The sequence below is a fragment of the Natrix helvetica genome (assembly GCF_964273705.1).
Source record: "Natrix helvetica genome assembly, chromosome: W".
NCBI classification, from domain to species: Eukaryota; Metazoa; Chordata; class Lepidosauria; order Squamata; family Natricidae; genus Natrix; species Natrix helvetica.
This window is the reverse complement of record NC_138555.1, coordinates 19364962-19437050: the sequence shown is the minus strand read 5'-3', so window position 1 is coordinate 19437050 and position 72089 is coordinate 19364962.

The window sequence follows — 72089 nt, the reverse complement described above, 5'->3', positions numbered from 1 at the left end:
GAAGGATGCAGGACAGAGGGGAATCCAGTAGAAAGCTATGCCATGCTGCAGAAAATACTTTGGGAGATTGGAGGATGCAGGACTGAGGGGAATCAAGTAGAAAGCTATCACAGGAGGAGGCAGGACAGAGAGGAATTCAGTGGAAAGCTATCACATGTTGGGGAAAGAACTTTGGTAGATTGCAGGAGGCAGGACAGAGGGGAATCCAGTAGAAAGCTATCACACTGGGAGGCAGGACAGAGGGGAATCCAGTAGAAAGCTATCACACACTCGGGAAAGGACTTTGGGAGATTGGAGGAGGCAGAACAGAGGGGAATCCAGTAGAAAGCCATCACACACTTGGGAAAGAACTTTGGGAGATATGAAAAGGTAGGACAGAAGGGAATCCAGTAGAAAGCTATCACACAAGGAGGCAGGAGAGAAGGGAATCCAGTAGAAAGATATCACACTGGGAGGCAGGAAAGAGGGGAATCCAGTAGAAAGCTATCACACAAGGAGTCAAGACAAAGGGGAATCCAGTAGAAAGCTATCACACTGGGAGGCAGGACAGAGGGGAATCCAGTAGAAAGCTATCACACGAGGAGGCATGAGAGAGGGGAATCCAGTAGAAAGCTATCACACGAGGAGGCAGGTTAGAGGGGAATCCAGTAGAAAGCTATCACATGTTGGGGAAAGAACTTTGGGAGATTTGAAAAGGTAGGACAGAGGGGAATGCAGTAGAAAGCTATCACACTGGGAGGCAGGACAGAGGGGAATCCAGTAGAAAGCTATCACACACTTGGGAAAGAACTTTGGGAGATATGAAAAGGTAGGACAGAAGGGAATGCAGTAGAAAGCTATCACACTGGGAGGCAGGACAGAGGGGAATCCAGTAGAAAGATATCACACTGGGAGGCAGGAAAGAGGGGAATCCAGTAGAAAGCTATCACACAAGGAGTCAAGACAAAGGGGAATCCAGTAGAAAGCTATCACACTGGGAGGCAGGACAGAGGGGAATCCAGTAGAAAGCTATCACACGAGGAGGCATGAGAGAGGGGAATCCAGTAGAAAGCTATCACACGAGGAGGCAGGTTAGAGGGGAATCCAGTAGAAAGCTATCACATGTTGGGGAAAGAACTTTGGGAGATTTGAAAAGGTAGGACAGAGGGGAATGCAGTAGAAAGCTATCACACTGGGAGGCAGGACAGAGGGGAATCCAGTAGAAAGCTATCACACACTCGGGAAAGGACTTTGGGAGATTGGAGGAGGCAGAACAGAGGGGAATCCAGTAGAAAGCCATCACACACTTGGGAAAGAACTTTGGGAGATATGAAAAGGTAGGACAGAAGGGAATGCAGTAGAAAGCTATCACACTGGGAGGCAGGACAGAGGGGAATCCAGTAGAAAGCTATCACACACTCAGAAAAGAACTTTGGTAGATTGCAGGAGGCAGGATAGAGGGGAATCCAGTAGAAAGCTATCACAGGAGGAGGCAGGAGAGAGGGGAATCCAGTAGAAAGCTATCACATGTTGGGGAAAGAACTTTGGGAGATTTGAAAAGGTAGGACAGAGGGGAATCCAGTAGAAAGCTATCACACTGGGAGGCAGGATAGAGGGGAATCCAGTAGAAAGCCACCACACACTTGGGAAAGAACTTTGGGAGATATGAAAAGGTAGGACAGAAGGGAATCCAGTAGAAAGGTATGCCATGCTGCAGAAAATACTTTGGGAGATTGGAGGATGCAGGACTGAGGGGAATCCAGTAGAAAGCTATCACACTAGGAGGCAGGAGAGAGGGGAATCCAGTAGAAAGCTATCACATATTGGGGAAAGAACTTTGTGAGATTTGAAAAGGTAGGACAGAGGGGAATCCAGTAGAAAGCTATCACACTGGGAGGCAGGATAGAGGGGAATCCAGTAGAAAGCTATCACACACTCGGGAAAGAACTATGGGAGATTGGAGGAGGCAGAACAGAGGGGAATCCAGTAGAAAACCATCACAAACTTGGGAAAGAACTTTGGGAGATATGAAAAGGTAGGACAGAAGGGAATCCAGTAGAAAGCTATCACACAAGGAGGCAGGAGAGAGGGGAATCCAGTAGAAAGCTATCACATACTCTGGAAAGAACTTTGAGAGATTGGAGGAGGCAGGACAGAGGGGAATCCAGTAGAAAGCTGTCACAAAAGGAGGCAGGAGAGAGGGGAATCCAGTAGAAAGCTATCACATGCTGGGGAAAATACTTTGGGAGATTGGAGGAGGCAGGACAGAGGGGAATCCAGTAGAAAGCTATCACACACTCAGAAAAGAACTTTGGTAGATTGAAGGATGCAGGACAGAGGGGAATCCAGTAGAAAGCTATGCCATGCTGCAGAAAATACTTTGGGAGATTGGAGGATGCAGGACTGAGGGGAATCAAGTAGAAAGCTATCACAGGAGGAGGCAGGACAGAGAGGAATTCAGTCGAAAGCTATCACATGTTGGGGAAAGAACTTTGGTAGATTGCAGGAGGCAGGACAGAGGGGAATCCAGTAGAAAGCTGTCACAAAAGGAGGCAGGAGAGAGGGGAATCCAGTAGAAAGCTATCACATGTTGGGGAAAGAACTTTGGGAGATTTGAAAAGGTAGGACAGAGGGGAATCCAGTAGAAAGCTATCACACTGGGAGGCAGGATAGAGGGGAATCCAGTAGAAAGCCACCACACACTTGGGAAAGAACTTTGGGAGATATGAAAAGGTAGGACAGAAGGGAATCCAGTAGAAAGGTATGCCATGCTGCAGAAAATACTTTGGGAGATTGGAGGATGCAGGACTGAGGGGAATCCAGTAGAAAGCTATCACACTAGGAGGCAGGAGAGAGGGGAATCCAGTAGAAAGCTATCACATATTGGGGAAAGAACTTTGTGAGATTTGAAAAGGTAGGACAGAGGGGAATCCAGTAGAAAGCTATCACACTGGGAGGCAGGATAGAGGGGAATCCAGTAGAAAGCTATCACACACTCGGGAAAGAACTATGGGAGATTGGAGGAGGCAGAACAGAGGGGAATCCAGTAGAAAACCATCACAAACTTGGGAAAGAACTTTGGGAGATATGAAAAGGTAGGACAGAAGGGAATCCAGTAGAAAGGTATGCCATGCTGCAGAAAATACTTTGGGAGATTGGAGGATGCAGGACTGAGGGGAATCCAGTAGAAAGCTATCACACTAGGAGGCAGGAGAGAGGGGAATCCAGTAGAAAGCTATCACATATTGGGGAAAGAACTTTGTGAGATTTGAAAAGGTAGGACAGAGGGGAATCCAGTAGAAAGCTATCACACTGGGAGGCAGGATAGAGGGGAATCCAGTAGAAAGCTATCACACACTCGGGAAAGAACTATGGGAGATTGGAGGAGGCAGAACAGAGGGGAATCCAGTAGAAAACCATCACAAACTTGGGAAAGAACTTTGGGAGATATGAAAAGGTAGGACAGAAGGGAATCCAGTAGAAAGCTATCACACAAGGAGGCAGGAGAGAGGGGAATCCAGTAGAAAGCTATCACATACTCTGGAAAGAACTTTGAGAGATTGGAGGAGGCAGGACAGAGGGGAATCCAGTAGAAAGCTATGCCATGCTGCAGAAAATACTTTGGGAGATTGGAGGATGCAGGACTGAGGGGAATCAAGTAGAAAGCTATCACAGGAGGAGGCAGGACAGAGAGGAATTCAGTCGAAAGCTATCACATGTTGGGGAAAGAACTTTGGTAGATTGCAGGAGGCAGGACAGAGGGGAATCCAGTAGAAAGCTGTCACAAAAGGAGGCAGGAGAGAGGGGAATCCAGTAGAAAGCTATCACATGCTGGGGAAAATACTTTGGGAGATTGGAGGAGGCAGGACAGAGGGGAATCCAGTAGAAAGCTATCACACACTCAGAAAAGAACTTTGGTAGATTGAAGGATGCAGGACAGAGGGGAATCCAGTAGAAAGCTATGCCATGCTGCAGAAAATACTTTGGGAGATTGGAGGATGCAGGACTGAGGGGAATCAAGTAGAAAGCTATCACAGGAGGAGGCAGGACAGAGAGGAATTCAGTCGAAAGCTATCACATGTTGGGGAAAGAACTTTGGTAGATTGCAGGAGGCAGGACAGAGGGGAATCCAGTAGAAAGCTATCACACGAGGAGGCATGAGAGAGGGGAATCCAGTAGAAAGCTATCACACGAGGAGGCAGGTTAGAGGGGAATCCAGTAGAAAGCTATCACACTGGGAGGCAGGACAGAGGGGAATCCAGTAGAAAGCTATCACACACTCGGGAAAGGACTTTGGGAGATTGGAGGAGGCAGAACAGAGGGGAATCCAGTAGAAAGCTATGCCATGCTGCAGAAAATACTTTGGGAGATTGGAGGATGCAGGACTGAGGGGAATCAAGTAGAAAGCTATCACAGGAGGAGGCAGGACAGAGAGGAATTCAGTCGAAAGCTATCACATGTTGGGGAAAGAACTTTGGTAGATTGCAGGAGGCAGGACAGAGGGGAATCCAGTAGAAAGCTATCACACGAGGAGGCATGAGAGAGGGGAATCCAGTAGAAAGCTATCACACGAGGAGGCAGGTTAGAGGGGAATCCAGTAGAAAGCTATCACACTGGGAGGCAGGACAGAGGGGAATCCAGTAGAAAGCTATCACACACTCGGGAAAGGACTTTGGGAGATTGGAGGAGGCAGAACAGAGGGGAATCCAGTAGAAAGCCATCACACACTTGGGAAAGAACTTTGGGAGATATGAAAAGGTAGGACAGAAGGGAATCCAGTAGAAAGCTATCACACAAGGAGGCAGGAGAGAAGGGAATCCAGTAGAAAGATATCACACTGGGAGGCAGGAAAGAGGGGAATCCAGTAGAAAGCTATCACACAAGGAGTCAAGACAAAGGGGAATCCAGTAGAAAGCTATCACACTGGGAGGCAGGACAGAGGGGAATCCAGTAGAAAGCTATCACACGAGGAGGCATGAGAGAGGGGAATCCAGTAGAAAGCTATCACACGAGGAGGCAGGTTAGAGGGGAATCCAGTAGAAAGCTATCACATGTTGGGGAAAGAACTTTGGGAGATTTGAAAAGGTAGGACAGAGGGGAATGCAGTAGAAAGCTATCACACTGGGAGGCAGGACAGAGGGGAATCCAGTAGAAAGCTATCACACACTCGGGAAAGGACTTTGGGAGATTGGAGGAGGCAGAACAGAGGGGAATCCAGTAGAAAGCCATCACACACTTGGGAAAGAACTTTGGGAGATATGAAAAGGTAGGACAGAAGGGAATCCAGTAGAAAGCTATCACACAAGGAGGCAGGAGAGAGGGGAATCCAGTAGAAAGCTATCACATACTCTGGAAAGAACTTTGAGAGATTGGAGGAGGCAGGACAGAGGGGAATCCAGTAGAAAGCTATGCCATGCTGCAGAAAATACTTTGGGAGATTGGAGGATGCAGGACTGAGGGGAATCAAGTAGAAAGCTATCACAGGAGGAGGCAGGACAGAGAGGAATTCAGTCGAAAGCTATCACATGTTGGGGAAAGAACTTTGGTAGATTGCAGGAGGCAGGACAGAGGGGAATCCAGTAGAAAGCTGTCACAAAAGGAGGCAGGAGAGAGGGGAATCCAGTAGAAAGCTATCACATGCTGGGGAAAATACTTTGGGAGATTGGAGGAGGCAGGACAGAGGGGAATCCAGTAGAAAGCTATCACACACTCAGAAAAGAACTTTGGTAGATTGAAGGATGCAGGACAGAGGGGAATCCAGTAGAAAGCTATGCCATGCTGCAGAAAATACTTTGGGAGATTGGAGGATGCAGGACTGAGGGGAATCAAGTAGAAAGCTATCACAGGAGGAGGCAGGACAGAGAGGAATTCAGTCGAAAGCTATCACATGTTGGGGAAAGAACTTTGGTAGATTGCAGGAGGCAGGACAGAGGGGAATCCAGTAGAAAGCTATCACACGAGGAGGCATGAGAGAGGGGAATCCAGTAGAAAGCTATCACACGAGGAGGCAGGTTAGAGGGGAATCCAGTAGAAAGCTATCACACTGGGAGGCAGGACAGAGGGGAATCCAGTAGAAAGCTATCACACACTCGGGAAAGGACTTTGGGAGATTGGAGGAGGCAGAACAGAGGGGAATCCAGTAGAAAGCTATGCCATGCTGCAGAAAATACTTTGGGAGATTGGAGGATGCAGGACTGAGGGGAATCAAGTAGAAAGCTATCACAGGAGGAGGCAGGACAGAGAGGAATTCAGTCGAAAGCTATCACATGTTGGGGAAAGAACTTTGGTAGATTGCAGGAGGCAGGACAGAGGGGAATCCAGTAGAAAGCTATCACACGAGGAGGCAGGTTAGAGGGGAATCCAGTAGAAAGCTATCACACGAGGAGGCAGGTTAGAGGGGAATCCAGTAGAAAGCTATCACACTGGGAGGCAGGACAGAGGGGAATCCAGTAGAAAGCTATCACACACTCGGGAAAGGACTTTGGGAGATTGGAGGAGGCAGAACAGAGGGGAATCCAGTAGAAAGCCATCACACACTTGGGAAAGAACTTTGGGAGATATGAAAAGGTAGGACAGAAGGGAATCCAGTAGAAAGCTATCACACAAGGAGGCAGGAGAGAAGGGAATCCAGTAGAAAGATATCACACTGGGAGGCAGGAAAGAGGGGAATCCAGTAGAAAGCTATCACACAAGGAGTCAAGACAAAGGGGAATCCAGTAGAAAGCTATCACACTGGGAGGCAGGACAGAGGGGAATCCAGTAGAAAGCTATCACACGAGGAGGCATGAGAGAGGGGAATCCAGTAGAAAGCTATCACACGAGGAGGCAGGTTAGAGGGGAATCCAGTAGAAAGCTATCACATGTTGGGGAAAGAACTTTGGGAGATTTGAAAAGGTAGGACAGAGGGGAATGCAGTAGAAAGCTATCACACTGGGAGGCAGGACAGAGGGGAATCCAGTAGAAAGCTATCACACACTCGGGAAAGGACTTTGGGAGATTGGAGGAGGCAGAACAGAGGGGAATCCAGTAGAAAGCCATCACACACTTGGGAAAGAACTTTGGGAGATATGAAAAGGTAGGACAGAAGGGAATGCAGTAGAAAGCTATCACACTGGGAGGCAGGACAGAGGGGAATCCAGTAGAAAGCTATCACACACTCAGAAAAGAACTTTGGTAGATTGCAGGAGGCAGGATAGAGGGGAATCCAGTAGAAAGCTATCACAGGAGGAGGCAGGAGAGAGGGGAATCCAGTAGAAAGCTATCACATGTTGGGGAAAGAACTTTGGGAGATTTGAAAAGGTAGGACAGAGGGGAATCCAGTAGAAAGCTATCACACTGGGAGGCAGGATAGAGGGGAATCCAGTAGAAAGCCACCACACACTTGGGAAAGAACTTTGGGAGATATGAAAAGGTAGGACAGAAGGGAATCCAGTAGAAAGGTATGCCATGCTGCAGAAAATACTTTGGGAGATTGGAGGATGCAGGACTGAGGGGAATCCAGTAGAAAGCTATCACACTAGGAGGCAGGAGAGAGGGGAATCCAGTAGAAAGCTATCACATATTGGGGAAAGAACTTTGTGAGATTTGAAAAGGTAGGACAGAGGGGAATCCAGTAGAAAGCTATCACACTGGGAGGCAGGATAGAGGGGAATCCAGTAGAAAGCTATCACACACTCGGGAAAGAACTATGGGAGATTGGAGGAGGCAGAACAGAGGGGAATCCAGTAGAAAACCATCACAAACTTGGGAAAGAACTTTGGGAGATATGAAAAGGTAGGACAGAAGGGAATCCAGTAGAAAGCTATCACACAAGGAGGCAGGAGAGAGGGGAATCCAGTAGAAAGCTATCACATACTCTGGAAAGAACTTTGAGAGATTGGAGGAGGCAGGACAGAGGGGAATCCAGTAGAAAGCTGTCACAAAAGGAGGCAGGAGAGAGGGGAATCCAGTAGAAAGCTATCACATGCTGGGGAAAATACTTTGGGAGATTGGAGGAGGCAGGACAGAGGGGAATCCAGTAGAAAGCTATCACACACTCAGAAAAGAACTTTGGTAGATTGAAGGATGCAGGACAGAGGGGAATCCAGTAGAAAGCTATGCCATGCTGCAGAAAATACTTTGGGAGATTGGAGGATGCAGGACTGAGGGGAATCAAGTAGAAAGCTATCACAGGAGGAGGCAGGACAGAGAGGAATTCAGTCGAAAGCTATCACATGTTGGGGAAAGAACTTTGGTAGATTGCAGGAGGCAGGACAGAGGGGAATCCAGTAGAAAGCTGTCACAAAAGGAGGCAGGAGAGAGGGGAATCCAGTAGAAAGCTATCACATGTTGGGGAAAGAACTTTGGGAGATTTGAAAAGGTAGGACAGAGGGGAATCCAGTAGAAAGCTATCACACTGGGAGGCAGGATAGAGGGGAATCCAGTAGAAAGCCACCACACACTTGGGAAAGAACTTTGGGAGATATGAAAAGGTAGGACAGAAGGGAATCCAGTAGAAAGGTATGCCATGCTGCAGAAAATACTTTGGGAGATTGGAGGATGCAGGACTGAGGGGAATCCAGTAGAAAGCTATCACACTAGGAGGCAGGAGAGAGGGGAATCCAGTAGAAAGCTATCACATATTGGGGAAAGAACTTTGTGAGATTTGAAAAGGTAGGACAGAGGGGAATCCAGTAGAAAGCTATCACACTGGGAGGCAGGATAGAGGGGAATCCAGTAGAAAGCTATCACACACTCGGGAAAGAACTATGGGAGATTGGAGGAGGCAGAACAGAGGGGAATCCAGTAGAAAACCATCACAAACTTGGGAAAGAACTTTGGGAGATATGAAAAGGTAGGACAGAAGGGAATCCAGTAGAAAGGTATGCCATGCTGCAGAAAATACTTTGGGAGATTGGAGGATGCAGGACTGAGGGGAATCCAGTAGAAAGCTATCACACTAGGAGGCAGGAGAGAGGGGAATCCAGTAGAAAGCTATCACATATTGGGGAAAGAACTTTGTGAGATTTGAAAAGGTAGGACAGAGGGGAATCCAGTAGAAAGCTATCACACTGGGAGGCAGGATAGAGGGGAATCCAGTAGAAAGCTATCACACACTCGGGAAAGAACTATGGGAGATTGGAGGAGGCAGAACAGAGGGGAATCCAGTAGAAAACCATCACAAACTTGGGAAAGAACTTTGGGAGATATGAAAAGGTAGGACAGAAGGGAATCCAGTAGAAAGCTATCACACAAGGAGGCAGGAGAGAGGGGAATCCAGTAGAAAGCTATCACATACTCTGGAAAGAACTTTGAGAGATTGGAGGAGGCAGGACAGAGGGGAATCCAGTAGAAAGCTGTCACAAAAGGAGGCAGGAGAGAGGGGAATCCAGTAGAAAGCTATCACATGCTGGGGAAAATACTTTGGGAGATTGGAGGAGGCAGGACAGAGGGGAATCCAGTAGAAAGCTATCACACACTCAGAAAAGAACTTTGGTAGATTGAAGGATGCAGGACAGAGGGGAATCCAGTAGAAAGCTATGCCATGCTGCAGAAAATACTTTGGGAGATTGGAGGATGCAGGACTGAGGGGAATCAAGTAGAAAGCTATCACAGGAGGAGGCAGGACAGAGAGGAATTCAGTCGAAAGCTATCACATGTTGGGGAAAGAACTTTGGTAGATTGCAGGAGGCAGGACAGAGGGGAATCCAGTAGAAAGCTGTCACAAAAGGAGGCAGGAGAGAGGGGAATCCAGTAGAAAGCTATCACATATTGGGGAAAGAACTTTGTGAGATTTGAAAAGGTAGGACAGAGGGGAATCCAGTAGAAAGCTATCACACTGGGAGGCAGGATAGAGGGGAATCCAGTAGAAAGCTATCACACACTCGGGAAAGAACTATGGGAGATTGGAGGAGGCAGAACAGAGGGGAATCCAGTAGAAAACCATCACAAACTTGGGAAAGAACTTTGGGAGATATGAAAAGGTAGGACAGAAGGGAATCCAGTAGAAAGCTATCACACAAGGAGGCAGGAGAGAGGGGAATCCAGTAGAAAGCTATCACATACTCTGGAAAGAACTTTGAGAGATTGGAGGAGGCAGGACAGAGGGGAATCCAGTAGAAAGCTGTCACAAAAGGAGGCAGGAGAGAGGGGAATCCAGTAGAAAGCTATCACATGCTGGGGAAAATACTTTGGGAGATTGGAGGAGGCAGGACAGAGGGGAATCCAGTAGAAAGCTATCACACACTCAGAAAAGAACTTTGGTAGATTGAAGGATGCAGGACAGAGGGGAATCCAGTAGAAAGCTATGCCATGCTGCAGAAAATACTTTGGGAGATTGGAGGATGCAGGACTGAGGGGAATCAAGTAGAAAGCTATCACAGGAGGAGGCAGGACAGAGAGGAATTCAGTCGAAAGCTATCACATGTTGGGGAAAGAACTTTGGTAGATTGCAGGAGGCAGGACAGAGGGGAATCCAGTAGAAAGCTGTCACAAAAGGAGGCAGGAGAGAGGGGAATCCAGTAGAAAGCTATCACATATTGGGGAAAGAACTTTGTGAGATTTGAAAAGGTAGGACAGAGGGGAATCCAGTAGAAAGCTATCACACTGGGAGGCAGGATAGAGGGGAATCCAGTAGAAAGCTATCACACACTCGGGAAAGAACTATGGGAGATTGGAGGAGGCAGAACAGAGGGGAATCCAGTAGAAAACCATCACAAACTTGGGAAAGAACTTTGGGAGATATGAAAAGGTAGGACAGAAGGGAATCCAGTAGAAAGGTATGCCATGCTGCAGAAAATACTTTGGGAGATTGGAGGATGCAGGACTGAGGGGAATCCAGTAGAAAGCTATCACACTAGGAGGCAGGAGAGAGGGGAATCCAGTAGAAAGCTATCACATATTGGGGAAAGAACTTTGTGAGATTTGAAAAGGTAGGACAGAGGGGAATCCAGTAGAAAGCTATCACACTGGGAGGCAGGATAGAGGGGAATCCAGTAGAAAGCTATCACACACTCGGGAAAGAACTATGGGAGATTGGAGGAGGCAGAACAGAGGGGAATCCAGTAGAAAACCATCACAAACTTGGGAAAGAACTTTGGGAGATATGAAAAGGTAGGACAGAAGGGAATCCAGTAGAAAGCTATCACACAAGGAGGCAGGAGAGAGGGGAATCCAGTAGAAAGCTATCACATACTCTGGAAAGAACTTTGAGAGATTGGAGGAGGCAGGACAGAGGGGAATCCAGTAGAAAGCTGTCACAAAAGGAGGCAGGAGAGAGGGGAATCCAGTAGAAAGCTATCACATGCTGGGGAAAATACTTTGGGAGATTGGAGGAGGCAGGACAGAGGGGAATCCAGTAGAAAGCTATCACACACTCAGAAAAGAACTTTGGTAGATTGAAGGATGCAGGACAGAGGGGAATCCAGTAGAAAGCTATGCCATGCTGCAGAAAATACTTTGGGAGATTGGAGGATGCAGGACTGAGGGGAATCAAGTAGAAAGCTATCACAGGAGGAGGCAGGACAGAGAGGAATTCAGTCGAAAGCTATCACATGTTGGGGAAAGAACTTTGGTAGATTGCAGGAGGCAGGACAGAGGGGAATCCAGTAGAAAGCTGTCACAAAAGGAGGCAGGAGAGAGGGGAATCCAGTAGAAAGCTATCACATGTTGGGGAAAGAACTTTGGGAGATTTGAAAAGGTAGGACAGAGGGGAATCCAGTAGAAAGCTATCACACTGGGAGGCAGGATAGAGGGGAATCCAGTAGAAAGCCACCACACACTTGGGAAAGAACTTTGGGAGATATGAAAAGGTAGGACAGAAGGGAATCCAGTAGAAAGGTATGCCATGCTGCAGAAAATACTTTGGGAGATTGGAGGATGCAGGACTGAGGGGAATCCAGTAGAAAGCTATCACACTAGGAGGCAGGAGAGAGGGGAATCCAGTAGAAAGCTATCACATATTGGGGAAAGAACTTTGTGAGATTTGAAAAGGTAGGACAGAGGGGAATCCAGTAGAAAGCTATCACACTGGGAGGCAGGATAGAGGGGAATCCAGTAGAAAGCTATCACACACTCGGGAAAGAACTATGGGAGATTGGAGGAGGCAGAACAGAGGGGAATCCAGTAGAAAACCATCACAAACTTGGGAAAGAACTTTGGGAGATATGAAAAGGTAGGACAGAAGGGAATCCAGTAGAAAGCTATCACACAAGGAGGCAGGAGAGAGGGGAATCCAGTAGAAAGCTATCACATACTCTGGAAAGAACTTTGAGAGATTGGAGGAGGCAGGACAGAGGGGAATCCAGTAGAAAGCTGTCACAAAAGGAGGCAGGAGAGAGGGGAATCCAGTAGAAAGCTATCACATGCTGGGGAAAATACTTTGGGAGATTGGAGGAGGCAGGACAGAGGGGAATCCAGTAGAAAGCTATCAAACACTCAGAAAAGAACTTTGGTAGATTGAAGGATGCAGGACAGAGGGGAATCCAGTAGAAAGCTATGCCATGCTGCAGAAAATACTTTGGGAGATTGGAGGATGCAGGACTGAGGGGAATCAAGTAGAAAGCTATCACAGGAGGAGGCAGGACAGAGAGGAATTCAGTCGAAAGCTATCACATGTTGGGGAAAGAACTTTGGTAGATTGCAGGAGGCAGGACAGAGGGGAATCCAGTAGAAAGCTGTCACAAAAGGAGGCAGGAGAGAGGGGAATCCAGTAGAAAGCTATCACATGCTGGGGAAAATACTTTGGGAGATTGGAGGAGGCAGGACAGAGGGGAATCCAGTAGAAAGCTATCACACACTCAGAAAAGAACTTTGGTAGATTGAAGGATGCAGGACAGAGGGGAATCCAGTAGAAAGCTATGCCATGCTGCAGAAAATACTTTGGGAGATTGGAGGATGCAGGACTGAGGGGAATCAAGTAGAAAGCTATCACAGGAGGAGGCAGGACAGAGAGGAATTCAGTCGAAAGCTATCACATGTTGGGGAAAGAACTTTGGTAGATTGCAGGAGGCAGGACAGAGGGGAATCCAGTAGAAAGCTATCACACGAGGAGGCATGAGAGAGGGGAATCCAGTAGAAAGCTATCACACGAGGAGGCAGGTTAGAGGGGAATCCAGTAGAAAGCTATCACACGAGGAGGCAGGTTAGAGGGGAATCCAGTAGAAAGCTATCACACACTCGGGAAAGAACTTTGGGAGATTGCAGGAGGCAGGACAGAGGGGAATCCAGTAGAAAGCTATCAAACACTCAGAAAAGAACTTTGGTAGATTGAAGGATGCAGGACAGAGGGGAATCCAGTAGAAAGCTATCACACGAGGAGGCATGAGAGAGGGGAATCCAGTAGAAAGCTATCACACGAGGAGGCAGGTTAGAGGGGAATCCAGTAGAAAGCTATCACACGAGGAGGCAGGCTAGAGGGGAATCCAGTAGAAAGCTATCACACACTCGGGAAAGAACTTTGGGAGATTGCAGGAGGCAGGACAGAGGGGAATCCAGTAGAAAGCTATCAAACACTCAGAAAAGAACTTTGGTAGATTGAAGGATGCAGGACAGAGGGGAATCCAGTAGAAAGCTATGCCATGCTGCAGAAAATACTTTGGGAGATTGGAGGATGCAGGACTGAGGGGAATCAAGTAGAAAGCTATCACAGGAGGAGGCAGGACAGAGAGGAATTCAGTGGAAAGCTATCACATGTTGGGGAAAGAACTTTGGTAGATTGCAGGAGGCAGGACAGAGGGGAATCCAGTAGAAAGCTATCACACTGGGAGGCAGGACAGAGGGGAATCCAGTAGAAAGCTATCACACACTCGGGAAAGGACTTTGGGAGATTGGAGGAGGCAGAACAGAGGGGAATCCAGTAGAAAGCCATCACACACTTGGGAAAGAACTTTGGGAGATATGAAAAGGTAGGACAGAAGGGAATCCAGTAGAAAGCTATCACACAAGGAGGCAGGAGAGAAGGGAATCCAGTAGAAAGATATCACACTGGGAGGCAGGAAAGAGGGGAATCCAGTAGAAAGCTATCACACAAGGAGTCAAGACAAAGGGGAATCCAGTAGAAAGCTATCACACTGGGAGGCAGGACAGAGGGGAATCCAGTAGAAAGCTATCACACGAGGAGGCATGAGAGAGGGGAATCCAGTAGAAAGCTATCACACGAGGAGGCAGGTTAGAGGGGAATCCAGTAGAAAGCTATCACATGTTGGGGAAAGAACTTTGGGAGATTTGAAAAGGTAGGACAGAGGGGAATGCAGTAGAAAGCTATCACACTGGGAGGCAGGACAGAGGGGAATCCAGTAGAAAGCTATCACACACTCGGGAAAGGACTTTGGGAGATTGGAGGAGGCAGAACAGAGGGGAATCCAGTAGAAAGCCATCACACACTTGGGAAAGAACTTTGGGAGATATGAAAAGGTAGGACAGAAGGGAATGCAGTAGAAAGCTATCACACTGTGAGGCAGGACAGAGGGGAATCCAGTAGAAAGCTATCACACACTCAGAAAAGAACTTTGGTAGATTGCAGGAGGCAGGATAGAGGGGAATCCAGTAGAAAGCTATCACAGGAGGAGGCAGGAGAGAGGGGAATCCAGTAGAAAGCTATCACATGTTGGGGAAAGAACTTTGGGAGATTTGAAAAGGTAGGACAGAGGGGAATCCAGTAGAAAGCTATCACACTGGGAGGCAGGATAGAGGGGAATCCAGTAGAAAGCCACCACACACTTGGGAAAGAACTTTGGGAGATATGAAAAGGTAGGACAGAAGGGAATCCAGTAGAAAGGTATGCCATGCTGCAGAAAATACTTTGGGAGATTGGAGGATGCAGGACTGAGGGGAATCCAGTAGAAAGCTATCACACTAGGAGGCAGGAGAGAGGGGAATCCAGTAGAAAGCTATCACATATTGGGGAAAGAACTTTGTGAGATTTGAAAAGGTAGGACAGAGGGGAATCCAGTAGAAAGCTATCACACTGGGAGGCAGGATAGAGGGGAATCCAGTAGAAAGCTATCACACACTCGGGAAAGAACTATGGGAGATTGGAGGAGGCAGAACAGAGGGGAATCCAGTAGAAAACCATCACAAACTTGGGAAAGAACTTTGGGAGATATGAAAAGGTAGGACAGAAGGGAATCCAGTAGAAAGCTATCACACAAGGAGGCAGGAGAGAGGGGAATCCAGTAGAAAGCTATCACATACTCTGGAAAGAACTTTGAGAGATTGGAGGAGGCAGGACAGAGGGGAATCCAGTAGAAAGCTGTCACAAAAGGAGGCAGGAGAGAGGGGAATCCAGTAGAAAGCTATCACATGCTGGGGAAAATACTTTGGGAGATTGGAGGAGGCAGGACAGAGGGGAATCCAGTAGAAAGCTATCACACACTCAGAAAAGAACTTTGGTAGATTGAAGGATGCAGGACAGAGGGGAATCCAGTAGAAAGCTATGCCATGCTGCAGAAAATACTTTGGGAGATTGGAGGATGCAGGACTGAGGGGAATCAAGTAGAAAGCTATCACAGGAGGAGGCAGGACAGAGAGGAATTCAGTCGAAAGCTATCACATGTTGGGGAAAGAACTTTGGTAGATTGCAGGAGGCAGGACAGAGGGGAATCCAGTAGAAAGCTATCACACGAGGAGGCATGAGAGAGGGGAATCCAGTAGAAAGCTATCACACGAGGAGGCAGGTTAGAGGGGAATCCAGTAGAAAGCTATCACACGAGGAGGCAGGTTAGAGGGGAATCCAGTAGAAAGCTATCACACACTCGGGAAAGAACTTTGGGAGATTGCAGGAGGCAGGACAGAGGGGAATCCAGTAGAAAGCTATCAAACACTCAGAAAAGAACTTTGGTAGATTGAAGGATGCAGGACAGAGGGGAATCCAGTAGAAAGCTATCACACGAGGAGGCATGAGAGAGGGGAATCCAGTAGAAAGCTATCACACGAGGAGGCAGGTTAGAGGGGAATCCAGTAGAAAGCTATCACACGAGGAGGCAGGCTAGAGGGGAATCCAGTAGAAAGCTATCACACACTCGGGAAAGAACTTTGGGAGATTGCAGGAGGCAGGACAGAGGGGAATCCAGTAGAAAGCTATCAAACACTCAGAAAAGAACTTTGGTAGATTGAAGGATGCAGGACAGAGGGGAATCCAGTAGAAAGCTATGCCATGCTGCAGAAAATACTTTGGGAGATTGGAGGATGCAGGACTGAGGGGAATCAAGTAGAAAGCTATCACAGGAGGAGGCAGGACAGAGAGGAATTCAGTGGAAAGCTATCACATGTTGGGGAAAGAACTTTGGTAGATTGCAGGAGGCAGGACAGAGGGGAATCCAGTAGAAAGCTATCACACTGGGAGGCAGGACAGAGGGGAATCCAGTAGAAAGCTATCACACACTCGGGAAAGGACTTTGGGAGATTGGAGGAGGCAGAACAGAGGGGAATCCAGTAGAAAGCCATCACACACTTGGGAAAGAACTTTGGGAGATATGAAAAGGTAGGACAGAAGGGAATCCAGTAGAAAGCTATCACACAAGGAGGCAGGAGAGAAGGGAATCCAGTAGAAAGATATCACACTGGGAGGCAGGAAAGAGGGGAATCCAGTAGAAAGCTATCACACAAGGAGTCAAGACAAAGGGGAATCCAGTAGAAAGCTATCACACTGGGAGGCAGGACAGAGGGGAATCCAGTAGAAAGCTATCACACGAGGAGGCATGAGAGAGGGGAATCCAGTAGAAAGCTATCACACGAGGAGGCAGGTTAGAGGGGAATCCAGTAGAAAGCTATCACATGTTGGGGAAAGAACTTTGGGAGATTTGAAAAGGTAGGACAGAGGGGAATGCAGTAGAAAGCTATCACACTGGGAGGCAGGACAGAGGGGAATCCAGTAGAAAGCTATCACACACTCGGGAAAGGACTTTGGGAGATTGGAGGAGGCAGAACAGAGGGGAATCCAGTAGAAAGCCATCACACACTTGGGAAAGAACTTTGGGAGATATGAAAAGGTAGGACAGAAGGGAATGCAGTAGAAAGCTATCACACTGGGAGGCAGGACAGAGGGGAATCCAGTAGAAAGCTATCACACACTCAGAAAAGAACTTTGGTAGATTGCAGGAGGCAGGATAGAGGGGAATCCAGTAGAAAGCTATCACAGGAGGAGGCAGGAGAGAGGGGAATCCAGTAGAAAGCTATCACATGTTGGGGAAAGAACTTTGGGAGATTTGAAAAGGTAGGACAGAGGGGAATCCAGTAGAAAGCTATCACACTGGCAGGCATGAGAGAGGGGAATCCAGTAGAAAGCTATGCCATGCTGCGGAAAATACTTTGGTAGATTGCAGGAGGCAGGACAGAGGGGAATCCAGTAGAAAGCTATCACATGTTGGGGAAAGAACTTTGGGAGATTTGAAAAGGTAGGACAGAGGGGAATCCAGTAGAAAGCTATCACACTGGGAGGCAGGATAGAGGGGAATCCAGTAGAAAGCCACCACACACTTGGGAAAGAACTTTGGGAGATATGAAAAGGTAGGACAGAAGGGAATCCAGTAGAAAGGTATGCCATGCTGCAGAAAATACTTTGGGAGATTGGAGGATGCAGGACTGAGGGGAATCCAGTAGAAAGCTATCACACTAGGAGGCAGGAGAGAGGGGAATCCAGTAGAAAGCTATCACATATTGGGGAAAGAACTTTGTGAGATTTGAAAAGGTAGGACAGAGGGGAATCCAGTAGAAAGCTATCACACTGGGAGGCAGGATAGAGGGGAATCCAGTAGAAAGCTATCACACACTCGGGAAAGAACTATGGGAGATTGGAGGAGGCAGAACAGAGGGGAATCCAGTAGAAAACCATCACAAACTTGGGAAAGAACTTTGGGAGATATGAAAAGGTAGGACAGAAGGGAATCCAGTAGAAAGCTATCACACAAGGAGGCAGGAGAGAGGGGAATCCAGTAGAAAGCTATCACATACTCTGGAAAGAACTTTGAGAGATTGGAGGAGGCAGGACAGAGGGGAATCCAGTAGAAAGCTGTCACAAAAGGAGGCAGGAGAGAGGGGAATCCAGTAGAAAGCTATCACATGCTGGGGAAAATACTTTGGGAGATTGGAGGAGGCAGGACAGAGGGGAATCCAGTAGAAAGCTATCAAACACTCAGAAAAGAACTTTGGTAGATTGAAGGATGCAGGACAGAGGGGAATCCAGTAGAAAGCTATGCCATGCTGCAGAAAATACTTTGGGAGATTGGAGGATGCAGGACTGAGGGGAATCAAGTAGAAAGCTATCACAGGAGGAGGCAGGACAGAGAGGAATTCAGTCGAAAGCTATCACATGTTGGGGAAAGAACTTTGGTAGATTGCAGGAGGCAGGACAGAGGGGAATCCAGTAGAAAGCTATCACACGAGGAGGCATGAGAGAGGGGAATCCAGTAGAAAGCTATCACACGAGGAGGCAGGTTAGAGGGGAATCCAGTAGAAAGCTATCACACGAGGAGGCAGGTTAGAGGGGAATCCAGTAGAAAGCTATCACACACTCGGGAAAGAACTTTGGGAGATTGCAGGAGGCAGGACAGAGGGGAATCCAGTAGAAAGCTATCAAACACTCAGAAAAGAACTTTGGTAGATTGAAGGATGCAGGACAGAGGGGAATCCAGTAGAAAGCTATCACACGAGGAGGCATGAGAGAGGGGAATCCAGTAGAAAGCTATCACACGAGGAGGCAGGTTAGAGGGGAATCCAGTAGAAAGCTATCACACGAGGAGGCAGGCTAGAGGGGAATCCAGTAGAAAGCTATCACACACTCGGGAAAGAACTTTGGGAGATTGCAGGAGGCAGGACAGAGGGGAATCCAGTAGAAAGCTATCAAACACTCAGAAAAGAACTTTGGTAGATTGAAGGATGCAGGACAGAGGGGAATCCAGTAGAAAGCTATGCCATGCTGCAGAAAATACTTTGGGAGATTGGAGGATGCAGGACTGAGGGGAATCAAGTAGAAAGCTATCACAGGAGGAGGCAGGACAGAGAGGAATTCAGTGGAAAGCTATCACATGTTGGGGAAAGAACTTTGGTAGATTGCAGGAGGCAGGACAGAGGGGAATCCAGTAGAAAGCTATCACACTGGGAGGCAGGACAGAGGGGAATCCAGTAGAAAGCTATCACACACTCGGGAAAGGACTTTGGGAGATTGGAGGAGGCAGAACAGAGGGGAATCCAGTAGAAAGCCATCACACACTTGGGAAAGAACTTTGGGAGATATGAAAAGGTAGGACAGAAGGGAATCCAGTAGAAAGCTATCACACAAGGAGGCAGGAGAGAAGGGAATCCAGTAGAAAGATATCACACTGGGAGGCAGGAAAGAGGGGAATCCAGTAGAAAGCTATCACACAAGGAGTCAAGACAAAGGGGAATCCAGTAGAAAGCTATCACACTGGGAGGCAGGACAGAGGGGAATCCAGTAGAAAGCTATCACACGAGGAGGCATGAGAGAGGGGAATCCAGTAGAAAGCTATCACACGAGGAGGCAGGTTAGAGGGGAATCCAGTAGAAAGCTATCACATGTTGGGGAAAGAACTTTGGGAGATTTGAAAAGGTAGGACAGAGGGGAATGCAGTAGAAAGCTATCACACTGGGAGGCAGGACAGAGGGGAATCCAGTAGAAAGCTATCACACACTCGGGAAAGGACTTTGGGAGATTGGAGGAGGCAGAACAGAGGGGAATCCAGTAGAAAGCCATCACACACTTGGGAAAGAACTTTGGGAGATATGAAAAGGTAGGACAGAAGGGAATGCAGTAGAAAGCTATCACACTGGGAGGCAGGACAGAGGGGAATCCAGTAGAAAGCTATCACACACTCAGAAAAGAACTTTGGTAGATTGCAGGAGGCAGGACAGAGGGGAATCCAGTAGAAAGCTATCACACGAGGAGGCAAGAGAGAGGGGAATCCAGTAGAAAGCTATCACATGTTGGGGAAAGAACTTTGGGAGATTTGAAAAGGTAGGACAGAGGGGAATCCAGTAGAAAGCTATCACACGAGGAGGCAGGACAGAGAGGAATTTGGTAGAAAGCTATCACATGTTGGGGAAAGAACTTTGGTAGATTGCAGGAGGCAGGACAGAGGGGAATCCAGTAGAAAGCTATCACAGGAGGAGGCAGGTTAGAGGGGAATCCAGTAGAAAGCTATCACACGAGGAGGCAGGAGAGAGGGGAATCCAGTAGAAAGCTATCACACTGGGAGGCAGGACAGAGGGGAATCCAGTAGAAAGCTATCACATGTTGGGGAAAGAACTTTGGGAGATTTGAAAAGGTAGGACAGAGGGGAATCCAGTAGAAAGCTATCACACTGGGAGGCAGGACAGAGGGGAATCCAGTAGAAAGCTATGCCATGCTGCGGAAAATACTTTGGTAGATTGCAGGAGGCAGGACAGAGGGGAATCCAGTAGAAAGCTATCACACTGGGAGGCAAGACAGAGGGGAATCCAGTAGAAAGCTATCACACACTCGGGAAAGAACTTTGGGAGATTGCAGGAGGCAGGACAGAGGGGAATCCAGTAGAAAGCTATCAAACACTCAGAAAAGAACTTTGGTAGATTGCAGGATGCAGGACAGAGGGGAATCCAGTAGAAAGCTATGCCATGCTGCAGAAAATACTTTGGGAGATTGGAGGATGCAGGACTGAGGGGAATCAAGTAGAAAGCTATCACATGTTGGGGAAAGAACTTTGGTAGATTGCAGGAGAAGGAGAGAGGGGAATCCAGTAGAAAGCTATCACATGTTGGGGAAAGAACTTTGGGAGATTTGAAAAGGTAGGACAGAGGGGAATCCAGTAGAAAGCTATCACACTGGGAGGCAGGACAGAGGGGAATCCAGTAGAAAGCTATCACACACTCGGGAAAGGACTTTGGGAGATTGGAGGAGGCAGAACAGAGGGGAATCCAGTAGAAAGCCATCACACACTTGGGAAAGAACTTTGGGAGATATGAAAAGGTAGGACAGAAGGGAATCCAGTAGAAAGCTATCACACAAGGAGGCAGGAGAGAGGGGAATCCAGTAGAAAGCTATCACATACTCTGGAAAGAACTTTGGGAGATTGGAGGAGGCAGGACAGAGGGGAATCCAGTAGAAAGCTGTCACAAAAGGAGGCAGGAGAGAGGGGAATCCAGTAGAAAGCTATCACATGTCTGGAAAGAACTTTGGGAGATTGGAGGAGGCAGGACAGAGGGGAATCCAGTACAAAGATATCACATGCTGGGGAAAATACTTTGGGAGATTGGAGGAGGCAGGACAGAGGGGAACCCAGTAGAAAGCTATCACAGGAGGAGGCAGGACAGAGAGGAATTCAGTAGAAAGCTATCACATGTTCGGGAAAGAACTTTGGTAGATTGCAGGAGGCAGGACAGAGGGGAATCCAGTAGAAAGCTATCACACGAGGAGGCATGAGAGAGGGGAATCCAGTAGAAAGCTATCACACTAGGAGGCAGGAGAGAGGGGAATCCAGTAGAAAGCTATCACACTAGGAGGCAGGAGAGAGGGGAATCCAGTAGAAAGCTATCACATGTTGGGGAAAGAACTTTGGGAGATTTGAAAAGGTAGGACAGAGGGGAATCCAGTAGAAAGCTTTCACACTGGGAGGCAGGACAGAGGGGAATCCAGTAGAAAGCTATCACTCTGGGGGGCAGGACAGAGGGGAATCCAGTAGAAAGCCATCACACACTTGGGAAAGAACTTTGGGAGATATGAAAAGGTAGGACAGAGGGGAATCCAGTAGAAAGCTATCACACTGGGAGGCAGGACAGAGGGGAATCCAGTAGAAAGCTATCACAGGAGGAGGCAGGACAGAGAGGAATTCAGTAGAAAGCTATCACATGTTCGGGAAAGAACTTTGGTAGATTGCAGGAGGCAGGACAGAGGGGAATCCAGTAGAAAGCTATCACACGAGGAGGCATGAGAGAGGGGAATCCAGTAGAAAGCTATCACACTAGGAGGCAGGAGAGAGGGGAATCCAGTAGAAAGCTATCACACTAGGAGGCAGGAGAGAGGGGAATCCAGTAGAAAGCTATCACATGTTGGGGAAAGAACTTTGGGAGATTTGAAAAGGTAGGACAGAGGGGAATCCAGTAGAAAGCTTTCACACTGGGAGGCAGGACAGAGGGGAATCCAGTAGAAAGCTATCACTCTGGGGGGCAGGACAGAGGGGAATCCAGTAGAAAGCCATCACACACTTGGGAAAGAACTTTGGGAGATATGAAAAGGTAGGACAGAAGAGAATCCAGTAGAAAGCTATCACACAAGGAGGCAGGAGAGAGGGGAATCGAGTAGAAAGCTGTCACAAAAGGAGGCAGGAGAGAGGGGAATCCAGTAGAAAGATATCACATGTTGGGGAAAGAACTTTGGGAGATATGAAAAGGTAGGACAGAAGAGAATCCAGTAGAAAGCCATCACACAAGGAGGCAGGAGAGAAGGGAATCCAGTAGAAAGCTATCACACAGGGAGGCAGGAAAGAGGGGAATCCAGTAGAAAGCTATCACACAAGGAGTCAAGACAAAGGGGAATCCAGTAGAAAGCTATCACACACTCAGAAAAGAACTTTGGTAGATTGCAGGAGGCAGGACAGAGGGGAATCCAGTAGAAAGCTATCACAGGAGGAGGCAGGAGAGAGGGGAATCCAGTAGAAAGCTATCACATATTGGGGAAAGAACTTTGGGAGATTTGAAAAGGTAGGACAGAGGGGAATCCAGTAGAAAGCTATCACACTGGGAGGCAGGATAGAGGGGAATCCAGTAGAAAGCTATCACACACTCGGGGAAAAAACTATGGGAGATTGGAGGAGGCAGAACAGAGGGGAATCCAGTAGAAAGCTATCACTCTGGGGGGCAGGACAGAGGGGAATCCAGTAGAAAGCCATCACACACTTGGGAAAGAACTTTGGGAGATATGAAAAGGTAGGACAGAAGGGAATCCAGTAGAAAGCTATCACACGAGGAGGCAGGAGAGAGGGGAATCCAGTAGAAAGCTGTCACAAAAGGAGGCAGGAGAGAGGGGAATCCAATAGAAAGATATCACATGCTGGGGAAAATACTTTGGGAGATTGGAGGAGGCAGGACAGAGGGGAATCCAGTAGAAAGCTATCACACACTCAGAAAAGAACTTTGGTAGATTGCAGGAGGCAGGATAGAGGGAAATCCAGTAGAAAGCTATCACAGGAGGAGGCAGGAGAGAGGGGAATCCAGTAGAAAGCTATCACATGTTGGGGAAAGAACTTTGGGAGATTTGAAAAGGTAGGACAGAGGGGAATCCAGTAGAAAGCTATCACACTGGGAGGCAGGACAGAGGGGAATCCAGTAGAAAGCTATGCCATGCTGCGGAAAATACTTTGGTAGATTGCAGGAGGCAGGACAGAGGGGAATCCAGTAGAAAGCTATCACATGCTGGGGAAAGAACTTTGGGAGATTGGAGGAGGCAGGACAGAGGGGAATCCAGTAGAAAGCTATCACACAAGGAGTCAAGACAAAGGGGAATCCAGTAGAAAGCTATCACACTGGGAGGCAAGACAGAGGGGAATCCAGTAGAAAGCTATCACACGAGGAGGCAGGACAGAGGGGAATCCAGTAGAAAGCTATCAAACACTCAGAAAAGAACTTTGGTAGATTGCAGGATGCAGGACAGAGGGGAATCCAGTAGAAAGCTATGCCATGCTGCAGAAAATACTTTGGTAGATTGCAGGAGGCAGGACAGAGGGGAATCCAGTAGAAAGCTATCACACAAGGAGGCAGGTTAGAGGGGAATCCAGTAGAAAGCTATCACACTAGGAGGCAGGAGAGAGGGGAATCCAGTAGAAAGCTATCACATGTTGGGGAAAGAACTTTGGGAGATTTGAAAAGGTAGGACAGAGGGGAATCCAGTAGAAAGCTATCACACTGGGAGGCAGGACAGAGGGGAATCCAGTATCAAGATATCACATGCTGGGGAAAATACTTTGGGAGATTGGAGGAGGCAGGACAGAGGGGAATCCAGTAGAAAGATATGACATGCTGGGATAAATACTTTGGGAGATTGGAGGAGTCAAGACAAAGGGGAATCCAGTAGAAAGATATGACATGCTGGGATAAATACTTTGGGAGATTGGAGGAGTCAAGACAAAGGGGAATCCAGTAGAAAGCTATCACACTGGGAGGCAGGACAGAGGGGAATCCAGTAGAAAGCTATGCCATGCTGCGGAAAATACTTTGGTAGATTGCAGGAGGCAGGACAGAGGGGAATCCAGTAGAAAGCTATCACACACTCTGGAAAGAACTTTGGGAGATTTGAGAAGGTAGGACAGAGGGGAATCCAGTAGAAAGCTATCACATGTTGGGGAAAGAACTTTGGGAGATTTGAAAAGGTAGGACAGAGGGGAATCCAGTAGAAAGCTATCACACAAGGAGTCAAGACAAAGGGGAATCCAGTAGAAAGCTATCACACACTCGGGAAAGTTCTTTGGGAGATTGCAGGAGGCAGGACAGAGGGGAATCCAGTAGAAAGCTATGCCATGCTGCAGAAAATACTTTGGGAGATTGGAGGATGCAGGACTGAGGGGAATCAAGTAGAAAGCTATCACACGAGGAGGCATGAGAGAGGGGAATCCAGTAGAAAGCTATCACACGAGGAGGCAGGACAGAGAGGAATTCAGTAGAAAGCTATCACACGAGGAGGCAGGACAGAGAGGAATTCAGTAGAAAGCTATCACATGTTGGGGAAAGAACTTTGGGAGATTTGAAAAGGTAGGACAGAGGGGAATCCAGTAGAAAGCTATCACACAAGGAGTCAAGACAAAGGGGAATCCAGTAGAAAGCTATCACACTGGGAGGCAAGACAGAGGGGAATCCAGTAGAAAGCTATCACACACTCAGAAAAGAACTTTGGTAGATTGCAGGAGGCAGGACAGAGGGGAATCCAGTAGAAAGCTATCACACGAGGAGGCAGGACAGAGGGGAATCCAGTAGAAAGCTATCAAACACTCAGAAAAGAACTTTGGTAGATTGCAGGATGCAGGACAGAGGGGAATCCAGTAGAAAGCTATGCCATGCTGCAGAAAATACTTTGGGAGATTGGAGGATGCAGGACTGAGGGGAATCAAGTAGAAAGCTATCACACAAGGAGGCATGAGAGAGGGGAATCCAGTAGAAAGCTATCACACGAGGAGGCAGGTTAGAGGGGAATCCAGTAGAAAGCTATCACACTAGGAGGCAGGAGAGAGGGGAATCCAGTAGAAAGCTATCACATGTTGGGGAAAGAACTTTGGGAGATTTGAAAAGGTAGGACAGAGGGGAATCCAGTAGAAAGCTATCACACTGGGTGGCAGGACAGAGGGGAATCCAGTAGAAAGCTGTCACAAAAGGAGGCAGGAGAGAGGGGAATCCAATAGAAAGATATCACATGCTGGGGAAAATACTTTGGGAGATTGGAGGAGGCAGGACAGAGGGGAATCCAGTAGAAAGCTATCACACACTCAGAAAAGAACTTTGGTAGATTGCAGGAGGCAGGATAGAGGGGAATCCAGTAGAAAGCTATCACAGGAGGAGGCAGGAGAGAGGGGAATCCAGTAGAAAGCTATCACATGTTGGGGAAAGAACTTTGGGAGATTTGAAAAGGTAGGACAGAGGGGAATCCAGTAGAAAGCTATCACACTGGGAGGCAGGACAGAGGGGAATCCAGTAGAAAGCTATGCCATGCTGCGGAAAATACTTTGGTAGATTGCAGGAGGCAGGACAGAGGGGAATCCAGTAGAAAGCTATCACATGCTGGGGAAAGAACTTTGGGAGATTGGAGGAGGCAGGACAGAGGGGAATCCAGTAGAAAGCTATCACACAAGGAGTCAAGACAAAGGGGAATCCAGTAGAAAGCTATCACACTGGGAGGCAAGACAGAGGGGAATCCAGTAGAAAGCTATCACACGAGGAGGCAGGACAGAGGGGAATCCAGTAGAAAGCTATCAAACACTCAGAAAAGAACTTTGGTAGATTGCAGGATGCAGGACAGAGGGGAATCCAGTAGAAAGCTATGCCATGCTGCAGAAAATACTTTGGTAGATTGCAGGAGGCAGGACAGAGGGGAATCCAGTAGAAAGCTATCACACAAGGAGGCAGGTTAGAGGGGAATCCAGTAGAAAGCTATCACACTAGGAGGCAGGAGAGAGGGGAATCCAGTAGAAAGCTATCACATGTTGGGGAAAGAACTTTGGGAGATTTGAAAAGGTAGGACAGAGGGGAATCCAGTAGAAAGCTATCACACTGGGAGGCAGGACAGAGGGGAATCCAGTATCAAGATATCACATGCTGGGGAAAATACTTTGGGAGATTGCAGGAGGCAGGACAGAGGGGAATCCAGTAGAAAGCTATGCCATGCTGCAGAAAATACTTTGGGAGATTGGAGGATGCAGGACTGAGGGGAATCAAGTAGAAAGCTATCACACGAGGAGGCATGAGAGAGGGGAATCCAGTAGAAAGCTATCACACGAGGAGGCAGGACAGAGAGGAATTCAGTAGAAAGCTATCACACGAGGAGGCAGGACAGAGAGGAATTCAGTAGAAAGCTATCACATGTTGGGGAAAGAACTTTGGGAGATTTGAAAAGGTAGGACAGAGGGGAATCCAGTAGAAAGCTATCACACAAGGAGTCAAGACAAAGGGGAATCCAGTAGAAAGCTATCACACTGGGAGGGAAGACAGAGGGGAATCCAGTAGAAAGCTATCACACACTCAGAAAAGAACTTTGGTAGATTGCAGGAGGCAGGACAGAGGGGAATCCAGTAGAAAGCTATCACACGAGGAGGCAGGACAGAGGGGAATCCAGTAGAAAGCTATCAAACACTCAGAAAAGAACTTTGGTAGATTGCAGGATGCAGGACAGAGGGGAATCCAGTAGAAAGCTATGCCATGCTGCAGAAAATACTTTGGGAGATTGGAGGATGCAGGACTGAGGGGAATCAAGTAGAAAGCTATCACACAAGGAGGCATGAGAGAGGGGAATCCAGTAGAAAGCTATCACACGAGGAGGCAGGTTAGAGGGGAATCCAGTAGAAAGCTATCACACTAGGAGGCAGGAGAGAGGGGAATCCAGTAGAAAGCTATCACATGTTGGGGAAAGAACTTTGGGAGATTTGAAAAGGTAGGACAGAGGGGAATCCAGTAGAAAGCTATCACACTGGGTGGCAGGACAGAGGGGAATCCAGTAGAAAGCTATCACACACTCGGGAAAGAACTTTGGGAGATTGGAGGAGGCAGAACAGAGGGGAATCCAGTAGAAAGCCATCACACACTTGGGAAAGAACTTTGGGAGATATGAAAAGGTAGGACAGAAGGGAATCCAGTAGAAAGCTATCACACAAGGAGGCAGGAGAGAGGGGAATCCAGTAGAAAGCTATCACATACTCTGGAAAGAACTTTGGGAGATTGGAGGAGGCAGGACAGAGGGGAATCCAGTAGAAAGCTGTCACAAAAGGAGGCAGGAGAGAGGGGAATCCAGTAGAAAGCTATCACATGTCTGGAAAGAACTTTGGGAGATTGGAGGAGGCAGGAGAGAGGGGAATCCAGTACAAAGATATCACATGCTGGGGAAAATACTTTGGGAGATTGGAGGAGGCAGGACAGAGGGGAACCCAGTAGAAAGCTATCACAGGAGGAGGCAGGACAGAGGGGAATCCAGTAGAAAGCTATCAAACACTCAGAAAAGAACTTTGATAGATTGCAGGATGCAGGACAGAGGGGAATCCAGTAGAAAGCTATGCCATGCTGCAGAAAATACTTTGGGAGATTGGAGGATGCAGGACTGAGGGGAATCAAGTAGAAAGCTTTCAGACGAGGAGGCAGGACAGAGAGGAATTCAGTAGAAAGCTATCACACTAGGAGGCAGGAGAGAGGGGAATCCAGTAGAAAGCTATCACATGTTGGGGAAAGAACTTTGGGAGATTTGAAAAGGTAGGACAGAGGGGAATCCAGTAGAAAGCTATCACACTGGGAGGCAGGACAGAGGGGAATCCAGTAGAAAGCTATCACACTAGGAGGCAGGAGAGAGGGGAATCCAGTAGAAAGCTATCACATGTTGGGGAAAGAACTTTGGGAGATTTGAAAAGGTAGGACAGAGGGGAATCCAGTAGAAAGCTATCACACTGGGAGGCAGGACAGAGGGGAATCCAGTAGAAAGCTATCACACTAGGAGGCAGGAGAGAGGGGAATCCAGTAGAAAGCTATCACATGTTGGGGAAAGAACTTTGGGAGATTTGAAAAGGTAGGACAGAGGGGAATCCAGTAGAAAGCTATCACACTGGGAGGCAGGACAGAGGGGAATCCAGTAGAAAGCTATCACACGCTCGGGAAAGAACTTTGGGAGATTGCAGGAGGCAGGACAGAGGGGAATCCAGTAGAAAGCCATCACACACTTGGGAAAGAAATTTGGGAGATATGAAAAGGTAGGACACAAGGGAATCCAGTAGAAAGCTATCACACTGGGAGGCAGGAAAGAGGGGAATCCAGTAGAAAGCTATCACACAAGGAGTCAAGAAAAAGGGGAATCCAGTAGAAAGCTATCACACTTGGAGGCAGGACAGGGGGGAATCCAGTAGAAAGCTATCAGATGCTGGGGAAAGAACTTTGGGAGATTGGAGGAGGCAGGACAGAGGGGAATCCAGTAGAAAGATATCACATGCTGGAGAAAGTACTTTGGGAGATTGGAGGAGGCAGGACAGAGGGGAATCCAGTAGAAAGCTGTCACAAAAGGAGGCAGGAGAGAGGGGAATCCAGTAGAAAGATATCACATGCTGGGGAAAATACTTTGGGAGATTGGAGGAGGCAGGACAGAGGGGAATCCAGTAGAAAGCTATCACATGTTGGGGAAAGAACTTTGGGAGATTTGAAAAGGTAGGACAGAGGGGAATCCAGTAGAAAGCTATCACACTGGGAGGCAGGATAGAGGGGAATCCAGTCGAAAGCTATCACACACTCGGGAAAGAACTATGGGAGATTGGAGGAGGCAGAACAGAGGGGAATCCAGTAGAAAGCTATCACTCTGGGGGGCAGGACAGAGGGGAATCCAGTAGAAAGCTATCACACTGGGAGGCAGGACAGAGGGGAATCCAGTAGAAAGCTATCACATGTTGGGGAAAGAACTTTGGGAGATTTGAAAAGGTAGGACAGAGGGGAATCCAGTAGAAAGCTATCACACTGGGAGGCAGGACAGAGGGGAATCCAGTAGAAAGCTATCACACGCTCGGGAAAGAACTTTGGGAGATTGCAGGAGGCAGGACAGAGGGGAATCCAGTAGAAAGCCATCACACACTTGGGAAAGAAATTTGGGAGATATGAAAAGGTAGGACACAAGGGAATCCAGTAGAAAGCTATCACACTGGGAGGCAGGAAAGAGGGGAATCCAGTAGAAAGCTATCACACAAGGAGTCAAGAAAAAGGGGAATCCAGTAGAAAGCTATCACACTTGGAGGCAGGACAGGGGGGAATCCAGTAGAAAGCTATCAGATGCTGGGGAAAGAACTTTGCGAGATTGGAGGAGGCAGGACAGAGGGGAATCCAGTAGAAAGATATCACATGCTGGAGAAAGTACTTTGGGAGATTGGAGGAGGCAGGACAGAGGGGAATCCAGTAGAAAGCTGTCACAAAAGGAGGCAGGAGAGAGGGGAATCCAGTAGAAAGATATCACATGCTGGGGAAAATACTTTGGGAGATTGGAGGAGGCAGGACAGAGGGGAATCCAGTAGAAAGCTATCACATGTTGGGGAAAGAACTTTGGGAGATTTGAAAAGGTAGGACAGAGGGGAATCCAGTAGAAAGCTATCACACTGGGAGGCAGGATAGAGGGGAATCCAGTCGAAAGCTATCACACACTCGGGAAAGAACTATGGGAGATTGGAGGAGGCAGAACAGAGGGGAATCCAGTAGAAAGCTATCACTCTGGGGGGCAGGACAGAGGGGAATCCAGTAGAAAGCCATCACAAACTTGGGAAAGAACTTTGGGAGATATGAAAAGGTAGGACAGAAGGGAATCCAGTAGAAAGCTATCACACAAGGAGGCAGGACAGAGGGGAATCCAGTAGAAAGCTATCACACTGGGAGGCAGGACAGAGGGGAATCCATTAGAAAGCTATCACACGAGGAGGCAGGACAGAGGGGAATCCAGTAGAAAGCTATCACACTGGGAGGCAGGACAGTGGGGAATCCAGTAGAAAGCTATCAAACACTCAGAAAAGAACTTTGGTAGATTGCAGGAGGCAGGACAGAGGGGAATCCAGTAGAAAGCTATCACAGGAGGAGGCAGGATAGAGGGGAATCCAGTAGAAAGCTATCACATGCTGGGGAAAGAACTTTGGGAGATTTGAAAAGGTAGGACAGAAGGGAATCCAGTAGAAAGCTATCACACAAGGAGTCAAGACAAAGGGGAATCCAGTAGAAAGCTATCACACAAGGAGGCAGGAGAGAGGGGAATCCAGTAGAAAGCTGTCACAAAAGGAGGCAGGAGAGAGGGGAATCCAGTAGAAAGATATCACATGCTGGGGAAAGAACTTTGGGAGATTTGAAAAGGTAGGACAGAGGGGAATCCAGTAGAAAGCTATCACACAAGGAGTGAAGACAAAGGGGAATCCAGTAGAAAGCTATCACACTGGGAGGCAAGACAGAGGGGAATCCAGTAGAAAGCTATCACACACTTGGGAAAGAACTTTGGGAGATTGCAGGAGGCAGGACAGAGGGGAATCCAGTAGAAAGCTATCAAACACTCAGAAAAGAACTTTGGTAGATTGCAGGATGCAGGACAGAGGGGAATCCAGTAGAAAGCTGTCACAAAAGGAGGCAGGAGAGAGGGGAATCCAGTAGAAAGATATCACATGCTGGGGAAAGAACTTTGGGAGATTTGAAAAGGTAGGACAGAGGGGAATCCAGTAGAAAGCTATCACACAAGGAGTGAAGACAAAGGGGAATCCAGTAGAAAGCTATCACACTGGGAGGCAAGACAGAGGGGAATCCAGTAGAAAGCTATCACACACTCGGGGAAAGAACTTTGGGAGATTGGAGGATGCAGGACTGGGGGGAATCAAGTAGAAAGCTATCACAGGAGGAGGCATGAGAGAGGGGAATCCAGTAGAAAGCTATCACACGAGGAGGCAGGTTAGAGGGGAATCCAGTAGAAAGCTATCACACTAGGAGGCAGGAGAGAGGGGAATCCAGTAGAAAGCTATCAGATGTTGGGGAAAGAACTTTGGGAGATTGGAGGAGGCAGGACAGAGGGGAATCCAGTAGAAAGATATCACATGCTGGAGAAAATACTTTGGGAGATTGGAGGAGGCAGGACAGAGGGGAATCCAGTAGAAAGATATCACATGCTGGGATAAATACTTTGGGAGATTGGAGGATGCAGGACTGAGGGGAATCAAGTAGAAAGCTATCACAGGAGGAGGCAGGACAGAGAGGAATTCAGTAGAAAGCTATCACATGTTGGGGAAAGAACTTTGGTAGATTGCAGGAGGCAGGACAGAGGGGAATCCAGTAGAAAGCTATCACACGAGGAGGCATGAGAGAGGGGAATCCAGTAGAAAGCTATCACACGAGGAGGCAGGTTAGAGGGGAATCCAGTAGAAAGCTATCACACAAGGAGTCAAGACAAAGGGGAATCCAGTAGAAAGCTATCACACTGGGAGGCAGGACAGAGGGGAATCCAGTAGAAAGCTATCACACACTCAGAAAAGAACTTTGGTAGATTGCAGGAGGCAGGATAGAGGGGAATCCAGTAGAAAGCTATCACAGGAGGAGGCAGGAGAGAAGGGAATCCAGTAGAAAGCTATCACACAGGGAGGCAGGAAAGAGGGGAATCCAGTAGAAAGCTATCACACAAGGAGTCAAGACAAAGGGGAATCCAGTAGAAAGCTATCACACTGGGAGGCAGGACAGAGGGGATTCCAGTAGAAAGCTATCACACACTCAGAAAAGAACTTTGGTATTTTGCAGGAGGCAGGACAGAGGGGAATCCAGTAGAAAGCTATCACATGTTGGGGAAAGAACTTTGGGAGATTTGAAAAAGGTAGGACAGAGGGGAATCCAGTAGAAAGCTATCACACTGGGAGGCAGGATAGAGGGGAATCCAGTAGAAAGCTATCACACACTGGGGAAAGAACTATGGGAGATTGGAGGAGGCAGAACAGAGGGGAATCCAGTAGAAAGCTATCACTCTGGGGGGCAGGACAGAGGGGAATCCAGTAGAAAGCCATCACACACTTGGAAAAGAACTTTGGGAGATATGAAAAGGTAGGACAGAAGGGAATCCAGTAGAAAGCTATCACACAAGGAGGCAGGAGAGAGGGGAATCCAGTAGAAACCTGTCACAAAAGGAGGCAGGAGAGAGGGCAATCCAGTAGAAAGATATCACATGCTGGGGAAAATACTTTGGGAGATTGGAGGAGGCAGGACAGAGGGGAATCCAGTAGATAGCTATCACACACTCAGAAAAGAACTTTGGTAGATTGCAGGAGGCAGGATAGAGGGGAATCCAGTAGAAAGCTATCACAGGAGGAGGCAGGAGAGAGGGGAATCCAGTAGAAAGCTATCACAGGAGGAGGCAGGAGAGAGGGGAATCCAGTAGAAAGCTATCACATGTTGGGGAAAGAACTTTGGGAGATTTGAAAAGGTAGGACAGAGGGGAATCCAGTAGAAAGCTATCAAACTGGGAGGCAGGACAGAGGGGAATCCAGTAGAAACCTGTCACAAAAGGAGGCAGGAGAGAGGGCAATCCAGTAGAAAGATATCACATGCTGGGGAAAATACTTTGGGAGATTGGAGGAGGCAGGACAGAGGGGAATCCAGTAGAAAGCTATCACACACTCAGAAAAGAACTTTGGTAGATTGCAGGAGGCAGGATAGAGGGGAATCCAGTAGAAAGCTATCACAGGAGGAGGCAGGAGAGAGGGGAATCCAGTAGAAAGCTATCACATGATGGGGAAAGAACTTTGGGAGATTTGAAAAGGTAGGACAGAGGGGAATCCAGTAGAAAGCTATCACACTGGGAGGCAGGACAGAGGGGAATCCAGTAGAAAGCTATCACACAATTGGGAAAGAAATTTGGGAGATATGAAAAGGTAGGACAGAAGGGAATCCAGTAGAAAGCTATCACACAAGGAGGCAGGAGAGAGGGGAATCCAGTAGAAAGCTATCAGATGCTGGGGAAAGAACTTTGGGAGATTGGAGGAGGCAGGACAGAGGGGAATCCAGTAGAAAGATATCACATGCTGGAGAAAATACTTTGGGAGATTGGAGGAGGCAGGACAGAGGGGAATCCAGTAGAAAGATATCACATGCTGGGATAAATACTTTGGGAGATTGGAGGAGGCAGGACAGAGTGGAATCCAGTAGACAGCTGTCACAAAAGGAGGCAGGAGAGAAGGGAATCCAGTAGAAAGATATCACACTGGGAGGCAGGACAGAGGGGAATCCAGTAGAAAGCTATCAAACACTCAGAAAAGAACTTTGGTAGATTGCAGGATGCAGGACAGAGGGGAATCCAGTAGAAAGCTATGCCATGCTGCAGAAAATACTTTGGGAGATTGGAGGATGCAGGACTGAGGGGAATCAAGTAGAAAGCTATCACAGGAGGAGGCAGGACAGAGAGGAATTCAGTAGAAAGCTATCACATGTTGGGGAAAGAACTTTGGTAGATTGCAGGAGGCATGAGAGAGGGGAATCCAGTAGAAAGCTATCACACGAGGAGGCAGGTTAGAGGGGAATCCAGTAGAAAGCTATCACACAAGGAGGCAGGAGAGAGGGGAATCCAGTAGAAAGCTATCACACTGGGAGGCAGGAAAGAGGGGAATCCAGTAGAAAGCTATCACACAAGGAGTCAAGACAAAGGGGAATCCAGTAGAAAGCTATCAGATGCTGGGGAAAGAACTTTGGGAGATTGGAGGAGGCAGGACAGAGGGGATTCCAGTAGAAAGATATCACATGCTGGAGAAAATACTTTGGGAGATTGGAGGAGGCAGGACAGAGGGGAATCCAGTAGAAAGCTATCACATGTTGGGGAAAGAACTTTGGGAGATTTGAAAAGGTAGGACAGAGGGGAATCCAGTAGAAAGCTATCACATGCTGGAGAAAATACTTTGGGAGATTGGAGGAGGCAGGACAGAGGGGAATCCAGTAGAAAGATATCACATGCTGGGATAAATACTTTGGGAGATTGGAGGAGGCAGGACAGAGGGGAATCCAGTAGACAGCTGTCACAAAAGGAGGCAGGAGAGAGGGGAATCCAGTAGAAAGATATCACACTGGGAGGCAGGACAGAGGGGAATCCAGTAGAAAGCTATCAAACACTCAGAAAAGAACTTTGGTAGATTGCAGGATGCAGGACAGAGGGGAATCCAGTAGAAAGCTATGCCATGCTGCAGAAAATACTTTGGGAGATTGGAGGATGCAGGACTGAGGGGAATCAAGTAGAAAGCTATCACAGGAGGAGGCAGGACAGAGAGGAATTCAGTAGAAAGCTATCACATGTTGGGGAAAGAACTTTGGTAGATTGCAGGAGGCATGAGAGAGGGGAATCCAGTAGAAAGCTATCACACGAGGAGGCAGGTTAGAGGGGAATCCAGTAGAAAGCTATCACACAAGGAGGCAGGAGAGAGGGGAATCCAGTAGAAAGCTATCACACTGGGAGGCAGGAAAGAGGGGAATCCAGTAGAAAGCTATCACACTGGGAGGCAGGATAGAGGGGAATCCAGTAGAAAGCTATCAAACACTCAGAAAAGAACTTTGGTAGATTGCAGGATGCAGGACAGAGGGGAATCCAGTAGAAAGCTATGCCATGCTGCAGAAAATACTTTGGGAGATTGGAGGATGCAGGACTGAGGGGAATCCAGTAGAAAGCTATCACACTGGGAGGCAGGATAGAGGGGAATCCAGTAGAAAGCTATCACACACTCTGAAAAGAACTTTGGTAGATTGCAGGAGGCAGGACAGAGGGGAATCCAGTAGAAAGCTATCACATGTTGGGGAAAGAACTTTGGGAGATTTGAAAAGGTAGGACAGAGGGGAATCCAGTAGAAAGCTATCACACTGGGAGGCAGGATAGAGGGGAATCCAGTAGAAAGCTATCACACACTCTGAAAAGAACTTTGGTAGATTGCAGGAGGCAGGACAGAGGGGAATCCAGTAGAAAGCTATCACATGTTGGGGAAAGAACTTTGGGAGATTTGAAAAGGTAGGACAGAGGGGAATCCAGTAGAAAGCTATCACACTGGGAGGCAGGATAGAGGGGAATCCAGTAGAAAGCTATCACACACTCAGAAAAGAACTTTGGTAGATTGCAAGAGGCAGGACAGAGGGGAATCCAGTAGAAAGCTATCACACGAGGAGGCAGGAGAGAGGGGAATCCAGTAGAAAGCTGTCACAAAAGGAGGCAGGAGAGAGGGGAATCCAGTAGAAAGATATCACATGCTGGGGAAAATACTTTGGGAGATTGGAGGAGGCAGGACAGAGGGGAATCCAGTAGAAAGCTATCACACACTCAGAAAAGAACTTTGGTAGATTGCAGGAGGCAGGATAGAGGGGAATCCAGTAGAAAGCTATCACAGGAGGAGGCAGGAGAGAAGGGAATCCAGTAGAAAGCTATGCCATGCTGCAGAAAATACTTTGGGAGATTGGAGGATGCAGGACTGAGGGGAATCAAGTAGAAAGCTATCACACGAGGAGGCATGAGAGAGGGGAATCCAGTAGAAAGCTATCACACAGGGAGGCAGGATAGAGGGGAATCCAGTAGAAAGCTATCACACGAGGAGGCATGAGAGAGGGGAATCCAGTAGAAAGCTATCACACAGGGAGGCAGGATAGAGGGGAATCCAGTAGAAAGCTATCACACGAGGAGGCAGGAGAGAGGGGAATCCAGTAGAAAGCTATCACACAGGGAGGCAGGATAGAGGGGAATCCAGTAGAAAGCTATCACACGAGGAGGCAGGAGAGAGGGGAATCCAGTAGAAAGCTGTCACAAAAGGAGGCAGGAGAGAGGGGAATCCAGTAGAAAGATATCACATGCTGGGGAAAATACTTTGGGAGATTGGAGGAGGCAGGACAGAGGGGAATCCAGTAGAAAGCTATCACACACTCAGAAAAGAACTTTGGTAGATTGCAGGAGGCAGGACAGAGGGGAATCCAGTAGAAAGCTATCACACGAGGAGGCATGAGAGAGGGGAATCCAGTAGAAAGCTATCACACAGGGAGGCAGGATAGAGGGGAATCCAGTAGAAAGCTATCACACGAGGAGGCAGGAGAGAGGGGAATCCAGTAGAAAGCTGTCACAAAAGGAGGCAGGAGAGAGGGGAATCCAGTAGAAAGATATCACATGCTGGGGAAAATACTTTGGGAGATTGGAGGAGGCAGGACAGAGGGGAATCCAGTAGAAAGCTATCACACACTCAGAAAAGAACTTTGGTAGATTGCAGGAGGCAGGATAGAGGGGAATCCAGTAGAAAGCTATCACACAGGGAGGCAGGAAAGAGGGAAATCCAGTAGAAAGCTATCAAACAAGGAGTCAAGACAAAGGGGAATCCAGTAGAAAGCTATCACACTGGGAGGCAGGACAGAGGGGAATCCAGTAGAAAGCTATCACACACTCAGAAAAGAACTATGGGAGATTGGAGGAGGCAGAACAGAGGGGAATCCAGTAGAAAGCTATCACATGTTGGGGAAAGAACTTTGGGAGATTTGAAAAGGTAGGACAGAGGGGAATCCAGTAGAAAGCTATCACACTGGGAGGCAGGATAGAGGGGAATCCAGTAGAAAGCTAACACACACTCGGGAAAGAACTATGGGAGATTGGAGGAGGCAGAACAGAGGGGAATCCAGTAGAAAGCTATCACTCTGGGGGGCAGGACAGAGGGGAATCCAGTAGAAAGCCATCACACACTTGGAAAAGAACTTTGGGAGATATGAAAAGGTAGGACAGAAGGGAATCCAGTAGAAAGCTATCACACAAGGAGGCAGGAGAGAGGGGAATCCAGTAGAAAGCTGTCACAAAAGGAGGCAGGAGAGAGGGGAATCCAGTAGAAAGATATCACATGCTGGGGAAAATACTTTGGGAGATTGGAGGAGGCAGGAGAGAGGGGAATCCAGTAGAAAGCTATCACATGTTGGGGAAAGAACTTTGGGAGATTTGAAAAGGTAGGACAGAGGGGAATCCAGTAGAAAGCTATCACACTGGGAGGCAGGACAGAGGGGAATCCAGTAGAAAGCTATGCCATGCTGCGGAAAATACTTTGGTAGATTGCAGGAGGCAGGACAGAGGGGAATCCAGTAGAAAGCTATCACATGTTGGGGAAAGAACTTTGGGAGATTTGAAAAGGTAGGACAGAGGGGAATCCAGTAGAAAGCTATCACACTGGGAGGCAGGATAGAGGGGAATCCAGTAGAAAGCTATCACACACTCGGGAAAGAACTATGGGAGATTGGAGGAGGCAGAAGAGAGGGGAATCCAGTAGAAAGCTATCACTCTGGGGGGCAGGACAGAGGGGAATCCAGTAGAAAGCCATCACACACTTGGGAAAGAACTTTGGGAGATATGAAAAGGTAGGACAGAGGGGAATCCAGTAGAAAGCTATCACACTGGGAGGCAGGACAGAGGGGAATCCAGTAGAAAGCTATGCCATGCTGCGGAAAATACTTTGGTAGATTGCAGGAGGCAGGACAGAGGGGAATCCAGTAGAAAGCTATCACATGTTGGGGAAAGAACTTTGGGAGATTTGAAAAGGTAGGACAGAGGGGAATCCAGTAGAAAGCTATCACAAAAGGAGGCAGCACAGAGGGGAATCCAGTAGAAAGCTATCACACACTCAGAAAAGAACTTTGGTAGATTGCAGGAGGCAGGATAGAGGGGAATCCAGTAGAAAGCTATCACAGGAGGAGGCAGGAGAGAGGGGAATCCAGTAGGAAGCTATCACATGTTGGGGAAAATACTTTGGGAGATTGGAGGAGGCAGGACAGAGGGGAATCCAGTAGAAAGCTATCACATGTTGGGGAAAGAACTTTGGGAGATTGGAGGAGGCAGGACAGAGGGGAATTCAGTAGAAAGCTATCACACTGGGAGGCAGGACAGAGGGGAATCCAGTAGAAAGCTATCACACAAGGAGTCAAGACAAAGGGGAATCCAGTAGAAAGCTATCACACGAGGAGGCAGGACAGAGGGGAATCCAGTAGAAAGCTGTCACAAAAGGAGGCAGGAGAAAGGGGAATCCAGTAGAAAGATATCACATGCTGGGGAAAATACTTTGGGAGATTGGAGGAGGCAGGAGAGAGGGGAATCCAGTAGAAAGCTATCACATGTTGGGGAAAGAACTTTGGGAGATTGGAGGAGGCAGGACAGAGGGGAATTCAGTAGAAAGCTATCACACTGGGAGGCAGGAGAGAGGGGAATCCAGTAGAATGCTATCACACTGGGAGGCAGGACAGAGGGGAATCCAGTAGAAAGCTACCACACACTCAGAAAAGAACTTTGGTAGATTGCAGGAGGCAGGACAGAGGGGAATCCAGTAGAAAACTATCACATGTTGGGGAAAGAACTTTGGGAGATTTGAAAAGGTAGGACAGAGGGGAATCCAGTAGAAAGCTATCACACTGGGAGGCAGGATAGAGTGGAATCCAGTAGAAAGCTATCACACACTCGGGAAAGAACTATGGGAGATTGGAGGAGGCAGAACAGAGGGGAATCCAGTAGAAAGCTATCACTCTGGGGGGCAGGACAGAGGGGAATCCAGTAGAAAGCCATCACACACTTGGAAAAGAACTTTGGGAGATATGAAAAGGTAGGACAGAAGGGAATCCAGTAGAAAGCTATCACACAAGGAGGCAGGAGAGAGAGGAATCCAGTAGAAAGCTGTCACAAAAGGAGGCAGGAGAGAGGGGAATCCAGTAGAAAGATATCACATGCTGGGGAAAATACTTTGGGAGATTGGAGGAGGCAGGACAGAGGGGAATCCAGTAGAAAGCTATCACACACTCAGAAAAGAACTTTGGTAGATTGCAGGAGGCAGGATAGAGGGGAATCCAGTAGAAAGCTATCACAGGAGGAGGCAGGAGAGAGGGGAATCCAGTAGAAAGCTATCACATGTTGGGGAAAGAACTTTGGGAGATTTGAAAAGGTAGGACAGAGGGGAATCCAGTAGAAAGCTATCACACTGGGAGGCAGGACAGAGGGGAATCCAGTAGAAAGCTATCACACACTCAGAAAAGAACTTTGGTAGATTGCAGGATGCAGGATAGAGGGGAATCCAGTAGAAAGCTATCACAGGAGGAGGCAGGAGAGAGGGGAATCCAGTAGAAAGCTATCACATGTTGGGGAAAGAACTTTGGGAGATTTGAAAAGGTAGGACAGAGGGGAATCCAGTAGAAAGCTATCACACTGGGAGGCAGGACAGAGGGGAATCCAGTAGAAAGCTATCACACACTCAGAAAAGAACTTTGGTAGATTGCAGGAGGCAGGACAGAGGGGAATCCAGTAGAAAACTATCACATGTTGGGGAAAGAACTTTGGGAGATTTGAAAAGGTAGGACAGAGGGGAATCCAGTAGAAAGCTATCACACTGGGAGGCAGGATAGAGTGGAATCCAGTAGAAAGCTATCACACACTCGGGAAAGAACTATGGGAGATTGGAGGAGGCAGAACAGAGGGGAATCCAGTAGAAAGCTATCACTCTGGGGGGCAGGAGAGAGAGGAATCCAGTAGAAAGCTGTCACAAAAGGAGGCAGGAGAGAGGGGAATCCAGTAGAAAGATATCACATGCTGGGGAAAATACTTTGGGAGATTGGAGGAGGCAGGACAGAGGGGAATCCAGTAGAAAGCTATCACACACTCAGAAAAGAACTTTGGTAGATTGCAGGAGGCAGGATAGAGGGGAATCCAGTAGAAAGCTATCACAGGAGGAGGCAGGAGAGAGGGGAATCCAGTAGAAAGCTATCACATGTTGGGGAAAGAACTTTGGGAGATTTGAAAAGGTAGGACAGAGGGGAATCCAGTAGAAAGCTATCACACTGGGAGGCAGGACAGAGGGGAATCCAGTAGAAAGCTATGCCATGCTGCGGAAAATACTTTGGTAGATTGCAGGAGGCAGGACAGAGGGGAATCCATTAGAAAGCTATCACATGTTGGGGAAAGAACTTTGGGATATTTGAAAAGGTAGGACAGAGGGGAATCCAGTAGAAAGCTATCACACTGGGAGGCAGGATAGAGGGGAATCCAGTAGAAAGCTATCACACACTCGGGAAAGAACTATGGGAGATTGGAGGAGGCAGAACAGAGGGGAATCCAGTAGAAAGCTATCACTCTGGGGGGCAGGACAGAGGGGAATCCAGTAGAAAGCCATCACACACTTGGGAAAGAACTTTGGGAGATATGAAAAGGTAGGACAGAAGGGAATCCAGTAGAAAGCTATCACACAAGGAGACAGGAGAGAGTGGAATCCAGTAGAAAGCTGTCACAAAAGGAGGCAGGAGAGAGGGGAATCCAGTAGAAAGATATCACATGCTGGGGAAAATACTTTGGGAGATTGGAGGAGGCACGACAGAGGGGAATCCAGTAGAAAGCTATCACACACTCAGAAAAGAACTTTGGTAGATTGCAGGAGGCAGGATAGAGGGGAATCCAGTAGAAAGCTATCACAGGAGGAGGCAGGAGAGAGGGGAATCCAATAGAAAGCTATCACATGTTGGGGAAAGAACTTTGGGAGATTTGAAAAGGTAGGACAGAGGGGAATCCAGGAGAAAGCTATCACACTGGGAGGCAGGAGAGAGGGGAATCCAGTAGAAAGCTGTCACAAAAGGAGGCAGGAGAGAGGGGAATCCAGTAGAAAGATATCACATGCTGGGGAAAGAACTTTGGGAGATATGAAAAGGTAGGACAGAAAGGAATCCAGTAGAAAGCTATCACACAAGGAGGCAGGAGAGAAGGGAATCCAGTAGAAAGCTATCACACTGGGAGGCAGGAAAGAGGGGAATCCAGTAGAAAGCTATCACACAAGGAGTCAAGACAAAGGGGAATCCAGTAGAAAGCTATCACACTGGGAGGCAGGACAGAGGGGAATCCAGTAGAAAGCTATCACACACTCTGGAAAGAATTTTGGGAGATTTGAAAAGGTAGGACAGAGGGGAATCCAGTAGAAAGCTATCACACACTCAGAAAAGAACTTTGGTAGATTGCAGGATGCAGGACAGAGGGGAATCCAGTAGAAAGGTATCACATGCTGGGATAAATACTTTGGGAGATTGGAGGAGTCAAGACAAAGGGGAATCCAGTAGAAAGCTATCACACTGGGAGGCAGGACAGAGGGGAATCCAGTAGAAAGCTATGCCATGCTGCGGAAAATACTTTGGTAGATTGCAGGAGGCAGGACAGAGGGGAATCCAGTAGAAAGCTATCACATGCTGGGGAAAGAACTTTGGGAGATTGGAGGAGGCAGGACAGAGGGGAATCCAGTAGAAAGCTATCACACTGGGAGGCAGGACAGAGGGGAATCCAGTAGAAAGCTATCACATTTTGGGGAAAGAACTTTGGGAGATTTGAAAAGGTAGGACAGAGGGGAATCCAGTAGAAAGCTATCACACAAGGAGTCAAGACAAAGGGGAATCCAGTAGAAAGCTAGCACACTGGGAGGCAGGACAGAGGGGAATCCAGTAGAAAGCTATGCCATGCTGCGGAAAATACTTTGGTAGATTGCAGGAGGCAGGACAGAGGGGAATCCAGTAGAAAGCTATCACATGCTGGGGAAAGAACTTTGGAAATTGGAGGAGGCAGGACAGAGGGGAATCCAGTAGAAAGCTATCACACTGGGAGGCAGGACAGAGGGGAATCCAGTAGAAAGCTATCACATGTTGGGGAAAGAACTTTGGGAGATTTGAAAAGGTAGGACAGAGGGGAATCCAGTAGAAAGCTATCACACAAGGAGTCAAGACAAAGGGGAATCCAGTAGAAAGCTGTCACACTGGGAGGCAAGACAGAGGGGAATCCAGTAGAAAGCTATCACACACTCGGGAAAGAACTTTGGGAGATTGCAGGAGGCAGGACAGAGGGGAATCCAGTAGAAAGCTATGCCATGCTGCAGAAAATACTTTGGGAGATTGGAGGATGCAGGACTGAGGGGAATCAAGTAGAAAGCTATCACAGGAGGAGGCAGGACAGAGAGGAATTCAGTAGAAAGCTATCACATGTTGGGGAAAGAACTTTGGTAGATTGCAGGAGGCATGAGAGAGGGGAATCCAGTGGAAAGCTATCACACTAGGAGGCAGGAGAGAGGGGAATCCAGTAGAAAGCTATCACATGTTGGGGAAAGAACTTTGGGAGATTTGAAAAGGTAGGACAGAAGGGAATCTAGTAGAAAGCTATCACACTGGGAGGCAGGACAGAGGGGAATCCAGTAGAAAGCTATCACACACTCGGGGAAAGAACTTTGGGAGATTGGAGGAGGCAGAACAGAGGGGAATCCAGTAGAAAGCCATCACACACTTGGGAAAGAACTTTGGGAGATATGAAAAGGTAGGACAGAAGGGAATCCAGTAGAAAGCTATCACACAAGGAGGCAGGAGAGAGGGGAATCCAGTAGAAAGCTATCACATACTCGGGAAAGAACTATGGGAGATTGGAGGAGGCAGAACAGAGGGGAATCCAGTAGCAAGCTATCACTCTGGGGGGCAGGACAGAGGGGAATCCAGTAGAAAGCTGTCACAAAAGGAGGCAGGAGAGAGGGGAATCCAGTAGAAAGATATCACATGCTGGGGAAAATACTTTGGGAGATTGGAGGAGGCAGGACAGAGGGGAATCCAGTAGAAAGCTATCACACACTCAGAAAAGAACTTTGGTAGATTGCAGGAGGCAGGATAGAGGGGAATCCAGTAGAAAGCTATCACAGGAGGAGGCAGGAGAGAAGGGAATCCAGTAGAAAGCTATCACACAAGGAGTCAAGACACTGGGGAATCCAGTAGAAAGATATCACACTGGGAGGCAGGACAGAGGGGAATCCAGTAGAAAGCTATCACACACTCAGAAAAGAACTTTGGTAGATTGCAGGAGGCAGGACAGAGGGGAATCCAGTAGAAAGCTATCACACAAGGAGTCAAGACAAAGGGGAATCCAGTAGAAAGATATCACACTGGGAGGCAGGACAGAGGGGAATCCAGTAGAAAGCTATCACACACTCAGAAAAGAACTTTGGTAGATTGCAGGAGGCAGGACAGAGGGGAATCCAGTAGAAAGCTATCACAGGAGGAGGCAGGAAAGAGGGGAATCCAGTAGAAAGCTATCACACAAGGAGTCAAGACAAAGGGGAATCCAGTAGAAAGATATCACACTGGGAGGCAGGACAGAGGGTAATCCAGTAGAAAGCTATCACACACTCAGAAAAGAACTTTGGTAGATTGCAGGAGGCAGGACAGAGGGGAATCCAGTAGAAAGCTATCACATGTTGGGGAAAGAACTTTGGGAGATTTGAAAAGGTAGGACAGAGGGGAATCCAGTACAAAGCTATCACACTGGGAGGCAGGATAGAGGGGAATCCAGTAGAAAGCTATCACACACTCGGGAAAGAACTATGGGAGATTGGAGGAGGCAGAACAGAGGGGAATCCAGTAGAAAGCCATCACAAACTTGGGAAAGAACTTTGGGAGATATGAAAAGGTAGGACAGAAGGGAATCCAGTAGAAAGCTATCACACAAGGAGGCAGGAGAGAGGGGAATCCAGTAGAAAGCTATCACACTGGGAGGCAAGACAGAGGGGAATCCAGTAGAAAGCTGTCACAAAAGGAGGCAGGACAGAGAGGAATTCAGTAGAAAGCTATCACATGTTGGGGAAAGAACTTTGGTAGATTGCATGAGGCAGGACAGAGGGGAATCCAGTAGAAAGCTATCACACGAGGAGGCAGGTTAGAGGGGAATCCAGTAGAAAGCTATCACACTAGGAGGCAGGAGAGAGGGGAATCCAGTAGAAAGCTATCACATGGGGAAAGAACTTTGGGAGATTTGAAAAGGTAGGACAGAGGGGAATCCAGTAGAAAGCTATCACACTGGGAGGCAGGACAGAGGGGAATCCAGTAGAAAGCTGTCACAAAAGGAGGCAGGACAGAGAGGAATTCAGTAGAAAGCTATCACATGTTGGGGAAAGAACTTTGGTAGATTGCATGAGGCAGGACAGAGGGGAATCCAGTAGAAAGCTATCACACGAGGAGGCAGGTTAGAGGGGAATCCAGTAGAAAGCTATCACACTAGGAGGCAGGAGAGAGGGGAATCCAGTAGAAAGCTATCACATGGGGAAAGAACTTTGGGAGATTTGAAAAGGTAGGACAGAGGGGAATCCAGTAGAAAGCTATCACACTGGGAGGCAGGACAGAGGGGAATCCAGTAGAAAGCTATCACACACTCGGGGAAAGAACTTTGGGAGATTGGAGGAGGCAGAACAGAGGGGAATCCAGTAGAAAGCCATCACAAACTTGGGAAAGAACTTTGGGAGATATGAAAAGGTAGGACAGAGGGGAATCCAGTAGAAAGCTATCACACACTCGGGGAAAGAACTTTGGGAGATTGGAGGAGGCACGACAGAGGGGAATCCAGTAGAAAGCTATCACACACTCAGAAAAGAACTTTGGTAGATTGCAGGAGGCAGGATAGAGGGGAATCCAGTAGAAAGCTATCACAGGAGGAGGCAGGAGAGAGGGGAATCCAATAGAAAGCTATCACATGTTGGGGAAAGAACTTTGGGAGATTTGAAAAGGTAGGACAGAGGGGAATCCAGGAGAAAGCTATCACACTGGGAGGCAGGAGAGAGGGGAATCCAGTAGAAAGCTGTCACAAAAGGAGGCAGGAGAGAGGGGAATCCAGTAGAAAGATATCACATGCTGGGGAAAGAACTTTGGGAGATATGAAAAGGTAGGACAGAAAGGAATCCAGTAGAAAGCTATCACACAAGGAGGCAGGAGAGAAGGGAATCCAGTAGAAAGCTATCACACTGGGAGGCAGGAAAGAGGGGAATCCAGTAGAAAGCTATCACACAAGGAGTCAAGACAAAGGGGAATCCAGTAGAAAGCTATCACACTGGGAGGCAGGACAGAGGGGAATCCAGTAGAAAGCTATCACACACTCTGGAAAGAATTTTGGGAGATTTGAAAAGGTAGGACAGAGGGGAATCCAGTAGAAAGCTATCACACACTCAGAAAAGAACTTTGGTAGATTGCAGGATGCAGGACAGAGGGGAATCCAGTAGAAAGGTATCACATGCTGGGATAAATACTTTGGGAGATTGGAGGAGTCAAGACAAAGGGGAATCCAGTAGAAAGCTATCACACTGGGAGGCAGGACAGAGGGGAATCCAGTAGAAAGCTATGCCATGCTGCGGAAAATACTTTGGTAGATTGCAGGAGGCAGGACAGAGGGGAATCCAGTAGAAAGCTATCACATGCTGGGGAAAGAACTTTGGGAGATTGGAGGAGGCAGGACAGAGGGGAATCCAGTAGAAAGCTATCACACTGGGAGGCAGGACAGAGGGGAATCCAGTAGAAAGCTATCACATTTTGGGGAAAGAACTTTGGGAGATTTGAAAAGGTAGGACAGAGGGGAATCCAGTAGAAAGCTATCACACAAGGAGTCAAGACAAAGGGGAATCCAGTAGAAAGCTAGCACACTGGGAGGCAGGACAGAGGGGAATCCAGTAGAAAGCTATGCCATGCTGCGGAAAATACTTTGGTAGATTGCAGGAGGCAGGACAGAGGGGAATCCAGTAGAAAGCTATCACATGCTGGGGAAAGAACTTTGGAAATTGGAGGAGGCAGGACAGAGGGGAATCCAGTAGAAAGCTATCACACTGGGAGGCAGGACAGAGGGGAATCCAGTAGAAAGCTATCACATGTTGGGGAAAGAACTTTGGGAGATTTGAAAAGGTAGGACAGAGGGGAATCCAGTAGAAAGCTATCACACAAGGAGTCAAGACAAAGGGGAATCCAGTAGAAAGCTGTCACACTGGGAGGCAAGACAGAGGGGAATCCAGTAGAAAGCTATCACACACTCGGGAAAGAACTTTGGGAGATTGCAGGAGGCAGGACAGAGGGGAATCCAGTAGAAAGCTATGCCATGCTGCAGAAAATACTTTGGGAGATTGGAGGATGCAGGACTGAGGGGAATCAAGTAGAAAGCTATCACAGGAGGAGGCAGGACAGAGAGGAATTCAGTAGAAAGCTATCACATGTTGGGGAAAGAACTTTGGTAGATTGCAGGAGGCATGAGAGAGGGGAATCCAGTGGAAAGCTATCACACTAGGAGGCAGGAGAGAGGGGAATCCAGTAGAAAGCTATCACATGTTGGGGAAAGAACTTTGGGAGATTTGAAAAGGTAGGACAGAAGGGAATCTAGTAGAAAGCTATCACACTGGGAGGCAGGACAGAGGGGAATCCAGTAGAAAGCTATCACACACTCGGGGAAAGAACTTTGGGAGATTGGAGGAGGCAGAACAGAGGGGAATCCAGTAGAAAGCCATCACACACTTGGGAAAGAACTTTGGGAGATATGAAAAGGTAGGACAGAAGGGAATCCAGTAGAAAGCTATCACACAAGGAGGCAGGAGAGAGGGGAATCCAGTAGAAAGCTATCACATACTCGGGAAAGAACTATGGGAGATTGGAGGAGGCAGAACAGAGGGGAATCCAGTAGCAAGCTATCACTCTGGGGGGCAGGACAGAGGGGAATCCAGTAGAAAGCTGTCACAAAAGGAGGCAGGAGAGAGGGGAATCCAGTAGAAAGATATCACATGCTGGGGAAAATACTTTGGGAGATTGGAGGAGGCAGGACAGAGGGGAATCCAGTAGAAAGCTATCACACACTCAGAAAAGAACTTTGGTAGATTGCAGGAGGCAGGATAGAGGGGAATCCAGTAGAAAGCTATCACAGGAGGAGGCAGGAGAGAAGGGAATCCAGTAGAAAGCTATCACACAAGGAGTCAAGACACTGGGGAATCCAGTAGAAAGATATCACACTGGGAGGCAGGACAGAGGGGAATCCAGTAGAAAGCTATCACACACTCAGAAAAGAACTTTGGTAGATTGCAGGAGGCAGGACAGAGGGGAATCCAGTAGAAAGCTATCACACAAGGAGTCAAGACAAAGGGGAATCCAGTAGAAAGATATCACACTGGGAGGCAGGACAGAGGGGAATCCAGTAGAAAGCTATCACACACTCAGAAAAGAACTTTGGTAGATTGCAGGAGGCAGGACAGAGGGGAATCCAGTAGAAAGCTATCACAGGAGGAGGCAGGAAAGAGGGGAATCCAGTAGAAAGCTATCACACAAGGAGTCAAGACAAAGGGGAATCCAGTAGAAAGATATCACACTGGGAGGCAGGACAGAGGGTAATCCAGTAGAAAGCTATCACACACTCAGAAAAGAACTTTGGTAGATTGCAGGAGGCAGGACAGAGGGGAATCCAGTAGAAAGCTATCACATGTTGGGGAAAGAACTTTGGGAGATTTGAAAAGGTAGGACAGAGGGGAATCCAGTACAAAGCTATCACACTGGGAGGCAGGATAGAGGGGAATCCAGTAGAAAGCTATCACACACTCGGGAAAGAACTATGGGAGATTGGAGGAGGCAGAACAGAGGGGAATCCAGTAGAAAGCCATCACAAACTTGGGAAAGAACTTTGGGAGATATGAAAAGGTAGGACAGAAGGGAATCCAGTAGAAAGCTATCACACAAGGAGGCAGGAGAGAGGGGAATCCAGTAGAAAGCTATCACACTGGGAGGCAAGACAGAGGGGAATCCAGTAGAAAGCTGTCACAAAAGGAGGCAGGACAGAGAGGAATTCAGTAGAAAGCTATCACATGTTGGGGAAAGAACTTTGGTAGATTGCATGAGGCAGGACAGAGGGGAATCCAGTAGAAAGCTATCACACGAGGAGGCAGGTTAGAGGGGAATCCAGTAGAAAGCTATCACACTAGGAGGCAGGAGAGAGGGGAATCCAGTAGAAAGCTATCACATGGGGAAAGAACTTTGGGAGATTTGAAAAGGTAGGACAGAGGGGAATCCAGTAGAAAGCTATCACACTGGGAGGCAGGACAGAGGGGAATCCAGTAGAAAGCTGTCACAAAAGGAGGCAGGACAGAGAGGAATTCAGTAGAAAGCTATCACATGTTGGGGAAAGAACTTTGGTAGATTGCATGAGGCAGGACAGAGGGGAATCCAGTAGAAAGCTATCACACGAGGAGGCAGGTTAGAGGGGAATCCAGTAGAAAGCTATCACACTAGGAGGCAGGAGAGAGGGGAATCCAGTAGAAAGCTATCACATGGGGAAAGAACTTTGGGAGATTTGAAAAGGTAGGACAGAGGGGAATCCAGTAGAAAGCTATCACACTGGGAGGCAGGACAGAGGGGAATCCAGTAGAAAGCTATCACACACTCGGGGAAAGAACTTTGGGAGATTGGAGGAGGCAGAACAGAGGGGAATCCAGTAGAAAGCCATCACAAACTTGGGAAAGAACTTTGGGAGATATGAAAAGGTAGGACAGAGGGGAATCCAGTAGAAAGCTGTCACAAAAGGAGGCAGGAGAGAGGGGAATCCAGTAGAAAGCTATCACATGCTGGGGAAAATACTTTGGGAGATTGGAGGAGGCAGGACAGAGGGGAATCCAGTAGAAAGCTATCACACGAGGAGGCAGGACAGAGGGGAATCCAGTAGAAAGCTATCAAACACTCAGAAAAGAACTTTGGTAGATTGCAGGATGCAGGACAGAGGGGAATCCAGTAGAAAGCTATGCCATGCTGCAGAAAATACTTTGGGAGATTGGAGGATGCAGGAATGAGGGGAATCAAGTAGAAAGCTATCACAGGAGGAGGCAGGACAGAGAGGAATTCAGTAGAAAGCTATCACATGTTGGGGAAAGAACTTTGGTAGATTGCAGGAGGCATGAGAGAGGGGAATCCAGTGGAAAGCTATCACACTAGGAGGCAGGAGAGAGGGGAATCCAGTAGAAAGCTATCACATGTTGGGGAAAGAACTTTGGGAGATTTGAAAAGGTAGGACAGAGGGGAATCCAGTAGAAAGCTATCACACTGGGAGGCAGGACAGAGGGGAATCCAGTAGAAAGCTATCACACACTTGGGAAAGAACTTTGGGAGATTGGAGGAGGCAGAACAGAGGGGAATCCAGTAGAAAGCCATCACACACTTGGGAAAGAACTTTGGGAGATATGAAAAGGTAGGACAGAAGGGAATCCAGTAGAAAGCTATCACACAAGGAGGCAGGAGAGAAGGCAATCCAGTAGAAAGCTATCACACAAGGAGTCAAGACAAAGGGGAATCCAGTAGAAAGCTATCACACTGGGAGGCAGGACAGAGGGGAATCCAGTAGAAAGATATCACATGCTGGGATAAATACTTTGGGAGATTGGAGGAGTCAAGACAAAGAGGAATCCAGTAGAAAGCTATCACACTGGGAGGCAGGACAGAGGGGAATCAAGTAGAAAGCTATCACAGGAGGAGGCAGGACAGAGAGGAATTCAGTAGAAAGCTATCACATGTTGGGGAAAGAACTTTGGTAGATTGCAGGAGGCATGAGAGAGGGGAATCCAGTGGAAAGCTATCACACTAGGAGGCAGGAGAGAGGGGAATCCAGTAGAAAGCTATCACATGTTGGGGAAAGAACTTTGGGAGATTTGAAAAGGTAGGACAGAGGGGAATCCAGTAGAAAGCTATCACACTGGGAGGCAGGACAGAGGGGAATCCAGTAGAAAGCTATCACACACTTGGGAAAGAACTTTGGGAGATTGGAGGAGGCAGAACAGAGGGGAATCCAGTAGAAAGCCATCACACACTTGGGAAAGAACTTTGGGAGATATGAAAAGGTAGGACAGAAGGGAATCCAGTAGAAAGCTATCACACAAGGAGGCAGGAGAGAAGGCAATCCAGTAGAAAGCTATCACACAAGGAGTCAAGACAAAGGGGAATCCAGTAGAAAGCTATCACACTGGGAGGCAGGACAGAGGGGAATCCAGTAGAAAGATATCACATGCTGGGATAAATACTTTGGGAGATTGGAGGAGTCAAGACAAAGAGGAATCCAGTAGAAAGCTATCACACTGGGAGGCAGGACAGAGGGGAATCCAGTAGAAAGCTATGCCATGCTGCGGAAAATACTTTGGGAGATTGGAGGATGCAGGACTGAGGGGAATCAAGTAGAAAGCTATCACACGAGGAGGCAGGACAGAGGGGAATCCAGTAGAAAGCTATCAAACACTCAGAAAAGAACTTTGGTAGATTGCAGGAGGCATGAGAGAGGGGAATCCAGTAGAAAGCTATCACATGAGGAGGCAGGTTAGAGGGGAATCCAGTAGAAAGCTATCACACTAGGAGGCAGGAGAGAGGGGAATCCAGTAGAAAGCTATCACATGTTGGGGAAAGAACTTTGGGAGATTTGAAAAGGTAGGACAGAAGGGAATCTAGTAGAAAGCTATCACACTGGGAGGCAGGACAGAGGGGAATCCAGTAGAAAGCTATCACACACTCAGGAAAGAACTTTGGGAGATTGGAGGAGGCAGAACAGAGGGGAATCCAGTAGAAAGCCATCACACACTTGGGAAAGAACTTTGGGAGATATGAAAAGGTAGGACAGAAGGGAATCCAGTAGAAAGCTATCACACAAGGAGGCAGGAGAGAGGGGAATCCAGTAGAAAGCTATCACATACTCTGGAAAGAACTATGGGAGATTGGAGGAGGCAGAACAGAGGGGAATCCAGTAGAAAGCTATCACTCTGGGGGGCAGGACAGAGGGGAATCCAGTAGAAAGCTGTCACAAAAGGAGGCAGGAGAGAGGGGAATCCAGTAGAAAGATATCACATGCTGGAGAAAATACTTTGGGAGATTGGAGGAGGCAGGACAGAGGGGAATCCAGTAGAAAGCTATCACACACTCAGAAAAGAACTTTGGTAGATTGCAGGAGGCAGGATAGAGGGGAATCCAGTAGAAAGCTATCACAGGAGGAGGCAGGAGAGAAGGGAATCCAGTAGAAAGCTATCACACAGGGAGGCAGGAAAGAGGGGAATCCAGTAGAAAGCTATCACACAAGGAGTCAAGACAAAGGGGAATCCAGTAGAAAGCTATCACACTGGGAGGCAGGACAGAGGGGAATCCAGTAGAAAGCTATCACACACTCAGAAAAGAACTTTGGTAGATTGCAGGAGGCAGGACAGAGGGGAATCCAGTAGAAAGCTATCACATGTTGGGGAAAGAACTTTGGGAGATTTGAAAAGGTAGGACAGAGGGGAATCCAGTAGAAAGCTATCACACTGGGAGGCAGGATAGAGGGGAATCCAGTAGAAAGCTATCACACACTCGGGAAAGAACTATGGGAGATTGGAGGAGGCAGAACAGAGGGGAATCCAGTAGAAAGCTATCACTCTGGGGGGCAGGACAGAGGGGAATCCAGTAGAAAGCCATCACACACTTGGAAAAGAACTTTGGGAGATTTGAAAAGGTAGGACAGAAGGGAATCCAGTAGAAAGCTATCACACAAGGAGGCAGGAGAGAGGGGAATCCAGTAGAAAGCTGTCACAAAAGGAGGCAGGAGAGAGGGGAATCCAGTAGAAAGATATCACACTGGGAGGCAGGACAGAGGGGAATCCAGTAGAAAGATATCACACACTCAGGAAAGAACTTTGGGAGATTGGAGGAGGCAGAACAGAGGGGAATCCAGTAGAAAGCCATCACACACTTGGGAAAGAACTTTGGGAGATATGAAAAGGTAGGACAGAAGGGAATCCAGTAGAAAGCTATCACACAAGGAGGCAGGAGAGAGGGGAATCCAGTAGAAAGCTATCACATACTCGGGAAAGAACTATGGGAGATTGGAGGAGGCAGAACAGAGGGGAATCCAGTAGAAAGCTATCACTCTGGGGGGCAGGACAGAGGGGAATCCAGTAGAAAGCTGTCACAAAAGGAGGCAGGAGAGAGGGGAATCCAGTAGAAAGATATCACATGCTGGAGAAAATACTTTGGGAGATTGGAGGAGGCAGGACAGAGGGGAATCCAGTAGAAAGCTATCACACACTCAGAAAAGAACTTTGGTAGATTGCAGGAGGCAGGATAGAGGGGAATCCAGTAGAAAGCTATCACAGGAGGAGGCAGGAGAGAAGGGAATCCAGTAGAAAGCTATCACACAGGGAGGCAGGAAAGAGGGGAATCCAGTAGAAAGCTATCACACAAGGAGTCAAGACAAAGGGGAATCCAGTAGAAAGCTATCACACTGGGAGGCAGGACAGAGGGGAATCCAGTAGAAAGCTATCACACACTCAGAAAAGAACTTTGGTAGATTGCAGGAGGCAGGACAGAGGGGAATCCAGTAGAAAGCTATCACATGTTGGGGAAAGAACTTTGGGAGATTTGAAAAGGTAGGACAGAGGGGAATCCAGTAGAAAGCTATCACACTGGGAGGCAGGATAGAGGGGAATCCAGTAGAAAGCTATCACACACTCGGGAAAGAACTATGGGAGATTGGAGGAGGCAGAACAGAGGGGAATCCAGTAGAAAGCTATCACTCTGGGGGGCAGGACAGAGGGGAATCCAGTAGAAAGCCATCACACACTTGGAAAAGAACTTTGGGAGATTTGAAAAGGTAGGACAGAAGGGAATCCAGTAGAAAGCTATCACTCTGGGGGGCAGGACAGAGGGGAATCCAGTAGAAAGCTGTCACAAAAGGAGGCAGGAGAGAGGGGAATCCAGTAGAAAGATATCACATGCTGGAGAAAATACTTTGGGAGATTGGAGGAGGCAGGACAGAGGGGAATCCAGTAGAAAGCTATCACACACTCAGAAAAGAACTTTGGTAGATTGCAGGAGGCAGGATAGAGGGGAATCCAGTAGAAAGCTATCACAGGAGGAGGCAGGAGAGAAGGGAATCCAGTAGAAAGCTATCACACAGGGAGGCAGGAAAGAGGGGAATCCAGTAGAAAGCTATCACACAAGGAGTCAAGACAAAGGGGAATCCAGTAGAAAGCTATCACACTGGGAGGCAGGACAGAGGGGAATCCAGTAGAAAGCTATCACACACTCAGAAAAGAACTTTGGTAGATTGCAGGAGGCAGGACAGAGGGGAATCCAGTAGAAAGCTATCACATGTTGGGGAAAGAACTTTGGGAGATTTGAAAAGGTAGGACAGAGGGGAATCCAGTAGAAAGCTATCACACTGGGAGGCAGGATAGAGGGGAATCCAGTAGAAAGCTATCACACACTCGGGAAAGAACTATGGGAGATTGGAGGAGGCAGAACAGAGGGGAATCCAGTAGAAAGCTATCACTCTGGGGGGCAGGACAGAGGGGAATCCAGTAGAAAGCCATCACACACTTGGAAAAGAACTTTGGGAGATTTGAAAAGGTAGGACAGAAGGGAATCCAGTAGAAAGCTATCACACAAGGAGGCAGGAGAGAGGGGAATCCAGTAGAAAGCTGTCACAAAAGGAGGCAGGAGAGAGGGGAATCCAGTAGAAAGATATCACATGCTGGAGAAAATACTTTGGGAGATTGAAGGAGGCAGGACAGAGGGGAATCCAGTAGAAAGCTATCACACACTCAGAAAAGAACTTTGGTAGATTGCAGGAGGCAGGATAGAGGGGAATCCAGTAGAAAGCTATCACAGGAGGAGGCAGGAGAGAGGGGAATCCAGTAGAAAGCTATCACATGTTGGGGAAAGAACTTTGGGAGATTTAAAAAGGTAGGACAGAGGGGAATCCAGTAGAAAGCTATCACACTGGGAGGCAGGACAGAGGGGAATCCAGTAGAAAGCTATGCCATGCTGCGGAAAATACTTTGGTAGATTGCAGGAGGCAGGACAGAGGGGAATCCAGTAGAAAGCTATCACATGTTGGGGAAAGAACTTTGGGAGATTTGAAAAGGTAGGACAGAGGGGAATCCAGTAGAAAGCTATCACACAAGGAGGCAGGAGAGAAGGCAATCCAGTAGAAAGCTATCACACAAGGAGTCAAGACAAAGGGGAATCCAGTAGAAAGCTATCACACTGGGAGGCAGGACAGAGGGGAATCCAGTAGAAAGATATCACATGCTGGGATAAATACTTTGGGAGATTGGAGGAGTCAAGACAAAGAGGAATCCAGTAGAAAGCTATCACACTGGGAGGCAGGACAGAGGGGAATCCAGTAGAAAGCTATGCCATGCTGCGGAAAATACTTTGGGAGATTGGAGGATGCAGGACTGAGGGGAATCAAGTAGAAAGCTATCACACGAGGAGGCAGGACAGAGGGGAATCCAGTAGAAAGCTATCAAACACTCAGAAAAGAACTTTGGTAGATTGGAGGAGGCAGGACAGAGAGGAATTTAGTAGAAAGCTATCACATGTTGGGGAAAGAACTTTGGTAGATTGCAGGAGGCATGAGAGAGGGGAATCCAGTAGAAAGCTATCACATGAGGAGGCAGGTTAGAGGGGAATCCAGTAGAAAGCTATCACACTAGGAGGCAGGAGAGAGGGGAATCCAGTAGAAAGCTATCACATGTTGGGGAAAGAACTTTGGGAGATTTGAAAAGGTAGGACAGAAGGGAATCTAGTAGAAAGCTATCACACTGGGAGGCAGGACAGAGGGGAATCCAGTAGAAAGCTATCACACACTCAGGAAAGAACTTTGGGAGATTGGAGGAGGCAGAACAGAGGGGAATCCAGTAGAAAGCCATCACACACTTGGGAAAGAACTTTGGGAGATATGAAAAGGTAGGACAGAAGGGAATCCAGTAGAAAGCTATCACACAAGGAGGCAGGAGAGAGGGGAATCCAGTAGAAAGCTATCACATACTCGGGAAAGAACTATGGGAGATTGGAGGAGGCAGAACAGAGGGGAATCCAGTAGAAAGCTATCACTCTGGGGGGCAGGACAGAGGGGAATCCAGTAGAAAGCTGTCACAAAAGGAGGCAGGAGAGAGGGGAATCCAGTAGAAAGATATCACATGCTGGAGAAAATACTTTGGGAGATTGGAGGAGGCAGGACAGAGGGGAATCCAGTAGAAAGCTATCACACACTCAGAAAAGAACTTTGGTAGATTGCAGGAGGCAGGATAGAGGGGAATCCAGTAGAAAGCTATCACAGGAGGAGGCAGGAGAGAAGGGAATCCAGTAGAAAGCTATCACACAGGGAGGCAGGAAAGAGGGGAATCCAGTAGAAAGCTATCACACAAGGAGTCAAGACAAAGGGGAATCCAGTAGAAAGCTATCACACTGGGAGGCAGGACAGAGGGGAATCCAGTAGAAAGCTATCACACACTCAGAAAAGAACTTTGGTAGATTGCAGGAGGCAGGACAGAGGGGAATCCAGTAGAAAGCTATCACATGTTGGGGAAAGAACTTTGGGAGATTTGAAAAGGTAGGACAGAGGGGAATCTAGTAGAAAGCTATCACACTGGGAGGCAGGATAGAGGGGAATCCAGTAGAAAGCTATCACACACTCGGGAAAGAACTATGGGAGATTGGAGGAGGCAGAACAGAGGGGAATCCAGTAGAAAGCTATCACTCTGGGGGGCAGGACAGAGGGGAATCCAGTAGAAAGCCATCACACACTTGGAAAAGAACTTTGGGAGATTTGAAAAGGTAGGACAGAGGGGAATCCAGTAGAAAGATATCACACACTCAGGAAAGAACTCTGGGAGATTGGAGGAGGCAGAACAGAGGGGAATCCAGTAGAAAGCCATCACACACTTGGGAAAGAACTTTGGGAGATATGAAAAGGTAGGACAGAAGGGAATCCAGTAGAAAGCTATCACACAAGGAGGCAGGAGAGAGGGGAATCCAGTAGAAAGCTATCACATACTCGGGAAAGAACTATGGGAGATTGGAGGAGGCAGAACAGAGGGGAATCCAGTAGAAAGCTATCACTCTGGGGGGCAGGACAGAGGGGAATCCAGTAGAAAGCTGTCACAAAAGGAGGCAGGAGAGAGGGGAATCCAGTAGAAAGATATCACATGCTGGAGAAAATACTTTGGGAGATTGGAGGAGGCAGGACAGAGGGGAATCCAGTAGAAAGCTATCACACACTCAGAAAAGAACTTTGGTAGATTGCAGGAGGCAGGATAGAGGGGAATCCAGTAGAAAGCTATCACAGGAGGAGGCAGGAGAGAAGGGAATCCAGTAGAAAGCTATCACACAGGGAGGCAGGAAAGAGGGGAATCCAGTAGAAAGCTATCACACAAGGAGTCAAGACAAAGGGGAATCCAGTAGAAAGCTATCACACTGGGAGGCAGGACAGAGGGGAATCCAGTAGAAAGCTATCACACACTCAGAAAAGAACTTTGGTAGATTGCAGGAGGCAGGACAGAGGGGAATCCAGTAGAAAGCTATCACATGTTGGGGAAAGAACTTTGGGAGATTTGAAAAGGTAGGACAGAGGGGAATCCAGTAGAAAGCTATCACACTGGGAGGCAGGATAGAGGGGAATCCAGTAGAAAGCTATCACACACTCGGGAAAGAACTATGGGAGATTGGAGGAGGCAGAACAGAGGGGAATCCAGTAGAAAGCTATCACTCTGGGGGGCAGGACAGAGGGGAATCCAGTAGAAAGCCATCACACACTTGGAAAAGAACTTTGGGAGATTTGAAAAGGTAGGACAGAAGGGAATCCAGTAGAAAGCTATCACACAAGGAGGCAGGAGAGAGGGGAATCCAGTAGAAAGCTGTCACAAAAGGAGGCAGGAGAGAGGGGAATCCAGTAGAAAGATATCACATGCTGGAGAAAATACTTTGGGAGATTGAAGGAGGCAGGACAGAGGGGAATCCAGTAGAAAGCTATCACACACTCAGAAAAGAACTTTGGTAGATTGCAGGAGGCAGGATAGAGGGGAATCCAGTAGAAAGCTATCACAGGAGGAGGCAGGAGAGAGGGGAATCCAGTAGAAAGCTATCACATGTTGGGGAAAGAACTTTGGGAGATTTAAAAAGGTAGGACAGAGGGGAATCCAGTAGAAAGCTATCACACTGGGAGGCAGGACAGAGGGGAATCCAGTAGAAAGCTATGCCATGCTGCGGAAAATACTTTGGTAGATTGCAGGAGGCAGGACAGAGGGGAATCCAGTAGAAAGCTATCACATGTTGGGGAAAGAACTTTGGGAGATTTGAAAAGGTAGGACAGAGGGGAATCCAGTAGAAAGCTATCACACAAGGAGGCAGGAGAGAAGGCAATCCAGTAGAAAGCTATCACACAAGGAGTCAAGACAAAGGGGAATCCAGTAGAAAGCTATCACACTGGGAGGCAGGACAGAGGGGAATCCAGTAGAAAGATATCACATGCTGGGATAAATACTTTGGGAGATTGGAGGAGTCAAGACAAAGAGGAATCCAGTAGAAAGCTATCACACTGGGAGGCAGGACAGAGGGGAATCCAGTAGAAAGCTATGCCATGCTGCGGAAAATACTTTGGGAGATTGGAGGATGCAGGACTGAGGGGAATCAAGTAGAAAGCTATCACACGAGGAGGCAGGACAGAGGGGAATCCAGTAGAAAGCTATCAAACACTCAGAAAAGAACTTTGGTAGATTGGAGGAGGCAGGACAGAGAGGAATTCAGTAGAAAGCTATCACATGTTGGGGAAAGAACTTTGGTAGATTGCAGGAGGCATGAGAGAGGGGAATCCAGTAGAAAGCTATCACATGAGGAGGCAGGTTAGAGGGGAATCCAGTAGAAAGCTATCACACTAGGAGGCAGGAGAGAGGGGAATCCAGTAGAAAGCTATCACATGTTGGGGAAAGAACTTTGGGAGATTTGAAAAGGTAGGACAGAAGGGAATCTAGTAGAAAGCTATCACACTGGGAGGCAGGACAGAGGGGAATCCAGTAGAAAGCTATCACACACTCAGGAAAGAACTTTGGGAGATTGGAGGAGGCAGAACAGAGGGGAATCCAGTAGAAAGCCATCACACACTTGGGAAAGAACTTTGGGAGATATGAAAAGGTAGGACAGAAGGGAATCCAGTAGAAAGCTATCACACAAGGAGGCAGGAGAGAGGGGAATCCAGTAGAAAGCTGTCACATACTCGGGAAAGAACTATGGGAGATTGGAGGAGGCAGAACAGAGGGGAATCCAGTAGAAAGCTATCACTCTGGGGGGCAGGACAGAGGGGAATCCAGTAGAAAGCTGTCACAAAAGGAGGCAGGAGAGAGGGGAATCCAGTAGAAAGATATCACATGCTGGAGAAAATACTTTGGGAGATTGGAGGAGGCAGGACAGAGGGGAATCCAGTAGAAAGCTATCACACACTCAGAAAAGAACTTTGGTAGATTGCAGGAGGCAGGATAGAGGGGAATCCAGTAGAAAGCTATCACAGGAGGAGGCAGGAGAGAAGGGAATCCAGTAGAAAGCTATCACACAGGGAGGCAGGAAAGAGGGGAATCCAGTAGAAAGCTATCACACAAGGAGTCAAGACAAAGGGGAATCCAGTAGAAAGCTATCACACTGGGAGGCAGGACAGAGGGGAATCCAGTAGAAAGCTATCACACACTCAGAAAAGAACTTTGGTAGATTGCAGGAGGCAGGACAGAGGGGAATCCAGTAGAAAGCTATCACATGTTGGGGAAAGAACTTTGGGAGATTTGAAAAGGTAGGACAGAGGGGAATCCAGTAGAAAGCTATCACACTGGGAGGCAGGATAGAGGGGAATCCAGTAGAAAGCTATCACACACTCGGGAAAGAACTATGGGAGATTGGAGGAGGCAGAACAGAGGGGAATCCAGTAGAAAGCTATCACTCTGGGGGGCAGGACAGAGGGGAATCCAGTAGAAAGCCATCACACACTTGGAAAAGAACTTTGGGAGATTTGAAAAGGTAGGACAGAAGGGAATCCAGTAGAAAGCTATCACACAAGGAGGCAGGAGAGAGGGGAATCCAGTAGAAAGCTGTCACAAAAGGAGGCAGGAGAGAGGGGAATCCAGTAGAAAGATATCACACTGGGAGGCAGGACAGAGGGGAATCCAGTAGAAAGATATCACACACTCAGGAAAGAACTTTGGGAGATTGGAGGAGGCAGAACAGAGGGGAATCCAGTAGAAAGCCATCACACACTTGGGAAAGAACTTTGGGAGATATGAAAAGGTAGGACAGAAGGGAATCCAGTAGAAAGCTATCACACAAGGAGGCAGGAGAGAGGGGAATCCAGTAGAAAGCTATCACATACTCGGGAAAGAACTATGGGAGATTGGAGGAGGCAGAACAGAGGGGAATCCAGTAGAAAGCTATCACTCTGGGGGGCAGGACAGAGGGGAATCCAGTAGAAAGCTGTCACAAAAGGAGGCAGGAGAGAGGGGAATCCAGTAGAAAGATATCACATGCTGGAGAAAATACTTTGGGAGATTGGAGGAGGCAGGACAGAGGGGAATCCAGTAGAAAGCTATCACACACTCAGAAAAGAACTTTGGTAGATTGCAGGAGGCAGGATAGAGGGGAATCCAGTAGAAAGCTATCACAGGAGGAGGCAGGAGAGAAGGGAATCCAGTAGAAAGCTATCACACAGGGAGGCAGGAAAGAGGGGAATCCAGTAGAAAGCTATCACACAAGGAGTCAAGACAAAGGGGAATCCAGTAGAAAGCTATCACACTGGGAGGCAGGACAGAGGGGAATCCAGTAGAAAGCTATCACACACTCAGAAAAGAACTTTGGTAGATTGCAGGAGGCAGGACAGAGGGGAATCCAGTAGAAAGCTATCACATGTTGGGGAAAGAACTTTGGGAGATTTGAAAAGGTAGGACAGAGGGGAATCCAGTAGAAAGCTATCACACTGGGAGGCAGGATAGAGGGGAATCCAGTAGAAAGCTATCACACACTCGGGAAAGAACTATGGGAGATTGGAGGAGGCAGAACAGAGAGGAATCCAGTAGAAAGCTATCACTCTGGGGGGCAGGACAGAGGGGAATCCAGTAGAAAGCCATTACACACTTGGGAAAGAACTTTGGGAGATATGAAAAGGTAGGACAGAAGGGAATCCAGTAGAAAGCTATCACACAAGGAGACAGAAGAGAGGGGAATCCAGTAGAAAGCTGTCACAAAAGGAGGCAGGAGAGAGGGGAATGCAGTAGAAAGATATCACATGCTGGGGAAAATACTTTTGGAGATTGGAGGAGGCAGGACAGAGGGGAATCCAGTAGAAAGCTATCACACACTCAAAAAAGAACTTTGGTAGATTGCAGGAGGCAGGATAGAGGGGAATCCAGTAGAAAGCTATCACAGGAGGAGGCAGGAGAGAGGGGAATCCAGTAGAAAGCTATCACATGTTGGGGAAAGAACTTTGGGAGATTTGAAAAGGTAGGACAGAGGGGAATCCAGTAGAAAGCTATCACACTGGGAGGCAGGACAGAGGGGAATCCAGTAGAAAGCTATGCCATGCTGCGGAAAATACTTTGGTAGATTGCAGGAGGCAGGACAGAGGGGAATCCAGTAGAAAGCTGTCACATGCTGGGGAAAGAACTTTGGGAGATTGGAGGAGGCAGGACAGAGGGGAATTCAGTAGAAAGCTATCACACTGGGAGGCAGGACAGAGGGGAATCCAGTAGAAAGCTATCACACAAGGAGTCAAGACAAAGGGGAATCCAGTAGAAAGCTATCACACGAGGAGGCAGGACAGAGGGGAATCCAGTAGAAAGCTGTCACAAAAGGAGGCAGGAGAGAGGGGAATCCAGTAGAAAGATATCACATGCTGGGGAAAATACTTTGGGAGATTGGAGGAGGCAGGACAGAGGGGAATCCAGTAGAAAGCTATCAAACACTCAGAAAAGAACTTTGATAGATTGCAGGATGCAGGACAGAGGGGAATCCAGTAGAAAGCTATGCCATGCTGCAGAAAATACTTTGGGAGATTGGAGGATGCAGGACTGAGGGGAATCCAGTAGAAAGCTCTCACACTAGGAGGCAGGAGAGAGGGGAATCCAGTAGAAAGCTATCACATGTTGGGGAAAGAACTTTGGGAGATTTGAAAAGGTAGGACAGAGGGGAATCCAGTAGAAAGCTATCACACTGGGAGGCAGGAGAGAGGGGAATCCAGTAGAAAGCTATCACACACTCGGGGAAAGAACTTTGGGAGATTGGAGGAGGCAGAACAGAGGGGAATCCAGTAGAAAGCCATCACAAACTTGGGAAAGAACTTTGGGAGATATGAATAGGTAGGACAGAGGGGAATCCAGTAGAAAGCTGTCACAAAAGGAGGCAGGAGAGAGGGGAATCCAGTAGAAAGCTATCACATGCTGGGGAAAATACTTTGGGAGATTGGAGGAGGCAGGACAGAGGGGAATCCAGTAGAAAGCTATCACACACTCGGGAAAGAACTTTGGGAGATTGCAGGAGGCAGGACAGAGGGGAATCCAGTAGAAAGCTATCACACGAGGAGGCAGGACAGAGGGGAATCCAGTAGAAAGCTATCAAACACTCAGAAAAGAACTTTGGTAGATTGCAGGATGCAGGACAGAGGGGAATCCAGTAGAAAGCTATGCCATGCTGCAGAAAATACTTTGGGAGATTGGAGGATGCAGGACTGAGGGGAATCAAGTAGAAAGCTATCACAGGAGGAGGCAGGACAGAGAGGAATTCAGTAGAAAGCTATCACATGTTGGGGAAAGAACTTTGGTAGATTGCAGGAGGCAGGACAGAGGGGAATCCAGTGGAAAGCTATCACACGAGGAGGCAGGTTAGAGGGGAATCCAGTAGAAAGCTATCACACTAGGAGGCAGGAGAGAGGGGAATCCAGTAGAAAGCTATCACATGTTGGGGAAAGAACTTTGGGAGATTTGAAAAGGTAGGACAGAGGGGAATCCAGTAGAAAGCTATCACACTGGGAGGCAGGAGAGAGGGGAATCCAGTAGAAAGCTATCACACACTCGGGGAAAGAACTTTGGGAGATTGGAGGAGGCAAAACAGAGGGGAATCCAGTAGAAAGCCATCACAAACTTGGGAAAGAACTTTGGGAGATATGAAAAGGTAGGACAGAGGGGAATCCAGTAGAAAGCTGTCACAAAAGGAGGCAGGAGAGAGGGGAATCCAGTAGAAAGCTATCACATGCTGGGGAAAATACTTTGGGAGATTGGAGGAGGCAGGACAGAGGGGAATCCAGTAGAAAGCTATCACACACTCGGGAAAGAACTTTGGGAGATTGCAGGAGGCAGGACAGAGGGGAATACAGTAGAAAGCTATCACAAGAGGAGGCAGGACAGAGGGGAATCCAGTAGAAAGCTATCAAACACTCAGAAAAGAACTTTGGTAGATTGCAGGATGCAGGACAGAGGGGAATCCAGTAGAAAGCTATGCCATGCTGCAGAAAATACTTTGGGAGATTGGAGGATGCAGGACTGAGGGGAATCAAGTAGAAAGCTATCACAGGAGGAGGCAGGACAGAGAGGAATTCAGTAGAAAGCTATCACATGTTGGGGAAAGAACTTTGGTAGATTGCAGGAGGCATGAGAGAGGGGAATCCAGTGGAAAGCTATCACATGCTGGGGAAAATACTTTGGGAGATTGGAGGAGGCAGGACAGAGGGGAATCCAGTAGAAAGCTATCACACACTTGGGAAAGAACTTTGGGAGATTGCAGGAGGCAGGACAGAGGGGAATCCAGTAGAAAGCTATGCCATGCTGCAGAAAATACTTTGGGAGATTGGAGGATGCAGGACTGAGGGGAATCAAGTAGAAAGCTATCACACGAGGAGGCAGGTTAGAGGGGAATCCAGTAGAAAGCTATCTCACTAGGAGGCAGGAGAGAGGGGAATCCAGTAGAAAGCTATCACACTGGGAGGCAGGAGAGAGGGGAATCCAGTAGAAAGCTATCACACACTCGGGGAAAGAACTTTGGGAGATTGGAGGAGGCAGAACAGAGGGGAATCCAGTAGAAAGCCATCACAAACTTGGGAAAGAACTTTGGGAGATATGAAAAGGTAGGACAGAGGGGAATCCAGTAGAAAGCTGTCACAAAAGGAGGCAGGAGAGAGGGGAATCCAGTAGAAAGCTATCACATGCTGGGGAAAATACTTTGGGAGATTGCAGGAGGCAGGACAGAGGGGAATCCAGTAGAAAGCTATCACACGAGGAGGCAGGACAGAGGGGAATCCAGTAGAAAGCTATGCCATGCTGCAGAAAATAATTTGGGAGATTGGAGGATGCAGGACTGAGAGGAATCAAGTAGGAAGCTATCACAGGAGGAGGCAGGACAGAGGGGAATCCAGTAGAAAGCTATGCCATGCTGCAGAAAATACTTTGGGAGATTGGAGCATGCAGGACTGAGAGGAATCAAGTAGAAAGCTATCACAGGAGGAGGCAGGACAGAGGGGAATCCAGTAGAAAGCTATCACACAAGGAGTCAAGACAAAGGGGAATCCAGTAGAAAGCTATCACACTGGGAGGCAGGACAGAGGGGAATCCAGTAGAAAGCTATCAGATGCTGGGATAAATACTTTGGGAGATTGGAGGAGTCAAGACAAAGAGGAATCCAGTAGAAAGCTATCACACTGGGAGGCAGGACAGAGGGGAATCCAGTAGAAAGCTATGCCATGCTGCGGAAAATACTTTGGGAGATTGGAGGAGGCAGGACAGAGAGGAATTCAGTAGAAAGCTATCACATGTTGGGGAAAGAACTTTGGTAGATTGCAGGAGGCATGAGAGAGGGGAATCCATTAGAAAGCTATCACACGAGGAGGCAGGTTAGAGGGGAATCCAGTAGAAAGCTATCACACTAGGAGGCAGGAGAGAGGGGAATCCAGTAGAAAGCTATCACATTTTGGGGAAAGAACTTTGGGAGATTTGAAAAGGCAGGACAGAGGGGAATCCAGTAGAAAGCTATCACACACTCGGGGAAAGAACTTTGGGAGATTGGAGGAGGCAGAACAGAGGGGAATCCAGTAGAAAGCCATCACACACTTGGGAAAGAACTTTGGGAGATATGAAAAGGTAGGACAGAAGGGAATCCAGTAGAAAGCTATCACACAAGGAGGCAGGAGAGAGGGGAATCCAGTAGAAAGCTATCACATACTCTGGAAAGAACTTTGGGAGATTGGAGGAGACAGGACAGAGGGGAATCCAGTAGAAAGCTGTCACAAAAGGAGGCAGGAGAGAGGGGAATCCAGTACAAAGATATCACATGCTGGGGAAAATACTTTGGGAGATTGGAGGAGGCAGGACAGAGGGGAATCCAGTAGAAAGCTATCAAACACTCAGAAAAGAACTTTGGTAGATTGCAGGATGCAGGACAGAGGGGAATCCAGTAGAAAGCTATGCCATGCTGCAGAAAATACTTTGGGAGATTGGAGGATGCAGGACTGAGGGGAATCAAGTAGAAAGCTTTCACAGGAGGAGGCAGGACAGAGAGGAATTCAGTAGAAAGCTATCACACGAGGAGGCAGGTTAGAGGGGAATCCAGTAGAAAGCTATCACACTAGGAGGCAGGAGAGAGGGGAATCCAGTAGAAAGCTATCACACACTCGGGAAAGAACTTTGGGAGATTGGAGGAGGCAGAACAGAGGGGAATCCAGTAGAAAGCCATCACACTCTTGGGAAAGAACTTTGGGAGATATGAAAAGGTAGGACAGAAGGGAATCCAGTAGAAAGCTATCACACAAGGAGGCAGGAGAGAAGGGAATCCAGTAGAAAGCTATCACACTGGGAGGCAGGAAAGAGGGGAATCCAGTAGAAAGCTATCACACAAGGAGTCAAGACAAAGGGGAATCCAGTAGAAAGCTATCACACTGGGAGGCAGGACAGAGGGGAATCCAGTAGAAAGCTATCAGATGCTGGTGAAAGAACTTTGGGAGATTGGAGGAGGCAGGACAGAGGGGAATCCAGTAGAAAGATATCACATGCTGGGCTAAATACTTTGGGAGATTGGAGGAGTCAAGACAAAGGGGAATCCAGAAGAAAGCTATCACACTGGGAGGCAGGACAGAGGGGAATCCAGTAGAAAGCTATGCCAAGCTGGGGAAAGAACTTTGGGAGATTGGAGGAGGCAGGACAGAGGGGAATTCAGTAGAAAGCTATCACACTGGGAGGCAGGACAGAGGGGAATCCAGTAGAAAGCTATGCCAAGCTGGGGAAAGAACTTTGGGAGATTGGAGGAGGCAGGACAGAGGGGAATTCAGTAGAAAGATATCACATGCTGGGGAAAATACTTTGGGAGATTGGAGGAGGCAGGACAGAGGGGAATCCAGTAGAAAGCCATCACACTCTTGGGAAAGAACTTTGGGAGATATGAAAAGGTAGGACAGAAGGGAATCCAGTAGAAAGCTATCACACAAGGAGGCAGGAGAGAAGGGAATCCAGTAGAAAGCTATCACACTGGGAGGCAGGAAAGAGGGGAATCCAGTAGAAAGCTATCACACAAGGAGTCAAGACAAAGGGGAATCCAGTAGAAAGCTATCACACTGGGAGGCAGGACAGAGGGGAATCCAGTAGAAAGCTATCAGATGCTGGTGAAAGAACTTTGGGAGATTGGAGGAGGCAGGACAGAGGGGAATCCAGTAGAAAGATATCACATGCTGGGGAAAATACTTTGGGAGATTGGAGGAGGCAGGACAGAGGGGAATCCAGTAGAAAGATATCACATGCTGGGATAAATACTTTGGGAGATTGGAGGAGTCAAGACAAAGGGGAATCCAGTAGAAAGCTATCACACTGGGAGGCAGGACAGAGGGGAATCCAGTAGAAAGCTATGCCAAGCTGGGGAAAGAACTTTGGGAGATTGGAGGAGGCAGGACAGAGGGGAATTCAGTAGAAAGCTATCACACTGGGAGGCAGGACAGAGGGGAATCCAGTAGAAAGCTATCACACACTCTGGAAAGAACTTTGGTAGATTGCAGGATGCAGGACAGAGGGGAATCCAGTAGAAAGCTATCACACGAGGAGGCAGGACAGAGGGGAATCCAGTAGAAAGCTATCAAACACTCAGAAAAGAACTTTGGTAGATTGCAGGATGCAGGACAGAGGGGAATCCAGTAGAAAGCTATGCCATGCTGCAGAAAATACTTTGGGAGATTGGAGGATGCAGGACTGAGGGGAGTCAAGTAGAAAGCTATCACAGGAGGAGGCAGGACAGAGAGGAATTCAGTAGAAAGCTATCACATGTTGGGGAAAGAACTTTGGGAGATTTGAAAAGGTAGGACAGAGGGGAATCCAGTAGAAAGCTATCACATGTTGGGGAAAGAACTTTGGGAGATTTGAAAAGGTAGGACAGAGGGGAATCCAGTAGAAAGCTATCACACAAGGAGTCAAGACAAAGGGGAATCCAGTAGAAAGCTATCACACTGGGAGGCAAGACAGAGGGGAATCCAGTAGAAAGCTATCACACGAGGAGGCAGGACAGAGGGGAATCCAGTAGAAAGCTATCAAACACTCAGAAAAGAACTTTGGTAGATTGCAGGATGCAGGACAGAGGGGAATCCAGTAGAAAGCTATGCCATGCTGCAGAAAATACTTTGGGAGATTGGAGGATGCAGGACTGAGGGGAGTCAAGTAGAAAGCTATCACAGGAGGAGGCAGGACAGAGAGGAATTCAGTAGAAAGCTATCACATGTTGGGGAAAGAACTTTGGGAGATTGGAGGAGGCAGAACAGAGGGGAATCCAGTAGAAAGCCATCACACACTGGGGAAAGAAATTTGGGAGATATGAAAAGGTAGGACAGAAGGGAATCCAGTAGAAAGCTATCACACAAGGAGGCAGGAGAGAGGGGAATCCAGTAGAAAGCTATCACACTGGGAGGCAGGAAAGAGGGGAATCCAGTAGAAAGCTATCACACAAGGAGTCAAGACAAAGGGGAATCCAGTAGAAAGCTATCACACTGGGAGGCAGGACAGAGGGGAATCCAGTAGAAAGCTATCAGATGCTGGGGAAAGAACTTTGGGAGATTGGAGGAGGCAGGACAGAGGGGAATCCAGTAGAAAGATATCACATGCTGGAGAAAATACTTTGGGAGATTGGAGGAGGCAGGACAGAGGGGAATCCAGTAGAAAGATATCACATGCTGGGATAAATACTTTGGGAGATTGGAGGAGGCAGGACAGAGGGGAATCCAGTAGAAAGCTATCACACACTCAGAAAAGAACTTTGGTAGATTGCAGGAGGCAGGACAGAGGGGAATCCAGTAGAAAGCTATCACATGTTGGGGAAAGAACTTTGGGAGATTTGAAAAGGTAGGACAGAGGGGAATCCAGTAGAAAGCTATCACACTGGGAGGCAGGATAGAGGGGAATCCAGTAGAAAGCTATCACTCTGGGGGGCAGGACAGAGGGGAATCCAGTAGAAAGCTATCACACACTCGGGGAAAGAACTTTGGGAGATTGGAGGAGGCAGAAGAGAGGGGAATCCAGTAGAAAGCTATCACACAAGGAGTCAAGACAAAGGGGAATCCAGTAGAAAGCTATCACACTGGGAGGCAGGACAGAGGGGAATCCAGTAGAAAGCTATCACACACTCGGGAAAGAACTTTGGGAGATTGGAGGAGGCAGAAGAGAGGGGAATCCAGTAGAAAGCTATCACACAAGGAGTCAAGACAAAGGGGAATCCAGTAGAAAGCTATCACACTGGGAGGCAGGACAGAGGGGAATCCAGTAGAAAGCTATCACACACTCGGGAAAGAACTTTGGGAGATTGGACGAGGCAGAACAGAGGGGAATCGAGTAGAAAGCTATCACAATCTGGGGGCATGAGAGAGGGGAATCCAGTAGAAAGCTATCACATGTTGGGGAAAGAACTTTGGGAGATTTGAAAAGGTAGGACAGAGGGGAATCCAGTAGAAAGCTATCACATGTTGGGGAAAGAACTTTGGGAGATTTGAAAAGGTAGGACAGAGGGGAATCCAGTAGAAAGCTATCACACAAGGAGGCAGGAGAGAGGGGAATCCAGTAGAAAGCTATCACACTGGGAGGCAGGACAGAGGGGAATCCAGTAGAAAGCTATGCCATGCTGCGGAAAATACTTTGGTAGATTGCAGGAGGCAGGACAGAGGGGAATCCAGTAGAAAGCTATCACACAAGGAGTCAAGACAAAGGGGAATCCAGTAGAAAGCTATCACACACTCGGGAAAGAACTTTGGGAGATTGGATGAGGCAGAACAGAGGGGAATTCACTACAAAGCTATCACATGCTGGAAAGAACTTTGGTAGATTGGAGGAGGCAGGACAGAGGGGAATCCAGTAGAAAGCTATCACACAAGGAGGCAGGACAGAGGGGAATCCAGTAGAAAGCTGTCACAAAAGGAGGCAGGAGAGAGGGGAATCCAGTAGAAAGATATCACATGCTGGGGAAAATACTTTGGGAGATTGGAGGAGGCAGGACAGAGGGGAATCCAGTAGAAAGCTATCACACACTCAGAAAAGAACTTTGGTAGATTGCAGGAGGCAGGATAGAGGGGAATCCAGTAGAAAGCTATCACAGGAGGAGGCAGGAGAGAGGGGAATCCAGTAGAAAGCTATCACATGTTGGGGAAAGAACTTTGGGAGATTTGAAAAGGTAAGACAGAGGGGAATCCAGTAGAAAGCTATCACACAAGGAGGCAAGACAAAGGGGAATCCAGTAGAAAGCTATCACATGCTGCTAAAGAAGTTTGGTAGATTGCAGGAGGCTGGACAGAGGGGAATCCAGTAGAAAGCTATCACACGAGGAGGCAGGAGAGAGGGGAATCCAGTAGAAAGCTATCACACACTCGGGAAAGAACTTTGGGAGATTGCAGGAGGCAGGACAGAGGGGAATCCAGTAGAAAGCTATGCCATGCTGCAGAAAATACTTTGGGAGATTGGAGGATGCAGGACTGAGGGGAATCCAGTAGAAAGCTATCACACAAGGAGTCAAGACAAAGGGGAATCCAGTAGAAAGCTATCACACACTCGGGAAAGAACTTTGGGAGATTGGATGAGGCAGAACAGAGGGGAATTCACTACAAAGCTATCACATGCTGGAAAGAACTTTGGTAGATTGGAGGAGGCAGGACAGAGGGGAATCCAGTAGAAAGCTATCACACAAGGAGGCAGGACAGAGGGGAATCCAGTAGAAAGCTGTCACAAAAGGAGGCAGGAGAGAGGGGAATCCAGTAGAAAGATATCACATGCTGGGGAAAATACTTTGGGAGATTGGAGGAGGCAGGACAGAGGGGAATCCAGTAGAAAGCTACCACACTGGGAGGCAGGACAGAGGGGAATTCAGTAGAAAGCTATCACACACTCTGGAAAGAACTTTGGGAGATTTGACAAGGTAGGACAGAGGGGAATCCAGTAGAAAGCTATCACATGTTGGGGAAAGAACTTTGGGAGATTTGAAAAGGTAGGACAGAGGGGAATCCAGTAGAAAGCTATCACACAAGGAGTCAAGACAAAGGGGAATCCAGTAGAAAGCTATCACACTGGGAGGCAAGACAGAGGGGAATCCAGTAGAAAGCTATCACACACTCGGGAAAGAACTTTGGGAGATTGCAGGAGGCAGGACAGAGGGGAATCCAGTAGAAAGCTATCAAACACTCAGAAAAGAACTTTGGTAGATTGCAGGATGCAGGACAGAGGGGAATCCAGTAGAAAGCTATGCCATGCTGCAGAAAAAATTTTGGGAGATTGGAGGATGCAGGACTGAGGGGAATCAAGTAGAAAGCTATCACACGAGGAGGCAGGACAGAGAGGAATTCAGTAGAAAGCTATCACCTGTTGGGGAAAGAACTTTGGTAGATTGCAGGAGGCATGAGAGAGGGGAATCCAGTAGAAAGCTATCACAGGAGGAGGCAGGTTAGAGGGGAATCTAGTAGAAAGCTATCACACTAGGAGGCAGGAGAGAGGGGAATCCAGTAGAAAGCTATCACATGTTGGGGAAAGAACTTTGGGAGATTTGAAAAGGTAGGACAGAGGGGAATCCAGTAGAAAGCTATCACACACTCGGGAAAGAACTTTGGGAGATTGGAGGAGGCAGAACAGAGGGGAATCCAGTAGAAAGCCATCACACACTTGGGAAAGAACTTTGGGAGATATGAAAAGGTAGGGCAGAAGGGAATCCAGTAGAAAGCTATCACACAAGGAGGCAGGAGAGAGGGGAATCCAGTAGAAAGCTATCACATACTCTGGAAAGAACTTTGGGAGATTGGAGGAGGCAGGACAGAGGGGAATCCAGTAGAAAGCTGTCACAAAAGGAGGCAGGAGAGAGGGGAATCCAGTAGAAAGCTATCACAAGTCTGGAAAGAACTTTGGGAGATTGGAGGAGGCAGGACAGAGGGGAACCCAGTAGAAAGCTATCACACGAGAAGGCAGGGCAGAGGGGAATCCAGTAGAAAGCTATCAAACACTCAGAAAAGAACTTTGGTAGATTGCAGGATGCAGGACAGAGGGGAATCCAGTAGAAAGCTATGCCATGCTGCAGAAAATACTTTGGGAGATTGGAGGAGGCAGGACAGAGAGGAATTCAGTAGAAAGCTATCACATGTTGGGGAAAGAACTTTGGTAGATTGCAGGAGGCATGAGAGAGGGGAATCCAGTAGAAAGCTATCACATGAGGAGGCAGGTTAGAGGGGAATCCAGTAGAAAGCTATCACACTAGGAGGCAGGAGAGAGGGGAATCCAGTAGAAAGCTGTCACATGTTGGGGAAAAAACTTTGGGAGATTTGAAAAGGTAGGACAGAGGGGAATCCAGTAGAAAGCTATCACTCACTTGGGAAAGAACTTTGGGAGCTATGAAAAGGTAGGACAGAAGGGAATCCAGTAGAAAGCCATCACAGGAGGAGGCAGGAGAGAGGGGAATCCAGTAGAAAGATATCACATGCTGGGGAAAATACTTTGGGAGATTGGAGGAGGCAGGACAGAGGGGAATCCAGTAGAAAGCTATCACACTGGGAGGCAGGACAGAGGGGAATTCAGTAGAAAGCTATCACACACTCTGGAAAGAACTTTGGGAGATTTGAAAAGGTAGGACAGAGGGGAATCCAGTAGAAAGCTATCACATGTTGGGGAAAGAACTTTGGGAGATTTGGAAAGGTAGGACAGAGGGGAATCCAGTAGAAAGCTATCACACAAGGAGTCAAGACAAAGGGGAATCCAGTAGAAAGCTATCACACTGGGAGGCAAGACAGAGGGGAATCCAGTAGAAAGCTATCACAGGAGGAGGCAGGACAGAGGGGAATCCAGTAGAAAGCTATCAAACACTCAGAAAAGAACTTTGGTAGATTGCAGGATGCAGGACAGAGGGGAATCCAGTAGAAAGCTATGCCATGCTGCAGAAAATACTTTGGGAGATTGGAGGATGCAGGACTGAGGGGAATCAAGTAGAAAGCTATCACACGAGGAGGCAGGACAGAGAGGAATTCAGTAGAAAGCTATCACATGTTGGGGAAAGAACTTTGGTAGATTGCAGGAGGCATGAGAGAGGGGAATCCAGTAGAAAGCTATCACAGGAGGAGGCAGGTTAGAGGGGAATCTAGTAGAAAGCTATCACACTAGGAGGCAGGAGAGAGGGGAATCCAGTAGAAAGCTGTCACATGTTGGGGAAAAAACTTTGGGAGATTTGAAAAGGTAGGACAGAGGGGAATCCAGTAGAAAGCTATCACTCACTTGGGAAAGAACTTTGGGAGCTATGAAAAGGTAGGACAGAAGGGAATCCAGTAGAAAGCCATCACAGGAGGAGGCAGGAGAGAGGGGAATCCAGTAGAAAGATATCACATGCTGGGGAAAATACTTTGGGAGATTGGAGGAGGCAGGACAGAGGGGAATCCAGTAGAAAGCTATCACACTGGGAGGCAGGACAGAGGGGAATTCAGTAGAAAGCTATCACACACTCTGGAAAGAACTTTGGGAGATTTGAAAAGGTAGGACAGAGGGGAATCCAGTAGAAAGCTATCACATGTTGGGGAAAGAACTTTGGGAGATTTGGAAAGGTAGGACAGAGGGGAATCCAGTAGAAAGCTATCACACAAGGAGTCAAGACAAAGGGGAATCCAGTAGAAAGCTATCACACTGGGAGGCAAGACAGAGGGGAATCCAGTAGAAAGCTATCACAGGAGGAGGCAGGACAGAGGGGAATCCAGTAGAAAGCTATCAAACACTCAGAAAAGAACTTTGGTAGATTGCAGGATGCAGGACAGAGGGGAATCCAGTAGAAAGCTATGCCATGCTGCAGAAAATACTTTGGGAGATTGGAGGATGCAGGACTGAGGGGAATCAAGTAGA